The following is a 60054-nucleotide window of genomic DNA, read 5'->3' on the forward strand; positions in this document are numbered from 1 at the left end:
AGAAAATCTACTAAGCCTAGTTGCTTAATTAAGCTTGATCTTCAAAAAGCTTATGACACAGTTGATTGGAATTTTCTACATGAAATGCTCATTCAGTTAGGTTTTCCTAATGATTGCATCGAGATGATAATGGAGTGTGTCACTACACCCGAGTTCTCCTTGATGATTAATGGATCCATGAAAGGATACTTCAGATCAACAAGAGGCTTGAGGCAAGGAGACCCTATGTCTCCCTTTCTTTTTGTAATATGTATGGAGTATTTGTCTAGATTACTTGGGATGATGAGTACTATGGAGCAGTTTCACTTTCATCCTGAATGTCAAGCCCTCAAGTTGTCACATCTATGTTTTGCAGATGATTTGATATTATGCAGTAAGGGTGAGTTCTCATATGGATACTTACTCTTGCAAGCTTTCAAGCTTTTTTCTAATTCATCGAATTTAAAAGCAAATGTGAGCAAGTCAGATATCTACTGTTGTGCTATGAATGAAGATGAGGTGCAAAGGGTTGTTAATGTATCAGGTTTGTAAAGGAGTCACTTGCCTTTTAGATACCTATAAGTGCCAATTTGTTGTAAAAGGATCTCTAATGGTCAATGTGAGGTTCTTATTGAGAAAATGGCTGCAAGAATCAAAGTGTGGAGTTCAAGACACATGTCCTATATAACTAGGGTCCAACTGATCAATTCAGTACTCATGAGCTTACATGTATATTGGGCACATGTTATGTGCTTCCAAAACAAGTGTTACAAGGTGTTGAGAGAATATGCAGAGCCTTCCTTTAGTCTGGAAATGTTTATATAGCTAAATCAGGTAATGTAGCTTAGGATAAACTGTGTTGTGGCAAAACTCATGGTGGCCTGGGGTTTAGAAATGTGCATGTATGGAATGTGGTTAGTATGTGCAACTATGTGTGGGCTTTGGCTACAAATCAAGAGAATTTATGGGTAAAGTGGATAAAAGCATTGTAGCTGATGGATGGGGATTGGTGGACTTATACTCGAAGGACTAGTGGTAGCTGGTTTTGGAGGAAAATCTATGAAACAAAGGAGGTTTTGCAGCAACATTATAGTAGGGTAGAGTTATATGCTATGAATGCTTACTCTACTAAGCAAGTGTATCATAAGATTATTGGAGCCATGAAGCAGGATCATTTATATTGGGATCATATGGTGTGGAATAGATTAAGTCACCAAAGCACGGATTCATTGCTTGGTTAGCTGTCCAGACTAGACTTCACACTAAAGCAAAGTAGGCTCGAATTGGAGTTGCCACTTCAGATGCTTGCAGCATATGTGAAAATGGTGCAGAAACACATGAACACTTGTTTTTTTAAGTGTGATTTTAGTAAGAGACTGATGGGAGTTGTTAAAGAGTGGCTCGGGATCTCAACAGTCACTAGTGACGTTGGTCGTTTGCAGCATTGGATTCAGCAAAGCACGAAGACTAAGTTTAAAAAGAATGTGTGGTATGCTAGTCTAGCTGTTGTGATTTATTTCACCTGGCAGTGTAGGAATAATGCTGAGTGGAATTATGTTTTTCCTATTGTTAGTCATGTATTTAGTCAATTGAAGCAGATTGTTTGGTAAAGAATTATGGTTGTTATGTCACAAAAGCTGTATAGAGTTGATCAGAATTGGTTTGTAAGCTTGTAATAGTTTAATCTGTGTTGCTCTTCTTGGCTTTAGGGTCCAACCTAGTTGGTTCGCTAAGTCATGAACTAGCTAGGTTGCAATTCATTTTTGTGCAATCAATCCTTTTCTTACTTAGCAAAAAAAAAAATTCATTCTATATATCAGTCCATTATTGCTAACAATTCACCTTCTCTATATATATATCTTATAATGCTAGCTACACAATCATTCACACAAACCATTATACCCTTGAAGTGTATACCAGAATCAAGTTACAATAGCAATATCTCGTCTTCTAGTTCTTCCAATCTTCTTCTAGTTCTTCCAATTCTGACAATTGAAATTTTTATACACAAATTCAAATGAACTGTAATACTGAGTACAAGTCTCGTTCCAAAAGTGTAGACAGACAAATCGATTGATGGAGCACATGATGGAAAGGTTTTTGATGGCCAATCCAGATGAAGTGTATGCAATGGCAACTCAACATCCAAGAGTACCAAGGACTATGGTGCCAAGGGATCATAATGAGGGGTGCAACCGGTTATGGAATCACTACTTTGCCGAGAATATCGTTTATCCCCCATTAATCTTCTTGCTAAGATTTCGCATTTAAAAACATGTCTTCCTCCGCATATTAGAAGTCTTAACTTCACAAAATCCATTCTTCCAACAAAGGTGAGATGTCATAGGTAAAGTTGGTGAATCATCGTTACTAAAATGTATCGCCGCTATGAGATTGTTAGCGTATGGGGGAACGCCGGATTCCATGGACGATTATCTAAAAAATAGTACATCTCTTGCTAGAGATTCAGTATGACATTTTGTAAAGGAGTAGTCCCCCACTTTGGTGACGAGTACTTAAGAAAGCCCACTGAAGCAAATCTAAGAAGATTGTTTTATGCAGCTGAAGATCGAGGATTCCCAAGAATGTGTTCTATCGACTGCATGCATTGGAGATGGAAAATTTGTCCACTTCAATTTAAATGACTCTATTCGGGAAGACTATCTAGGTAAGTTGATATTGGTGTTAGAAGTCGTTGCTTCTTATGATCTATGGATTTAGCCAACTTTCTTTGGAATGCCAAGTAGGTGAAATGATACTAATGTCCTTGATAGATCTTCACTACTTAATGATGTTTTTAAGCGTTGTGCACATGCAGTTAACTATGTGGTTCACAGACAACAATAAGATATGGGATATTACCTACCAGATGGTATATATGCTCAATGGGCTGCATTTATTCCAACAATAAATCTTCCGTCAAATGAAAAAGAAAGTCTATTTTTCCAAAACCAAGAGAGTAAACAAAAAGACGTGGAGCATGTAGAGTATTGCAAGCTCGTTTTGCTATAATTTGACAACCAACTCTAGCAAGTGATAATGATATGTTAGGGAAAATAATAACCGCCTACATTATTATTATTATTTCAGTAGAAACACTAAAAGAGGGGGGTGAATTGTATTTGTAGAAATAAAAGTAACTTTTTGAAGAATTATAAAACTTAAACAAAGAAACAAGCTAAAGGAACACAATGAATATTTACGAGGAAAAAAACTTATTGGGGCCAACAAGAAGATACAACCTCGATCACTAGGGATTTTAACCACAACACTTCCACTAATTAGGCCAAACAACTTTGTTACAACGTAATTCTACTCACGTGCCAAACCTTGAGTTCCTAAAATCAAGTTCATGTACAAATGTTCCCTTAATAATTGTTCCTCTCAACTTCACTTAAAGTTTTCTCACTATAACTCGCTTCACTCAAAGCTTTCTCTGTTACAGGATTTAACTCAAAATTCCCTTACCCCAAAACCAAAATATAATAATCAATAAATTTGGTGGAACTAGAGTAAAAAAGATAAAGAACAAATGGCTTTTATGGCAGAATGAAGGCACTGACAATTTACTTAATTAGTTAAACTTACTAATTCACTTGGTCAGACACATTTTGGAACTTACTTAGATATAATTATTTATAGAAGTCATTAACTAGAACGTGGGATTAAATCATGTGTTATTGATAAGAACAATTTCCCATGATGTTCCTCAACTAGAGGAATACATTCCTTTAATTTCCCCGTGAACTCCACAATCGTTGTTGAATGTGTCTTAGGATCAATATTGCTTCCTTAGCCCTACCTATAGCTTTGACAAGAAATTTTAATTTAGATTTTTTATTAAAAAGTATTTTAATTAATAAAACCAATATTAAGTCATTCGGTTTTTTCACCAAATACCCCTGACAATATTCTTATTTACTAGATTCCCCAATTTTTTTCAAAATTCACCATATACCCCTTACTTTCTAAAAAATACATTAGAATATCCTTAATGACTAATGACAGTTAATTAAATTATTAACCTTAATTAACTCTAGAAAACCTTACTAATTAACCCTAAAAAACCATAGTTATCTGATTAACCCTAACTCTCTATCTCTCCCTAACCCACCACACCACCTGACCCCCCGCCCCCTCAATAACATCCCCACCAACCCCCTCCCTCGCAGCCCCCCTCCAGCATCCCCTCTCCCTCGCAGCCCTCCCCTTCTCCCGATTCAGCCTCCTCACTATATTCCAAGTTGATGTAATCGTTGGAAGCAGCGGAGAAAGCTCGAACTCTAAGTGCAACAATGGCGGGTTTTATCCATTGAATTCGATTACAATAAACGAATAATAAACTTCACTTAAGATAGATGAAAGATTCTGCAAAGGCTTACCTTTGGTGGCCAATGTTATAAAACTCCACCTCTACTCTTAATCTGAGGGACGATGGTCCAACATCATGTGTGGAGACTTATGGAAAATGCCAGTATTTAGAGAAAAAATATTTTTAACTTTTCGATTGAATTATTCAGATATATCCCAACCTCTGAAAAAATTGTTTATGTTATCTCATTCTTTTCCCTATTGTCTACAATTTCAAGAAGGAAGATCTGGTACAATATGGATTGCAGAATGACTCGTAATGTGGGATTCGAAAGGAGTTGCGGGATTCAAAGGGGGGCTGGGGTGGTGGGGAGGGTTGTGGGATTCGAAGGGGGTAGGAGAAGGAGGGCTGCGGAGGAACGGGAGGGGGAGGTGGATGGTTGGCTGTGGTGGGGGAGGCGTGAGGGCGCTACTGGGGTGGGGAGGTGGAAAGGTGGTGCTGGTTGATCGGTTGTCAAGGGGTTATAGTTAGGGTTATGGTTAGGATTAGAAGTTAATTAGGATCTAAAATAAAAAAATTGAGGTTAATGACTAACAAAGGTTACCTCTGTTAGTCATTAAGAGAATTTTGATGTATTTTCTTGAAAATGATAGGTATATGGTGAAATTTGAAAAGGTTGGGGTATTTGGTGAATGAAAAAATTTGTCAGGCATATTGGTGAAAAAACTGTAAATCCTTTGATCAAAATATTATCTTCAAAATTATTTTCTTTAAAACCGAAAAGGATTTTTATTATCTAATAAAAATGAAATATTTCCTTAGAAATATTTTCCTCAAAATCAAATTTTTACTACTAAATAAAAATGGTTTCCTATAATTAAGGCATTAATTGCTCAAACGTCATTAATTGATTGTTGTACTTATTCAACATATGTCTAGTTCCTTTTAAACAGTTAGCTCCTTTAACTCAATATAACAGTGCCACTTTGTTTGTTTCTTTAAGAGGAACAAACACTCATTCTCATGTTAAATTATCACAATTTCTTGGCAATTCTTACTCGTTCCGTTACATGAGAACTAGAAAAAAAAAAGTGTTGCTTTGGTGCTCTTGCTCCAACGCTTCTCCTGTATTAATTCCTTGAGCATTTTCACTTAGTCTCCCAAATTTAAACTTGATTTCCTCCTTAGACTTAGTTTTCTCTTTGCTCTTTTCATTGACAACTTATAAACATCCATTCACTTAACAACTTGTTAGTTCATTACTTAGTTTATATCTTTGTTCCTTTGTCATCATCAAAACTAGGGCTCAACAATTATTCATAATATGGTACTTGAACTTGAATGAAATTCCCTTAGTTTTGATCCTTATGATTATGACCAACCTCCAAACACAAGGAAATACAGGGACCCTTAATGGGCCTTTCACATATGTAACTAGGGAGAATCGCATAGCAAGTTTGGAAGTATATATGAATAATAAGGGTTAGAGTTTATGACCAAGTAAGCTATGCATAGATACCTTAAAGCTAGCCTTGTAGAAAATATTTGGCTTAATTTTGGTCAACACATGGGTTAATTAAGTTGCTAAGTTTTTTGTTGTTAAATATGTAATGTAATTCTATATGTATGTGTGATTACTATTGCTTAATGCAATATTTTATCATCAATATATTTTCGATTTACATATTTGAATCGATAGTATTAAGTTAAGTGCCATATTACTTAATTTAAGTACAATATTAACGAAATAATTTTTTGCTAATATTATTTAATCACAACCATACTCAATAGTTGTTAATTGATTATTAAATATTCCATAATAAATAAAAACATGATACAAAGAGGATTGAGGAGAGATAATTAATATATGATGGGGTGTGGTAAAAAGTAGGAAAGAGAATATGAGAACATCTATAATTATAGATTTTCCGTCATTGGAGATGAAGAGATCATGATAAAAATGGAAGAGAGCGAAAGTATTAAAAAAATCACAATATACCTCTGACAAATTGAAAAATTCACCATATACCCCAATGTTATTTCAGATATTCACCATATACCCCTGGATTTTTGAAATTGTGCACCAACTACCCTTTTTCCTAACAAACGTTAAGTTGTTGTTTGCATTACTTACAACTTTACCATTATTATAACCTAATTAACCCTCCCTCCACCCTAAAGCCCTAATGAACCTAATCCCCTATATATATATATATATATATTATATATATAATATATATATATATAATATTATATATATAAGGTTCGGGGATACAAATATTTTTTTCAAGACACGAACCCATGAACCCTCATTTGATATGCTAATGCACTAACCAACTACACTACAATACTCATGTTGGTCTTTGTGAGGGAAAAGATCATTTAAAGACTGGATACTATTTCTATTTTTGAAGACTTCAAATGCACGTTGGTAAATAATCTGGGAGGTATCGTCCGGGACAAAAACTAGCTTACCTTAATAAATGAAACTCTATATCTCACAGCCAAAATGACTTTTTTTTTGAAAAAACGAACACTAATGACGATATTAATGGGCACGAACTTCGAGAAACCCATCAAAACGAGTACCAACGTGACAAATTTACTGCGCAAGCTTCCCTAGGCTATATTAAACGATAGATTTCCCCGCCAAAATGACTTTTCTGAAAGAACGAACGCCACCAATGATCCTTAAGGGGCATGAACTTCGAGAAGCCCATCAAAACGAGTACCAATACAACAATTATTAGTCAGTGTTGATAATGGATAAGGTAGATGGTTTTTTTTAAGATTAGGGTAGTTAGGTTGATAGTGGTAAAGTCGTAAATAATGGCAAACAATGACTTAATGTTTGTTATATTAAGGACATATGGTGAACGTTTTCGGAAATGCATGAGTATATGGTGAATATTTGAAACATTGAGGATATATTGTGAATGTTTTAACTTGTCGGAGGTATAAAGGACCGTAATCATCCAAAGTTTGGATCATCTAAGCCAATGGGTATACTCTAAAACTCTAAAACTCTAAAACTCTAAAAGCATGAAATAATGGACCTTAACCTGAAACAAAAACTAGAACAAGGATTAAGATGTTGACATAATTTGAAACGTACATATAGAATTTATGCCATGAGAAGTTGTAGTCACATCAAGGACATTAGAGTGATTGTATAGGCCTAGTTTGGCAAATCTAGAGAGTTTCTAAATTGTTGTTATGCATTGACTTGCATGGAGAATCTATACAAAATATATTAAAAGGCGTGTGAAAGAAAGCTTATGTGTCATGTGAAACTCTCCTCACATTTTTAATGCAAATATTTTATGTTTATGTGTACTCCTCACTTTTAAAAAAAATGTGTAAGTGCAATGTATCGAATACATGACCTTTAAAATGAAAAGTAAGAGCTTAACCATCAATATACTATGACTTTGTTGTTTAATGTTTCAAATAAAATATGAATTCTTGTAAGGTTTTGTTTCCAAACTCAAACCTTTCAAAAAAAAATTTACTTAGCACGTTGTAACGTGAATTTTTCAATTTTTTAATGTATTAAAAATATGAAAAGTAGCAAAATAAATTATGAAATTTAAAAATAATAACATATTTGTTTATTGTATTTACCCGGGACATTGCTCGGGCAAAAAAAAAAAAACTAGTATTACTTGAAAATATATGGATGTTGAGCAAAGAAAATGATTTAGGAAATTAATGAAAATTATCTAAATTTCTAGGTATCAGATAATTAGGTTAATAAGAATTATCTAATCTTCAACCTGGAAAAAGGAATAATCTAAGATTAGATGCCTTGTGTGAATAATCACTAGAAATAGTAAATATTGAGTCGAACTAAATGCCTAAGAGTAAGTTGAAGATCTAGCAATACCAATATAAAAGAAGATGCTAGAACGAGAGAGAAAGCTAGCGTTTCTTTTTTTTGTATGAGAAAAGGTTCAGCTTTGAAACTTTGGGCCCCTAAAAGTTTGAGGTATTGTGCTATTGGTCTGTTTGCACGGGTTAATAGTCGGCCTTTGTAAGCTATTAATGCCCCGGCCAATTGGTTTCAAGTCAACCAGGCCAAATGGCATCTCTTACATCTTGTTAATGTTATTCGTTCCTAGCATGCATCAGCAACAAAGCCAACAATCATCGTGAAAGCATTGGCTACCTAATTAAGTTGATTAATCTCCAGAGACTACAATGCAGACAAAGTTGATGGAAGCCTGGAAGTAATCGATTTGTTTGCTTGCTACCAAACCATGAAAGGTCGATCAAGACCTCTTCGATATGGTTAACGCCACAATTAGAAATGCGAAGTGGGTATAAATTAAGTGGCTGTAACACCGCATTTCATGTAGTTGTAAGACTTCGTAAGTAATAACAAATTAACAATTAACATGTTTGGATGTGAAAAGTCATATTCATCATGAATAGTGAATAGATGGTAGATTTAATTTTTTTAAAAAAAAAAAACTTAAATGGAGTCATTGTACACTAATTTAATGTGCATCAGGTTGGTTATTGATATTAACTTTATATAGTGAGTTTTATAGAAATAGAGTTAACTTAAATAATATTTGCACCCAAAAAAATGTAATATAATGGATTTTATTGACTAGAAAACATCTAATGAATTCATATGCAATATATAGTAGAGGATTTAATTTTAATGTTTTAACATGCAGGAAGATGTAGGTTGTGTAGTATATATATCGTGAGACGTGTTTTAACATATAGAAAGATGTAGTGTCTGCATGATATAGTGATGTCTGCATGATATAGTGAGTGTTTGAATAATATAATGCATTGTTCAGAAATGATGTAGTTTCCATATAATATAGTATGCTTATGAATGATACAGTGAGTTTTCATGATATAGTGGGAATATGAATGATATAGTAGATTGTTTAGAAATGATTTAGTTTTTGCATGATGTAGTATGCTTCTAAATAATATAGAGAGTTTTATGCATGATATTGTGGGTTTCTTCATGATATAGTACTTGGTTTCTGAATGATTTAGTGGATCGTTCATATCTCTAATATGTGCTTTTAGTCTGGTGCGTGCAAACTAATGTTAAACATTAACGATGTCCACGCGAGTTAGTTTATAGAGTTAATTACTCGTTCTATATCAAACCCATTCCTCATGAATACATACCAGCATCTACCCATGATGGGTAGTGTTAGCGACATAGCGGTATGGTGGTGCGTTTGTAGGCTATTGCCTATACTTATATACTTACTTTTATGTGCATCGGAAAAATTCACAAGATAGGACTCAGCTATTATCTATTTTATTTTATAAATCCCAACTATGAATTATTTATTGCAGGTCCTAAGTTTACCACGTTGTCATTTTTATAGTCCATGACTTACTTGTAACCGTTAGAAGATAATATTTTTAAATGTTGATCCCAATTTATAGGTCTATGTGATTTTTATAGATCCTGACTTACTTGTAACCGATTTAAAAGGTAAGATTTTTAAATGTGGGTCCCAATTTATAGGTCTTTGTCACTTGCTGGAAGTGTTCAAAGATGGTAAACGTTTAAATCTTACCTTCTAAACCGGTTATAAGTAACTAAAGACCTATTAAACCCACAAGATGGTAAACTTGGGATCTTTACAGAATAATTTATATTTGGGACTTATAAAAGAAAATGGATAATAATTGGGTCCCTCTTATAAATTTTTCTTTTTTAAAAAAAATTGAAAAGATAAATAGAGTGTGAAGGTTTCTCTATCTCAATAGAATACCAATTGTTTAAATTATACACTATAAAATTTTGAATTTTTTTTATAAAAAAAAGTACATAAAAATTTCTTAAAATGGAAGAACTCAAGTCTAGGTCAAGGAAACCTCTATTAGTAGATGAAAAATATCAGCCAAGGATGATAAAGCAATAACTGGCAGCCAATAGAGATGATAAACCAACGTCTTGTTCATCTGATTCTGGTATGAGGTATGGGTTTAGAACGAGCAAAATTCATACCTAGTGTTTGTTTAATAATGTAATAGATTCAAAACTCATACCTCAAATAAATAATTTAATAGATTTAAAACTCATACCTCAAATCCATAAGTTATGGGGTTTCGAAACCCATGGGGGGGGGGTGGTTTGGCTCATACCAATACCTCTAGGTATTACATAGAATAAAAATTTTCATTACAAATTAAACCAAACACATGGTATTAGGTATCAAGTTCCAAACCTATACCACTTTGATTTCATTCCTTATTCCAAACCCATGCTACTATATGAACCAAACGCCCAATGTAAGACGCAACTAGCAAAATACGTATGTAGTGTTTGTGCATGTACTCCCTCCGTTTCCTAAAGATCTTCTCTCTTTCCGTTTAAGGGTGCTTCCAAAAGATCTTCCCTCTTTTGCTTTATTCCTATTTGGCAAAAACAAATTTCCCTATTTACCCTCCATGTCACTATCATATGGTCCACCATTACATTATTAATTCAATTTACTCCCTTCTCTCTCCTACTTTAACCCCTTTTTATTTGTTTATTTATCTTCACCCATTTCTCTCTCCTACTTTACTCACACTATGCCCCACACAACACTACAACAAATTGTTTCAGTTACGACCAAAAATTACGACCACACGCGTTTCTGGTCGTAAGAATGAGCAATAACGACCAGATCCTCTAACTGGTGGCAAATAGAAGAAATTATCTACGACGAGGCGGAAAACTGGTCGTAAAAGATAATATCTCGTCGCAAAAAAAATAAAAAATTACTACCACACAAATATCTGGTAGTAAGTAATGAGCAATAATGACCAGATCCATTAAAGTGGTCGGAATATAAGCAATTATCTACGACGAGGCGGAAATCTGGTCATAAAAAATCAAAATCTTAAAATTTGGCTGAAAACAAAAGCGGGATTTATTCCGGGTTCTCCTTCAAATTTTCAGTTCTTTTTTCCCCAAATTTCTTCCTTCATATTTTTCCCCCAAATTTCGTCTCTTCATATTTTTTCCCTCAAAAACCATCCTTCATACTTTTCCCCCAAAAAAATTCTCCTTAAATTTTTCCCCAAAATTAGCAACACCGAAAAAAATTTAGTCATTCTCTCTGTCTCTTCTCTCTCTCTCTCTCTCTCTCTCTCTCTCTCATATCTCATATCCGGCTAAATTTTTTCGAAAATTTTATTGCTTAGGGTTAACTCGTTCGAATTTTTCTGGGTTTTTTGGTCGAATTTGGGGTTTGTTTTGCTTGGGTCGAATATCAAAATTCTGGGCCGAATTGCCACTTGCGGTTCATCAGGAGTTCGAAAGCTTCCAATTTGCTCCAAGAATCTGATAATTTAGGGTTCCCGACGAGTTTAGAGGCTAGATATTTCTCATTGAATTTTTTTTTTTTTTTTTTGCAAATTGTGGATGTTTTGGATTTCTTATAATTTTGGGTTGAATTCACATATTGCGGTTCAGTAGGAGTTCCAATGCGTAAAATTTCTGGGCCGAATTCACATATTGGGGTTTATCAGTAGTTCGACAGCATCAAATTTCTGACCGAAATTGCCACTTGTGGTTCATCAGGAGTTCCAAAGCTTCCAATTTGCTCCAAGAATCTGATAATTTCGAGTTCCTTACGAGTTTAGAGGTTAGATATTTTCATTGAATAATTTTTTTTTTTGCAAATTGTGGATGTTTTGGATTTCTTATAATTGTGTCTTTGATTTCCCGATTTATGTCTTTATTGGGTAAAAATTTTGGGTCGAATTCTCAATATTATTGGCTTGCTGCTTGTTTATGGGTTTGGGTGTGGTAAATTTGCGTTTTTTTTGTTTTTTGCAAATCTATTGAATGATGATGAAAATGGTGGTGAAATTGCCGAGCTTCATGGAAGAGAATGGTGGATAATTTAGCTAGAAAAGGGAAGTTCAATGATTGTATGGCAATTTCGTACGTCATTATTTGAAGGATCAGTTTGTTGTGTTTGTCTTCTATTGCCATATATTCCTCTCCTTTTATCTTCTAAGTTCATCATGGTATCAAGAGCTAAGGTTAGATCCTTAAAGTAAAGAGCAATGAAGAAGAACAAGAAAAATTGGAAGTCAGAGTCTTTGAATCAAAGGGTCATGTTAGATAATGATTCTAAGTACTTCGTTCCTTATGTATAAGTCAAATGTAGTGGTTAAGTCTTCCACTAATAACTAGTTTTAGATATCAGATGGTTGACATCATGGTATTTAGTTTGACAAAGAGAAAAGAACTTAATATTTCCTATGCAAAGCAAGTTATCAAGAGCATATATTATATGATCACACTTAAATTATAGGGTCACTGACTTTAAAGATCCTCAACATAAGGAATGCTCTTTTCAAGTTCTCTTCTCAGCTTTTCCCAGATCCAATTGAATATATAGGATGAAGGATGTAATCTTAGCAACAACGAACAATATTAATACTTTAATGGGTTAAACCATAGACATAACTGAAAGCAAACCATAATTTGTGATAAATTACTACAAAAGAATTACAATAAAAGACAGTATATACGTACACTTTGCTCGCATTGAGAATCGAATAAGCTAATATAGTCTAGACAAGGATTATAGTATAGACAAGGATTAAAACTAAAAGACAGAAAATGATTGCTATCCTTTGAGATGTATGTATTGTTGGTCAATCAAGATTAATATTTAAACCTAAACACCTTCCTTCATGTATTCTTTTCCTCCTAGTTTTTTCATTCTGATCTAATTAATTATAATCTATCTTATAATTTTTTTATATTGTTGAGTTCAAGTTATAAAATTTATTGAAATTTGTTTGTTAAGAATATAATGGCACCTTGTAAGGAATGGATGAAATTTGTTGAAGGTGATCGTTTAAACACTGAATATGAAATAGGTGTTGAAGGCAATCATGGATTTTTAAGGAAATTAGAGAATTATGTGAATGAGATTGATTCTATAGTGTGTACTGTGTACTAATATGATAATATCTATGAATCTCTGTAGGTACTAGAAGCTCAGCACTAAAACCACTTTTGTTCAAGGCTCACATGCAGGACATCCTATTTTTGTAAATCTTCCTTCATTTTGGATGCAAAGCTTAAATATACTACTTAAAAGCACTATGGGGAACTTTGGATGCAAAAATTTTGTATAGACAATCTATAATAGTTTGGATGCAAAGTTAGGGATGAGATATACTTTTATGACAATTTGCAATGCTTAGCTTTTGTATATCTGACTCATTTTAAAGAGAAGTATTAGAAGTAATATATACATGTTTTCTCATTTATCTTTTTAGACATTTTCTCCTGTAACGCAAATTCGATGTTGCTATTACATTATTATAAGGATCATACATAGAAACATGTTGCTTAAAGGCGAATAAAAAAATTACTTTTTATATATAAAAGAAATAATGATGTGGGTATAGATTTACGACGAGATTAATTCTATTGCGATGAGATTTCGTTCAATTACGACAAGAAGAATGATCGCAATTACAACTTTTTAATATTTCAAAAACCATAATTACGACCGTAATCTGGTCGTAAAAAACAAAGATTAACGACGAGGTTTGATCTGGTTGTAACTAAGTATTTACGACGAGCTGCAAAAACTGGTTGTAAACTTTTTAACGACGAAGCCTTTTACGACGTGTGACGACCAGGCGCGTTTCTCGTCGTAAAAGGGCTTTTACGACAAGATTAGGCGTTTCAACAACGGGAAATCTCGTCGTAGATGCTTGTTTTACTTGTAGTGCAACTTGATTTTCCTTGGTATCTGTAGGAACAGTAAGTGGGAAGATCTTTAGGAAACGGAGGGAGTAACATATAGTGTGTCTCACCCCCTTCAAATATATGTAAGATATAGAAAAACAATACACCTACCCATAGAACATCTATTTCAAGAGAGAAAAATAATAATATAATTCTTCCTTTCTGAAATAAGTGAAACACTTCTCTTTTCTACGTAATCGAGAGTTTTTTCCAGAGAAGTATTTCACTTAATTCTGAACTGAGGAAATATGTTAACAACTATCTGATTAGAGCATCTTTCGATGTGGAGCAAAGCTATAATCCACTAAATGAGCATTGATTAAGCTAAGGGTACAAAGTAAGCAAAAAACCAAAAAACCGCAAAAAAAGCAATGATTCAGAAGCGTGACAACTAAGGATGTGCTCTCTTCACCTTAGGAAAAAAATTATATTCCATGTTTAATAAGTTTAGTTAAGTTTCCACAAAATTTAACACCTTATAAAATAACTTCAATAAGTTCATAATACTTTAGATAAATTTAAAAGAATTTAGTTGAAGAAAATGTGCTCTAAATTATAAAAGTTTTAAAACAAGAACTAGTTTATTAGATCAAGCGATGCCTCGCTTCATTGCAATTAACATTATATCAAGTAAATTGGATTTTTTATTCTTCAATACTACCAACTCATTACCTTATATATTGGACCTAAAAGATGTTATTGTTGATTAAGAATAATGAAATATAATGAAATAAATTTTATTTTTCATTATTTTTTTTATATGTTTGAACTGTGTAAGCTCTACAGATGCATAAATAAAGAGAGAGTGATGATTTATTTCGTATAACTTGAGAATAAATTTAGTTTCTTTTATTTTTGTGATTAAAATTGATGAGTATGACTATTCATTTTCTTGGCTACTTTGCTAACAATAGTTATGGCATTGGAGTGTGTGGTAAACGAACTATCTTTTTAAACATGAGGTTGTGGCCTCGTAGGTTCAAACATAAATACTTGCATTTACTTGTTTCATTTTTTCATGAGGAACCAATATGTAGATTAATAAGATTGTGCAAAGAGTAGGCCGGTCAGACCGGAATTAGGTTGAACCGGACCGAAATTTTGACCGGATCGGAGATTTCTCCGAAATCCGATTATGAGTTTCTCGTCCGGTTCTGTCCAAATCCGGAAAAATCTGGTCCGGACTGGTGAACCGGAATTTCTGTTTTTCTAAAAAAAAATGTTAAAAAAGTTTAATAGGTTCAAAGTTACAAAGTTAAAAACCTACTCCCTCCGTTTCCTAAAGATTTTCCCACTTACTGTTCCTACAGATACCAAGGAAAATCAAGTTGTGTGGGGCATAGTGTGAGTAAAGTAGGAGAGAGAAAGGGGTGAAGATAAATAAACAAAAAAAAAGGGGTTAAAGTAGGAGAGAGAAAGGGAGTAAAATTGAATTAATAATGTAATGGTGGACCATATGATAGTGACATGAGAGGGTAAATAGGGAAATTTGTTTTGCCAAATAAGGAATAAAGCAAAAGAGGGAAGATCTTTTGGAAACACCCTTAAACGGAAAGAGGGAAAATCTTTAGGAAACGGAGGGAGTATTATATATTATCTTTAGGATTATTGTTATTAAAAGTATGAAATGTTAATGTATCTAATTTATAAATATTTTTAAATCAAATAAAAATATTTTTTAAAAAAATAAAGATAGAGCAAAATTTTCTCATATCGAATTCAAAGTGCCATGCTATTATTACTTAATATTAATATTTCATATGGTGAAAGCATGGTTTTCTTTTTTCTCTCAAATAAAAAACTCATTGGCGCCAACCGTGAGGGAATGCTAAACGTTTGGTAATTTCTCCTTCGACCAGGATAAAAGATCTCATTGAAGCAGCCAACCCAATACATATTGTATGTACATCTGGTCGCACAAATTGTATGGTATCATAAATAGCTACTCCGGGTATTACCCATCCGCTAGGAGAATTTATAAACAAATACAAATCCTTGGTATATTCTTCCAATTCAACTCGACATGTAGACGAGACATCTAAAAAGTGCTTTTTCGGGGTTCTAAATATAGAAGAGTTTCGGGGAATTCCTTACTTTATATTTTAAGGAATTGGTTAAATGTGAATATTCCGCCAAAAAGTTTTCTTGTACTCCCCCCGTCCCAAAATATAGTTCCCATTTCCCTTCTTTCACGGTAATTTATGCAAGTAGAATATAAGAGGGATATTAAAGACTTTTTGTTTATTTAAGTAAATGTTGTATAGGAAAAGATGATTTTAGGAGAGAGAATGGAAAATAATTGGTGAAAGAGCATTAATTGTAACATTTTGGTTGAATAAAAAAAGAAAAAAATAATTCAAGAAGCAAATAAATGACGGGACACAATTTTTCTAGAAAAATTACGGAAAAATATGGAAATAAATATGGAAATGGGAACTATATTTTGGGACATCCAAAATGGAAATGAGAACTATATTTTGGGATGGAGGGAGTAGATCAAAACGATCAATATGTTGAATCCGAGCAAGTAACTGCTGAAATTCGCGCTGGGACATCCACCTTGAATTTTAAGGAAATGGTTCGAATACATATTTATTCAGTGCAACAGCTCCAAAATCGGACCGAAAAAATTCCGATCCCAACCTGGTTCAAAAAGATCCCAAATTCCAGTCCGCCGATCTAGCTGGTTTCGGTCGATCAGGTCCTGGAGCGGCGCACACCCCTATGTGTGATTACATGGCGCCATGTCATTTGCGAAGAGGAGAGGCACACGTGGCGAGCTACAATTTATCTCCACACATTTTCAATAATATACTAGCTATTGGTCCGAGCAATGCTATGGGTCATTGCTTGTATTTGTTTTTTTAATTAGATTTTTTGAAAAAAAAAGAAAAAAAATAGGGCAATTCGCGGGAGCTTACATTTCTATCCCGTAATTTTAATAATAGTGATAGATGGATTGCTCATCTGATTATTCTCTTCTAATTTTATTATTTCAACTTTTATAATGCGTAAGGACTTAATAATAGAAATGAGAATTTGGTCTCATATAGAATTGTAGGGTGGTGATAAGATCATGACATTTGGATTAAGAGGTCAGGAGTTCAAGAATTCCATGTCTGGATGCGGATGTCATGTAAAAGACAAAGTGAAGCCATGTCAGCATATGAGTTGGAATGACACATGTCGGCCTACAATACTTGCCTACATACTTTAATAATAATTAGCCATATATGCACGCGATGCGTGCGCCAACAATCTTAAGTACGAATAGGCATATATTTTTTAATCTAAAATTATTTTGGTAGTGTTTAAATTATTGAGGCTTTTTGTAGATGTTATTATCTTTTTGAACCAAATGTGACAAATTTTTAACTGTTAGAAAAATTTGGTCGAGATTTAACAATTTTTGTCAGCAGCTTTAGTGTAGTTCTTTAACGATTGTAAATGTTAATAAACCATATTGTTTGACTTTGTAAATACGAAGTATTATGTTGTGAGGACATATCACTAACTTTTTTAAATTGAAGATTCTAATTAAGTTCGTAAATTGATTGTGTCAATCTAGTTAAGTTATTAATGGTGATTGTATATTCCTTTTTTACTTATTCTATATGCATGACAAGCTGCATTGATTCTCATTTTTAAATTTATTATTAAAAAATGTTGTTTTAATTTATTAGAGGGTATTATAGTCATTTCAAATGAAATATTCCATTTTTGACTTAATCCATATGGCAAGTTGCATTGTTTTTCATTTTTAAATTTATTATAAAAAAACGTTATTTTAATTTATTAAAGGATATTCTAGTTATTTCAAATGAGGACATCACACCTCCTCCTTTGACTTATATAATTGAGATATGTCAAAATGTACATGACTATTTCTTGAATTACATTCATATATTTTGGTCTAAACTCAAATGTCAAGCATTTAAAAGATCCAAGAAGCTAAGTACTTAAAGAGAGTTTGAAGTGTGTGGCAACATGCTTGAGCTGTTGAGCACCATCTTTGATAATAAAAAACAAAGATCATCCCACACTTTACCTAACTTTTTCTTTATACACATATTCACCTAAGAACTAATAATCTCGTATCACCCTGGTCCATACTCCATATCTCCTGTCGAGCTGTTCTACACCTTGTTAATTAGGGATGTTGCCTGTTAAGACTATATAGTAAAAAACTATACTACAAGGCACAAGCTAGCTCACGTATGTATGGAAAGACCGAAAGAGAGCAATACAATCTTTAATTTTGAAGCCAAATAAAAAAAAGTCTAGTAAAAGTTGGCTGCTAAAAAAAGTTACCGACATCCATTACTTTCAATATATGCAATTATATGCATGTACCCTACTTTGTCAAAAAAAAAAAAAAAAAAAATCATGTACCCTTAGCATGTGATGTAACTAGCATATTTTGCATGTTATGCGTGCAAGTCCTATTAAATATTAATGTTTTTAGTTTTTCTCAATTAGTTATTCATTAGTGTTATAAAAATATTTATTCGAAAATACATTTATAATTATTATTAACTTTTTACTATATTTTTCTTAAATCAATGTTTCATTGGTTTTATTAGTTATTTGTTCATCATTATTCAAATATATTATCGAGAGAAAGAAACATACATTAGAAGAAAGTCTATGCTCAAATAAAGTGGAAGAATTTATGTATCAGGTTCAATTGTCGAAAAGATTTTGATTTATATAATAGAGAGTACAGAAGAATGATCAACATTTAGGTTTTAAAATATTATGAGTATAATTATTAATATGAAATTCAAAAAAAAAAAAATCAAATCGTGTCAATCAAGTTATATTATCAATTTAGTTTTTGAATAAATTTTTTTCACACGTAGGTAATAAGAGGAAATCATTCTCCTTAATTTAATATTTAATTGAAATTTTAAATTGAATTCCATTATTAACTTGTCCAATATATATGGCAAGTAGGATAAAGAAAAGATGTACTTCCTCTGTTTCTTTTTAGTTGCAACAGTTTGACTTTCACGCTTGCCAATGCATAATTTCAAACATCAATAAGTTTAACTACCGATAAACAAAAATTATGAAAAGTATATATTCAGAAAATATACATTCAGACGAATCTAATAAGATCCCACATGAATATGTTTTTCCTTAACTATAAATCACCAAACATAAACGAAGTAGAGTTGGTGAATAGTGTAAAAGTCAAACCGTTTCAAGTAAAAAGAAACGGAGGAAGTATATGACAATTTAATTTCATTAAGGGTATAATGATATTATAATTGACTTTTTATGAGAGGCAACATCTTCCTTCCTCCTTCACTTATATATTTGAGATAATGATGATAATAATAATGATAATAATAATAATAATAATAATAATAATAATAATAATAATAATAATAATAATAATAATAATAATAATAATAATAATAATAATAATAATAATAATAATAATAATAATAATAATAATAATAATAATAATATATGCAAATATTGGCTTTTTTTTTAGTATATTCACATCATGAATCTAACGCACTTTACTCATTTGATGTTCTTAAAATGTTATAACATCTTTTATGGTAAATCTATTGATATGAGTTTTCAGAATCAATAATTTAATAGAAGATTTTAGTTTGCCACAAAGGAAAACGAAGTTTTAAGTTTGGAATAATTGATGTCATTAGTCCTAATTATCGTCAGTCAATTTTAAAAAGTCATAACTTTGATTATTTTAGAGTGCTCTGAAGATCGGTCATCCCTTTTTCTTTAACATGCTAAATTGGTAATTTCAACGCAAGACGTTCATCGATAGTTTAAAGATAATATGTATGAGAGGGGAGAATAATTGTGTTAATCTTATTAGGTTAACCCTGACATTCAATATATATATAGCGTTTACAATACAGGCCTACGACTTAGTAAAAGTCCATTCTATCCTTTATATATAATGTTACTCTAATATACCCCTCAACTTTTACGGGGTGAAACAACGGATAGATTGGTATGATATTTAGTAAACAAGTCAGTAGATAGGTCCTTAATAAAAATATCAGCAACCTGAGACTGTGTAGGAACATGTCGGACAATAAGACCTCCCTTGGCAACCATTTCTCGAACCAAATGATAATCGACATTAATATGTTTGCTACAATCATGATAAACTGAATTGGCAGTAAGATAAGTAGCAGAGACATTATCACAATAGTCGATCGCAAGACGACAAAAAAAAGGCCAATGTCAGTAAGAAGTTGCTTGAGCCAAATGGTTTATGCAGCTGTATAGGCAACAACCCTGTATTCAGCTTCAGTGGAGGATTTGGCGACCATAGCTTGCTTTTCTGAACGCCATGAAATTAGAGTCTTCCCAAGAAAAACAACATAGCCAGTAGTAGAACGGCACGTGTCAGGGCATCCTGCCAAATCTACATCAGAGTAGGCAATAACAACAGTAGGAGTGCTTCTGCTATAGAAGAAGAGACCAAAACCCAAGGCGCCCTGCAGATATCTGAAAATTCTTTTCAGAGCATGAAGGTGAGTATTACGAGGAGCATGCATAAACTAAGACACCATATTAACAGCATAAGCAATATATGGACGAGTCATAGTTAAGTACTGCAATGCACCAATCATACTACGATAATCTGTGGGATCAACAAGAAGTTCTCCATCAAGCACAGACAATGTTACTCTAGAGACAACATGAGTGGTAACTAGTTTAACAGTATGAAGATGGAATTTACGGAGTAAATTAGAAACATACTTATTTTGACACAAAAATTAACCAGAGGTATACGCACAACCTGAACACTTAAGAAGTAATGAAGATCCCCTAAATCCTTCATAGCAAATTGAGAAGAAATGACAGAAATGAATTTTGTGACAAGAGAAGGACTACTACCAGTAAGGACAATATCATCTACATATAAGAGAAGAATGATAAGATGCCCACGAAACTTTAGGGTGACCATAGAAGTGTCACAACTGCTGCACTTGAAACCAATAGATAACAGGAAATTGCTGCAACGAGAGAACCAGGCTCAAGGAGCTTGTTTCAAACCATAAATGCACTTACGAAGAAGGCAAATATGAGTAGGTTTAGATGGATGAATGAAACCTAGAGGTTGACGCATATAAACATCTTCATGAAGAAAACCATGAAGAAAACCATGAAGAAAAGCATTTTTGACATCTAATTGATGAATAGACCATTTAAGAGAAACAACAATAGTGAGAACTAAGCGAACAGTAGTAGGCTTAACAACATGACTAAAGGTTTCAAAGTAATCAATAACTGTCTGCTGGTGATTTCCAAAAACAACAAGCGTGGGTTTGAACCGCTCCACAGAACCATCAGAATTATATTTAATCTGATAAACCCACTTACAACCAAGTAAATTCTTATCATAGTTACGAGGTACCAACTCCCATGTGTCATTATTAATCAAAGCGTTATATTAATCTAACATAGTTTGTTGCCAACGAGAGACTTTAGAAGCTTGTTTAAAATTAGTGGGTTTAGACTCGACAACATCGGTTTTGAAATTCATGAAAATTTTGGGCTTAGACACACCATCTTTAAGCCTAGTGACCATTGGGTGACGGTTTTGGATGACACTTGAACTTGAAGTGGAAGGAGACACAGAATCACGGGCAGGGGTGAGAGAGGGCCCAAGAGCCGAAGGAGTTGGGCCAGCCACAACACACGGTCCAGGAAGAGGAGAGGCGCGACTTTTGGTCGTTGGGTGCCCAGCATGCGAGACAGAAGTCATGCGATAAGGAGAAAAAGGGGAAGCAAGAGGAGACGGCCCAGTGGGCACTGGCTCAACATTGGGCCAGGCAGGAGAGCTAAAAGTGCCGGGAGGTAGGCCATAGGGCGCTAGTGTGGGCGTGTGCGAAGGAGCAGCAAAGCTGCAAGTGCAAGAGGGGGAGACCACGACGGATGTTAAAGGCACGGTAACTGGGGGTCGAGGCACATGAGACACATAGACCGACGAGACAGGGGTCGGGGAAACAGGTGATGATCCACAAGCAACATTGGTGAGATTCCAATCAGAAGTCAGGACCAAAGGAGAAGTGTAGGACACTGTAGACTAGGGACCAACAAGGGCACGATACAAAAACTTATGTTCATGAAAAAGAACATGACGACTACTGAACACTTTGTGGGTAGTAGGATTGAAGAAACGATACCCTTTATAATCCAATGCATATCCAATAAAAACAGAGGTTTTAGACTTAGGATGCAGTTTGTGATTTTTAGAATTAAGAAATAAAGGGAAGCATTCACAACAAAATGTTTTCAAAAAGTGATTGGAAGGGGGACGATGAAACAATTTTTCAAAAGGATAAACACCCCCTAAAACCGAGCTAGACAATCTATTAATAGTATAGGTGGCAGTGTATGATGCATCAACCCAAAATTCAGCAGGAAAGTCAGAATGAATGATCATAGTACGTGCCATTTCAATGATGTGACAATGTTTGCATTCTGCAACACCGTTCTGAGCTGGAGTATGGGGACAAGATTTTTGAAAAATTATGTCATTGTGACGAAAATGTTGTAGAAGAATAAATCTTGCAATTAAAAAGATTTTCAACCATCTTTTGAAACACAAGAAATTGAGAATAAGCTTTCGATTTTTGGCGTAAAGGATAAATCCATGAATATCGTGTAAAATCATCAGCAAATACAACATAATAACGAAATAATTGATTTCACAAGATCATTGTGAATTTTATATAATGGATATGGAGAAACATGTTCAACTGAATCAAAAGGTAAATGATGTATCTTTCTTAACTTACATCCAACACAATCATCATGAAACTTATAAGTACATGTGATAGAATTATTTGAATTAAAGATCCTAAGATGCTAGAAGAGGTATGACCCAGAAGAGCATGCCAAACGTCATCGGACTCCTTAGTGGCTAGGAAAGCAGGAACTGCAGACTTAGGAGGGACAACATGAGGCTGAAGGGGGTAGACACCTTGTTTACTGGATCCCCGAAGCAGAACCTCCCCCGTTGTCTGGTCCTTAACAGAAATAAAATTTTATCAAAACTCACAACACAATCATTTTCTTGACACAACTTGTTAACTGCTAATAAATTATGTTTCAAGTTAGGAACATGACAGACAAATGATAATTGAAGAGGACGACTTGTAATTTTTAAGGTTAAATTACCAGTACTTTTAATAGGGAGTAAGGTACCGTTACCAACTACAAGAGAAGTAGACCCAGTAAAAGGAGTTTTAGCAGAAAACTTACCATCCTGAGGGATCATGTGAGATGCAGCTCCCAAATCCGGGTACTAGACTGAATCATTAGTTTCACCGCCAACAGACAGTGCAGCTAAGGCGCGAGTGACACTTTCAGATGAAGAGGTAACAAAGATGGAATTGAATCTTTGAGGACAAAAGGCATCTTGATGACCTGGAAACCAACATAGACCACAAGTATCGAAAGTAGGGGTAAAGTTTACGTTGCTACTTGATGAATTACTCCCATTGGAGCGTCTCCGATTTGCATTGTTGTTGTTATTGTTACCAGAACCACGAGAATTATTGTTACCCCCAATACCACGACCATTACCACGATTGTTCAGATTTCGATTAATGTTACCTCCACGATTTCTGTTATTTCTCCCCCTATTCCTCCCTCCTGAATTAGGTTTAGGGGAGGAACCGGAACCAGAACCAAAACACTGAACTGCAACTAAGGCATGATGAGAGGAGGAATCAAAACCATCCTTCGAACTTTCAGACGTTGTTCATGAAGAAGCACCTTAGGGCGCAAATCATCAAAACTAAGATGGAAAAGGTAATGCAACAGAGTGGTAACTATATGATTGTTTATGCTAAAATTTATGACTTATGATGAAATTAAAGTTTGTGGGACGTGTCAACCAGATGATGTCAAAGTTGTTGCGACAAAAGAATGCAAAGGGGAGTCAAAGGGGATGAACAAACAAAAGTGGTGACGCGGAAAACCCCAATGAAGGTGGGTAAAAAACCGCGGGTGGTTGGAGATCCACCAAACTAATATAGTTCACTATCTTTCTTGTGACTGATTGTCGTTTACAAGAATGCTTAGTTCACTCAATGTCTTTCTCACAATATGCGTAAAAAACATGTCATTGACCTCTCTCTCCCTTTTATATGCCTTTCTTTCTTTGGCTTTTTCCCCCAACGAATACAAAAATAAATTCACTAATTATTACATTAATCTCTACGCTTGAATCATGGAGAATCTTCTATGCTCACGCTCCAGCGTCTTAATGTTGTCCCCTCTAACGGCTGAATTTATGGCTTATAATGCTCTTGCCTTATTTGGCTGGACCGTTATCATTCAATGCACTGCTCTTAATCTTGCATCCTCCGCTGTGTCTTCGGTTTGCATCTTCTGTGTCTTTACGTCAGATGGTACTGCGTCATTGAATCATCGCGTCGTCGCGTCAATGTCGTCCTCTAAAAAAATTCAGCCATAACAGTTTGCCCCCAATTGTTGAATTGGGGTGGCACAAAGCCCATGAGACAATTGTTTAAAAAAACCAACGAATCAAATGAAATTCTACACAAGTCATTAAGATATCACAAATCGCAAGAAATCTCGCCCTTGTCAATTTAAAGAAAAAGATTTCCAAAGAGACGCATGGAAGGAAAGGAGATCTGCTTTGAGCGGTTATTTTTGGTAGTCCAAGAGTCTCAAAATACAAAAGGTAGTTTTATTTTTAAATAGCCGTTTTAATTATAACCGTTAGCACGATTGTCATGATTGCTCACTTTTGGCATAAATAACTTAAGCGGTTGAGAAAATCATAACTTTTACTCTCACTTCATCAAATCTTTCTCTCTCTTTAAGTAAGGCAACTTCCATAACTTCCTTTACTCTCTCCTTCGGAAAATCGATCGCTGACACCAGGTAATTTCGCACTTTTTCGCTCATTTTTTCCTTTGATTCGCTCTATTTTCTCTTCCTCTATCGTTCTCATGGCGCCCAGTAGACGCAGCATTAGGACTTTTGTGAAAAACCAAGAGAAACGAAAGGGAAAGAAAAGCTGTAGAACTAAGGGTAGAAAATGAGGATGAACTGTCAACGATGTCAGAAGAGGACTTTTAAGGTTTTTAGACTTAGGAAATTTGCCTGAGAGTACTGTCATTAGAAATGCTGAACCTGACGAACCCCCAGAGTCGTGTCCCCAAAAATGGGTAGTGCTCTATGAATACCCTTTCAAAATAGGTCTTAGACTTCCTTCACCCCCCTGGCAAGGGATTTAATGCAGATCTACCAAATCAGCCCAGGGTAGATTATGCCCCAAGTCTGGAGGATCCTGAGCTTCATCGACAGGGTGACGGCGTCGTGGGACGAAGCCTTCACCCTTTATGACTTGCTGTTACATTACGAAATTAGGGTCAAAGCGAAAAATAGGATAGCCTTGCATGCAAAGGCGAGGTTAGAGCCTCTGGTCGGGGGGATACAGTCAAATGACAGAGGTTGGAAAAACAGGTTTGTTTTTGTGAAGAGATCGTCGCTAGGGGAAGCTGGGGCGTCTCTGGTTGGTGGCTGGAATACCGAAGGTGTGTTTATTTTTAGTTTTTCTAAATTCATGATGTGTCGTTAACACCATTCTTACATCGTTTCTACTGCAGGTCTTAACCCAAAACTGTTGTCGCATCGCGACGAGTCTCAGAGTCTCTGTGACAAGTTTCTGAAGGTGTCAGAGGAGGACAGGCAGTTCAGAAGGGTTCTTTTTGCTTCTCAAGACAGTTGTTCATCTATGGCTTCTGGTTAGTCTATCTAATTTAAATTTTTCCTCTGCTTTTTATTCTTTAGTAGGATTCTACCATGGAAGGTTTTATACTAACGACTTAATCACTTCCGGACAGGTTCGTCTCAATCGCGTCCTAGGGGGAGTTTGGATGGGCAGGAACTAGCTGAGATGCTGCGCAAGCGCAAGAGGGAGTCCTCTACTGACGCTGCGTCAGCGTCGTCTAAGAAGGAGACAGCGGTTGTCGTCCACTTGGACGACGAGCTGGACGTTGCGTCTAAGACGCGCAAGACTGACTTCCTAGCCCCCCCAGACAAAAGTGGTCCTTCCTATTCTGTGACCGTCCAAATGACTTCATGTCGTTGGAACGGTCCATATGGCCTAAGCAAACAGGTTCCTTTTTCCTAGCGCAATGGAAAGGATCAAGGAACATACTCTTCCTCGCATGATGTCGGATGGGCTGGAACTCCTATTTCAGGTATAGACTTCATTTCCTTTTTCAGACATTATGCCTACTTATGACAATAACTTGTGACTCTCTAAGTGACGCGTATCATATCTTTTTGTGCAGTCTTCTCAACATCTCCTGATGGCTAAGAGGGAGATCTCCTCTCTGCTGAAGGGTCATCTGACCATGAAGCAGAGAATGGAGAAGGCTGAATTGGACGCGAAGTCCAAAAGCGATGAGGTGGAGTCTTGCAAGAAGGCCATGGAGGACATGAAAAAGACTTTGCAGAAGAATGGGGAGGAGCTAGAAGAGATAAGGCAGAGGGCACTAAGTTGGAGGATCTTCTCGTCATGATCACGACGCTCCAAGCGAGCGTCGACGCACAGAAGAACGAGCTGGACATGCTCGAGGCTGAGGTGACGACTAGGGTCAGGGCTAAGCTGATGTACCAGTTTTTAATGAAGAAGATGGCGTCGTGGACGCCACAGAAGGACATTGACCTATACCTCCAGTTCATGGGATCCATGAAGGATCTGATGGACGAAGAGGACTTGGCTGCGACGGCGGATTCTTCATCAAAAGTTGATGAAAACGCCCCGTCTTGCGCTGGGTTCATAGCGTCAAACGTGCCCCCTAACCCCGAAACCGAGAAGGAGGCTCCAACTACTGTCCTCTCCAGCTGAAGCGTCTGAGGAGAAGGAAGCTGAAGAGGTCCCTGCTTTAATTTTTAAGCCCTTTATACCATCCCCCTCTTATCTAAACATTAATCAATCTTTTGTTAAGGTCACTTGAAAGAGTGACCGTTTGTACTGTACTTCTGGGTCACCCATGGGGGTGGCCATAACTGTTTATTGTTTTAAACTCCTTTTTTTTTGGGTCACCTACGGGGTTGACCATTACGTTGATGCTTTGATCTTTGGCAAAATTGTCCTTATGTCTTTGTTTTATATTGCATGCATGTGGTTCGGTCGTTATTCTGACGTTCCTAAAGGATGGTCAGGCGTTTAGTAAGCCATCTTTGGTCGTTCAGACGTAGCGTTTGGACTTAATAAAAGTCATCATTGGTCGCTCAGACGTACCGTTTGGGCTAAACGTCTTTTAGAATACATATATGAAATACATAAAACTTACATGTATTCGTCAGGGAGATGGCTGAAATGTCATGAGTAGTTATCTCTTTAAAATGACTGTGCCCCTGTCATAACGTCAGTTGAGGCAATAGTAGATCAAAACACTTTTTATGGTGGCAAGATGCAAGTCTACCTGGTGCCTTGTTAAAATCGTCGGGACGTTAATAAGTTGAATGGGACAATTTGCCTACAACTCAACAAGTACCCAGTGAGAGAACACTATGGTCGCTAACATCTAGCGACCCAGATATAATAGCATTACCAACTATTCTATATCTCTATGTGTATATATGTATCTCTTTTTTTTTTTTAAAAAAAATAAAAAAAATTGGGAAAACAAAGCTTATCACTTAGCTTTAAAAGTAGTATCGTTTGAGGGTGTGGCATTCCAGCTACGAGGTACGGAGCTTCCGTCACGTCGGACCAATTGGTAGGCTCCATGGCCTACTACTACTTTACTGATTTGATATGGTCCTTCCCACTTCTGACCTAGCTTACCAGCGTTAGCCTCTTGTGTGTTCTGGAATACTTTCCTTAGGACCCAATCTCCTTCGACGAAAGACTTGGCTTGGACGCTTTTGTTAAAGCTCCTCGCTACTATTTGCTGTTGTGCCGCCATGCGCACCAACGCTGCGTCGCGCAACTCCTCAATGGTATCTAGGTCGTTTATCAACTCATCGTTGTTCCGTCGTTCCGTCGCTAGGCTGCATCTCGCAGTTGGGACGCTCACCTCCGAAGGCAAGACAGCCTCGCAACCATAGACTAGTGAGAACGGAGTTTGTCCGGTAGCGGTGTGCGGCGTCGTTCGGTTAGCCCATAAGATGGAAGGCAACGCCTCCGCCCACTTACCTTTCTTGGCTGCGAGCCGCTTCTTTAAAGAGTCAATGATCGTTTTGTTACTGGAGTGAGCCTGTCCATTGGCTTGTGGGTATCTTGGCGTTGACGTTAGCAGCGCTATGCCCCATTCATCGCAGAAGCGTCTTGTCTCGTTGCTGATGAACTGTGACCCGTTGTCGCATACTATCTCGGACGGGACGCCAAACCTGCAAATGATGTTAGTGTATATAAAGGAAATCACTTCCTTATCGCGTACCTGTTGGAAAGAACCTCTTCAATCACACTTAGAAAATAGTCAGTTAGTGCCAACATAAAGACCTTCTGACCTGGGGCTGGAGGTAATTTACCAATATGTCCATGCCCCACTTCATGAAAGGCCAAGGTGTGAGAGTAGGATGCAAAAGTTCACAGGGTTTGTGCGTCATACTGCATGTCGTGACAACTATCCATTTGGCGAAATACCTTATTGCATCTTTCCTCATTGTTGGCCAATAATAGCCCATGCGCAGTACTCTGTTGGACAAGCTGCGTCCTCCTGAATGATTTCCACAAGTGCCATCATGCATGTCCTTCAGGACTTGCCCCTATTGCTCCTTCTCCAAACAGCGTAGGTAGGGGCCTGCGGCAGACTTTTTGAACAGTACTCCTTGAATGAGTACGTATCGCGGCGCCTTGAATTGAATTCTGCGTGCTTCCGCCTTATCTGTTGGGAGTACATCGTTAGCAAGGAAATCATAAAATGGCTTTGTCCAACTGACACTTACTTCCTCGTCGTCAGGGTCGCTTTCTGGTGCGGGATTGTTAACATTTTTGACGACCCCATGATTGTCTCGAGGCTGATCGGTCGTCGTAGCGACAGCGTCCCCGATACTCCTAGAGATAGCAGGGTTTGTCAAATGAACAATAGGGACGGACGTAAACGAAACGTCCTTTAAAGAAGATCCGAGATCTGCCAATGCATCCACTTATGTATTCTGGTCCCTAGGTATCTGCAAAATGTCAAACGAATTAAACACTTTACTTTTACTCTGAGCTATTTCTAAATACATGGCCATTTTAGAGTCTTTTGCTGCGAATTCGCCTTTGACTTGGCTGACTATCAACAGTGAATCGCTGAAGACTTTCAATGCTTTCGCTCCCATGTCCTCTGCTAACGTCATTCCGGCTATGAGCGCCTCGTATTCGGCTTCATTATTCGTCGCTCTAAATTCACAGCAAATGGCTCGCACTATCTTCCCCCCTTATGGTGACTTTAGCACAATGCCTAGACCTGCTGTAACACCCCAGAATTTCAAAGCGGAAACGAAAGAAATAATAATAGTATTAATAGGACGATGGCGGAAACATCGTCTTCTGGGAATGTCACTACTACAAGAAATGCGATTACATAACTAAGTGATAAACCCACATAAGTAAATAGTATAAATAAATTAAATTAATTAGAGTAATAACAAAAAGAGAAAACTAACTCTTCAACTAACTAAAAGTCTAGGCCTGAAACACCTAGCTTTGTAATGCTCACAACTCAACTCGAGCCCAAAACCAAAGGAGAAACCCATCAACATAACCTGCAAAATATACAACAACTTCCACAATCAGTGGGGAGTAACTAGCAGTTCTCCCAGCTCAAATAGAAACATATAATGAACTTAAAAGAAATTAGAAGCAACATCAAAGAACACATTATCAAGATACCGTACTCAGTACGAGGTACAATATTCATAAGCAACCGACCGTACTCACTATGAGGTACAAATTATCATAAGCAACCGACCGTTACTCACTACGAGGTACAAACGACAACCATGCAACAAATGCGGTCAACGATGCAACAAATGCAACAAATGCGGTCCACAAGCTCAAACATAACAGACCATACCGCCTGTGAGTAGACTCATTGGACCATACTGCCCAAGGCCTACGTTGCATATTCGAGGAACCATACCGCCCTTTTCGAATAGCTAGCATATTCGAGGAACCATACCGCCCTTGTCGAATAGCTAAATTCTACGGATCATACCACCCGTAGTGAACCAATGGACCATACCGCCCAAGGTTAAGTAACCAAATCCTAGGACCATACCGCCCTTAGGATAATCAAACACAAACTCCTAGGACCATGCCACCCTTAGGATCATCACACAAATTCCTAGATTCATATCGTTCTTAGGATCACATATATCTAGAACCATACCGTTCTTAAAATCAACTAACGCAAATTCCTAGAACCATACCGTTCATAGGGTCAATCAAACACAAATTCCTAGGACCATACCGTCCGTAGGGTCAATTCAACTCTACAAGCACAAGGTATACACGACAAGGTATACACAAAATCCACCTAATCCAACTTTTATAGGTATACACAACAAGGTACACAAGCAAATCGAATTCACAAACAAACAAGGTTCGAATGTGTGAATGCACAACAAAGCATAAGCCCTCAACATACTCCAAACCAAGCAACCATAGGCTTCCCAACAAAATAGGGCACATACCCTTAATGTAACACTTAAGTCGACCAAACAATACTCAAACACCCTTAGCATACATATCTAAGACCACTCAAGCAAAGGTACACAAGCTGTAGAACAAAAGGAAACAAAAACGCAACAGCACGACTCAAGATGCAGACCCCTCGTCGTGAGGTGCGACGAGCATCGTGGGTCGCGACAGCCAGCCGTCGCGAGTCGTGAACAGCCCACTGCCGTGGCCTGCGAGCTTCGCTCGTTTGCCCACAACAACTCCTTCGAGGCTAACACCAGCCACCCACGCCTACTCTAACCTCAATGACACATCGACACACATGCCAAGCACTTCCACAAACATCCATACTTCACCAATAACAACAACGACAACTAAGATTCCAAGACGCAATCCAAGTAAATCAACCAAAACTTATTCTAACACACTTAGCATACATGCCTAACACAACACCAATCATCCTCACTTGAGGCTAAATCTCATCAACAACGACAACTTCTCAAAATCCAAAGATAACCCAAGTGAACCAATGAATCCATTTAATCACAACAACAACAAGGATACAACTAATCAACAAAACTTAACAAGATGATCATAGTAGAAATCCAAGGTATGAAAACTACACCAACAACCATGAAACTACATATAACTTCAATCATAAAATCCTCTAAGTTCCACCTAGCATGATACTATGTTCTCTAAAGCGATTCTAACAACCTAAGTTCACAATCTATTCTCTATCGAACTAGAATAACGCTAGTTACCTTTTTCTTGAATGGTGAAAAACTCTTATTTTGCACTGCTCTACTCCGATCATGATTTCCGGTGATCAAAATCTTGGATTCCCAATCGCTCCGGACAAAGAAAAGAACAAGATGTTATCAATGTTCTGTCTAAATTGGAAGACGATCAAACGGTTAGATCTCCGGCTATGGTTATTTTCGTGAAGGTGCAACAAGGAACAAAAACCGGATGACTCGTCTGATTGCAACGAAAACTGCAGTCGCTTCTTCCCCTTTATTCAAAAACAAATTATACCACGAGCAAGAGCTTTTTGAGTAGATAGATTTTGACTACTCACACGCTCAATTCGGATAAGAAACGAAGGCGATATGATGCAAAGAAAATGGGTGTGCAGAAATGGACGAAAACCGAGAAGAGAGAAAAACTCTTTCTCTTCCTCTCTAAGGGTTGGACGAAAAGTGGGGTTACAATGCAGCAAAAATCTGATTAATAACCTTCTTAAGAAATGGTTTAAAGGGTTATTACAAAGGTGGGTTAATGGAGAATTAAATAGGGAGTTACAAGAGACTCAAAAGTTAGCTTAATAAGCACGCACCAAAACTCTTCATCATCCACAACATAATTGCTAATTTTCGGCTAGCATGACACGCCACAAGCAATACAACATTTCATCACCCAATTAGTCGGTCCAACAACGTTACAAAAATGCTACGTGATAAAACGGGATCCTAAACGCCCAAATAAATAACGAAACAAATATAACAACCTAAAATAAATATCTAACAACTTAAAATAAATATATATAAATATATCACAACATATAAATATATATACACATTTTCATAACATGTTCCAAAATAATTCAAATAATAAATTATTTATTTTTTTGAAAAGGAAAATACCATTTTAAAATAAACAAACACCAAAAATAAAGGGTTAAAATTACGGGGTGTTACACCTGCACCACGAAAATTAGAAGATCCATCAACAAACAATATCCAGGAATCGTCGTTCACTTGATTAATCTTTGCGACTTCGTCGTCTGCGAGCTTTTCCAGCTCTGGGCTAAAGTCTGCCACAAAATCTGCCAAAGCTTGTGACTTGACAGCGGTTCTGGGATGAAACTGGATATCGTACGCGCTGAGTGCTATTGCCCACTTGCTCATGCGACCTGTCAATTCCGGATGTCGCAAGACAGACTTGATAGGATAATTAGTCATAACACAACAATATGTGTTCGAAATAGTGCCTAAGTTTTTTAACAGCTACGACTATGGCTAAAATGAGCATTTCTAATGAAGAATACCTGGTCTCCGCGTCTAGCAGAGACTTACTGACATAGTAGATTGGTAGCTGTTGGCTCTCCGCTTCCCGCGTCAGGCAGCACTGACGGACACGTTACTTACCGCGAGATAGAGCTGCAACGTTTCCCCGATATTTGTTTTTGACAATAATGGCAGCGATGCTAAGTAGCTTTTAAGTTTTTGCAATGCGTCTTCGTGTTGTTCCGTCCATTCGAAGCCCTTGTTCTTTCTCAGGACGTCATAAAATAGGTGACATTTCTCAGATGACCGGGATATGAAACGATTTATGCACGGCTACGCGACAGTCAACTTTTGCACTTCCTTGACGCTTCGTGGGACTGAATGTTGAGATGGCTTTTATTTGGTCTTCTGTGCTTCAATTCCTCGTTGCGTCACGACGTACCCTAGAAATTTTCCTGCGGACACTCCAAAGGTGCATTTAGTAGGTTTAATTTCATGCCATACCTTCGTAATACGTCGAAAGCCTCCGACAGATGCTGAATGTGATCGTGCTTGCTTGGATTTGACGAGCATATCGTCTGATTACACTTCCATAGTGTCACCCAGTTGATCTTTAAACATTTGATTAATAAGTCGCTGATATGTGGCACCTGCATTTTTCAAACCAGAAGGCATAACCTTGTAACAATATATACCTTTATCGGTAACAAACGCGGTCTTTTCTTGGTCGTCTGGATGCATCAATATTTGGTTGTACCCGAATACGCGTCCATGAAGTTAAAAGCTCGTGACCGGCCGTCGCGTCGACCATTGCATCTATATGAGGGAGGGAAGGATCCTTGGACATGCTTTTTTAATCGTGAAGTCGATAGACTCTCCACTTCCCGTTCTTTTTGCTGACCACCACGACGTTGGCTAGCCAATCTGGGTATTTTACCTCGCGGATTTTCCAGTATCGATCAGTTTCTGGACCTCATCATTGATGACTTGGTTCCTTTCAGGAGCGAACTTGCGTCTCTTCTGCTTTACAGGCTTGTGAGCAGGGTCGACGTTGAGCTTATGCGTAATGACGTCGGGACTGATTCCTGTCATATCTTTATGGGACCAAGCAAAACAATCTTGGTTAGTTTTCAAAAATCAACTAACTGACCTCGTATTTCTTCGACAATGTCGCTCCGATTCGGACGACACGATCGGGGATGGATGGATCGAGCATCACTTCATCCACGTCCTACTCGCTGGGCGCGTCGGAGGCTGACCCATCCTTTAATTGCTAGATAGTCGCTTTTGGGGGTTTGATGACGAACTATAGATTCCCTTGCAGACTTCTGCTCGCCCTTTATTTCTTGGACCCCCATTGGTAGGAAACTTCAGCGATGATGATAGGTTGAAGGGACGGCCTTCATCTTATGTATCCATGGGTCCGAGATGATATTGTACGCTGACGGGCAGTCCACAACGTTGAATCTGGTTGGCAGGTTGACGCCTTTGGCTAGCGTTGGCAGTATGATCTCTCCGACAGTATGTTGAGCCTCTCCACTGAAACCTACCAAAACAGTAGATTTTTTAGTAATATCTTTATCGCACAAACCCATACCTTCGAGGGCGCTTTTGAATATGATGTTGCTGAGCTGCCCCCATCGACTAACACTCGCTTCAACAAGCAGTTGCTGACAGTCAGGGATATGACTAATCCGTCGTGATGCTCCACGTCGCAGACGTCGTCGTCGTCAAAGGTTATCGCCATTGCTTCGAGCTTGCGTTCCTAGCTGACCTGCAAGATTTATAAACGGCGGACGACGGGGTACCCTCTCTTGCTAGCCTTTTGGCTGCGGAATACGTTAGTCCACATACATCAGATCCACCAGAGATAACGTTGATTACCTTTACGTTGTGGGCGACGCAGGGGTCGGTCTGCGCGTATTTCTACCGAAGGACGCTTTACCTTTTCGCTCAAGAGGTCCTTAAGATGCCCCTTATTGAGCATGAACGGACTTCTGTCGCAACGCGATGCACTCTCCGTCTTATGGCCGTGGTCATGATGGAACTGACACCACTTTGATTGATCTTTTTGCGCCTCGGACGGTCGCTCTTTTTTGGCCAACGAACTGGCGCTCCGATTTTGGATAAAGCGTTCACGACACCTCCGACATCAACAGAAAATCCGTAGGAGTCTAGAGCAGGGAAGTTGGGACTCCGTCCTCGCTGTTACCTGCACTTTCAACAACGTCAGTAACATTATTTTACCTGGTTTGAACGGCTATAAGGGTGACTTCGCCAGTTGTTCTTCTTAGGGACGAAAGCCTTCCGATCGCAGGAGTATGGTGCGCGTCGGGTGGATATGGTGTTGAGGATGGCATCGTCTTCCTCCAACCTCATCTGTGCTAACGCTCGCGACTTGACTTCCTCGAACGTCTGGCACGGGTACTTCGTCAGACGATTGTATAGCTTCGACCGCAAGATTAATCCTTTCCTGAAACATTCAATAGCAGTCTTAGTATCAAGATCTTTAATGCTAATCATATTTTTTTTAAAGCGATTATAATAATCGCGAACGGATTCTTTGGGTCCTGCACGACGCCATATAGGTCGCTCGTTCTGCTTTTCCAGGCTGCGACTGCCTTCGAAACTTCTCATAGAACTTATTGACTAGGGTGGAGAAATTGCCAATGCTTCCTGGCTTGAGAGATCCCAGCCACTTGAGAGCGGGACCGGTGAGCGTGGCTCCAAAAGACTTGCACATGCATGCCTCTACCAAATGCCGGGAATTGACGCTTGCCACATCCGTTGTTGTATTACGCGACGTGCTCGCCTGGATCGGTTGAACCATCATAAGTAGCAGCTAAGGTAGGCAGGTTGAGCTTCTTGGGGAACACGGTCCTTGAGATCCTATCAACGAAGGGTGACTCTGCGTAACCGTCGGGATGTTCCACGATGCCTGTTGGGGCTCCAGGGAGCTGGGACATAGCTTCATCAAGCGCTTTTTTGCTTTTCGATTTGAGCCATGCGCTTTGTCATAAGATTCGCTTCTCCTTCACCTTGGTCGTTCTCTTCATTGTTCAAGGGCTCTTCATCCTCGGGCTCTTCGTCTTCTTCAGGCTCTTCATCATCTGACTCAGAGAGATTCCCCATCAAAGGGATGTCGTTCAGATTTTCTCGACGTCGGGTTTTCGAAGCCCTGGACGATGCTAACTCCTCTTGCAATTTCTGGATCCTCTCCTGCGATGTCGTAAAGTCGGTAGTTAGACGCTCGTTAGCTTGCTTTATTTCGAGCATTTCTGCTCTCATTTGTTCGTACTGCCTTCGCATTTCCTCGAGGTTAGGTGTTTCTCCCATTTGACGGATTTTGAATAGTAGATGGTCTGGTTATGCCCCAGGTGGGCGCCAAATTGTTTATGCTAAAATTTATCACTTATGATGAAATTAAAGTTTGGGGACGTGTCAACCAGATGATGTCAAATGTTGCGACAAAAGAATGCAAAGGGGAGTCAAAGGGATGAACACACAAAATGGTGACGCGGAAAACCCCAATGAAGGTGGGTAAAAAACCGCGGGTGGTTGGAGATCCACCAAACTAATATAGTTCACTATCTTTCTCTGTGACTGATTGTCGTTTACAAGAATGCTTAGTTCACTTAATCTCTTTCTCACAATATTGCGTAAAAAACATGTCATTGACTCTCTCTCCCTTTTATTGCCTTCTTCTTTTTTGGCTTTTTCCCCCAACGAATACAAAAATAAATTCACTAATTATTACATTAATCTCTATGCTTGAATCATGGAGAATCTTCTATGCTCACGCTCCTACGTCTTCAATGTTGTCCTCTCTAACGGCTGAATTTATGGCTTATAATGCTCTTGCCTTATTTGGCTGGACCGTTATCATTCAATGCACTGCTCTTAATAGTGCATCCTCAGCTGTATCTTCGGTTTGCATCTTCTGTGTCTTTACGTCAGATGGTACTGCGTCATTGAATCATCGCGTCGTCGCGTCAATGTCATCCTGTCAAAAAATTCAGCCATAACAATGATCATACTCAGAATCACGATCCAAACCAAACAATGTATGCTGAACTAAATCCTGATTAGAGACAGAACATTGAATAATAGTTAAGTTATCAGCAATAACCTTAATCTCACGCAAATAATCATCCATAGACTGCGAATCACTCTTCTTAATATGAGTAAGACAACCCTTCAATTCCATAGAGCGAACCATACTAGCATGCATATATCTAGTTTGTAAACGATTCCAGATTTCCACAGAGGTGGATAAATCATGCACATCAACAAAGACATCACGAAACGTGGCAAAAATCTAGGACATAATCTGTTGATCAACACGTAAATATTCATAGAAGGGAGCATTAGGAATCGAAATACCACGATCATCAATAATAGTAACCGGAGGAATAGAAATAATGCCTTCAACCATACAAGGCAGTTGATGGGAAAGAAGCAAACAACTAATGTGTGTTTTCCACAACAAAAAATCCTTCGGAGAAGAGATAGAGTAATTGTTACCAAATTATTACGGTTTGGAGCGGAGATCTACGGTAATACAAAATAAGCCGACGAGGGAGCCGGAGAGATCGTCGGGATAACGCCAGCAGGTGGCGCAGAATTCGCGCCAGCAAACCCCGGCTGGAAGCATGGTGGATTACGCGACAAGGATGGCGAGACAGCTGATAGGAGCGTCGAACATAGCCCATAAAAAAGGGTGATGAAGCTGCAGTGGCATATGGAGGCTACGAAAGAGGCAGCGTAGGGCTGCGAAGAGACAACGTCAACTGACGACGTGGCGGCGGTGGGGCGCACCGGCGTGGTTGGCGAGGCAGCAGACGAAGTCGCCGGCAGGGGCTGTACATGGGCGGCGGTGATGGCAGAAGCGTTAGTAAAAGGATCCATAATTGGAAAGAAAAAAAAAATTATAGAAAAACCTAGGCTGTGATACCATGTACAAGATTGGAGAATAATTGTTTTAACTTGATTAGGTTAACCTAGCATTCAATATATATATTGTGCTTACAATATAGGCCTACGACTTAGTAAAAGTCCATCCTATCCTTGACATATGATATTACTCTAATATAATCTTTGCAAAGAGCCTATAAACGAGTATATATCCCATAATTTATCAACCGAATAGATATCCCATAATTTATCAACCGATTATATATCACAAAATTTATTTACCACGCGAAGACTATAAAAATTAGGAATTTTTAACTTAAATTGGCCACAATCAAAACTGGTAGTATCAGTTTCCCTTATATTAAACATCACTGGATTATGGATTATCCTGATTATACTATACTAGAAAAAAAATTAAGGAGTATCTTTCATTTTAAGATGAAGTCCCTTATAAAAGAAAAAATTGGCGATTTATCCTTATAAGGGGTGAGACTCCATACCATAAGACCTAAAATCAATGGTGATACCAAGTTACCAACCCCCGAGTCGATCTATCCGCTAATCATTCATTTTCATTTATAGTATACTATACATGTGCGTCCAAGAGATAGTCAAGAATTATTATGGCTTAAATGACATTATAATATCAACTTGATTGCAATGAAAACGACGTCACACTAGCTTGCTAGAGATAAAATCTGAAAAAGTTGACTTGGACGAGATAGTTTTCGACCACTTTCTTTATATATTGATCATGTTCACTGTCCTAATTATGGTTCATTTTAGTAGCATTAAAATGGAGCCCTCTACTATAGCTTTAGAGTTGGTAGAGAAAAAGGAAGGCAGTCACATGCAGTTAAATGAAGATACAGCGCAACACGCCAACAATGGCAAAGGGGGGTTGCTCAGCTGCTTGCTAATCCTCGGTAAATTTCTCTCGCCTATGTTTTCTCATTCAACGAGCTTCTTTAATTCTAAGGTCGTTTTGGATAAGACTTAATTCTAAATTCTAATGTCTTGGCAGTAAAAGAAAAAAAATTAGTTACGACGTTTAGCAATTTTCTGAAAGAAATCCCTTAATTGTATGTATGACAGCTTTGCTAGCGGTCTTGAATCAATTGATTGATACCCAATCGGGTATTCCAACCTATGCACTTGGTAGTTGGTACATAGGTTTATCTATTTGATTTTACTTTGTTAAACCAAACTAATAAATATGGTATAGTGAATTAAGAAGATTATTCTTATAATTAATATCTAATTCCATATATGATAATTCCATGTTACTCCCTAACTCTTTAAATATCAATTATATGTGAGAATTATATCCTTGATTGAACATCCAATCATGTATATCATTTATGTTGAGCAAATGTAAAAACAAATAACTAATCCAATACACTTGGTGTATAAGTTAGAAGAACTCATATCTAATAGGTGTATATCATCAAATTTAATTTCACCAACTTGTAACGATCGTGCGAATTTAATCCTATATACTTCTAATTAACAGGTCGGATATGATTTAATGTTGCTAATAACTAGAATATACATGTAATGTTTATTAATATTGTTACATTATCACATATGATATGTAGGAACAAGTTTGGGCCTAAGTATAGCATCCGGAGCTTGGTATTCCAACTTAATCGTGTTTCTAATCAGTGAGTTTAATGTGAAGAACATCCGCGCTGCTCAGATTAATAACATCTTCAGTGGTTTGATCAATTTCTTCCCGTTCATTGCCGCCATCTTTGCTGATTGTGCTTTCGGATCCTTCTTCGTTACACTCATTTCCTCGATTATCTCATTACTTGTAAGTAATCAGTCCACTAGCCCCTTTTTTTATAATCAACTGTACATACTTTAGCTTTTGGGTATTACTTCCTCTGTTTTTTATACATTCTTCTTATATGTTTGTTTATTTCTAATTATTTGTTTTAATTATCAATAAGTAAAAATTATAAAATGTTGATATTAAAAAAAATTAAGATTTAGACGAATCTAACAAGATCCCATATGACTATGTTTTTCCTAAAATGTAAATCACCAAAGCTAATTAAAGTTTAAATTGTGAATAGTAAACACTATGCAAATGTTGCACTTATTTCGAAACAGATGAAGTATTATTATTATGATTATTATTGTTATTATTATTACTATATATCATTATGATTATCATGAATATTAATACTGTTATTGAGGCTTTATGAAAGTTGGAATTAGTAAGAACTTGTGATGATGAAATGATTATGAATCTGAAGTGATAAAAGAACTCAAGCGATGATTGTGAATATGAAATGATTTCCCAAACCCCTACTTCCCGAAACTTCCACCCCCCACTGAAAGTTGACGCTTATAGGTCGTCGGCGACTGATCTGCCCTCTGGTCGCCGGCGAGCCTTCAATTTCGGCGATCTCCAGCATAAATTGGTACGTATAGTGTTCTGTGGTGCGATTTTTTTGCATCAGCCAGAGGGTGAGTGTTGAACACTCATCGGCGGCACTTGGTCCGTCTGAAGAGTCAGCGTAGGCATCTATCTGCTGAATTTGTTTTCCGTTTATCATAGTGCCGATCTCAGGTGTGTTCTTCCCAAATCTTGTGATTTTAACTTTTTTAAAAGTTGTTGGAGTGAAAGTCATCCTAGTTATTAGAGTGAAAAAATTATTTGGTCTTTGTGGTTTTCATGTCTGGTTAAGCAAGTTTTTTAGGTATGTTTTCATTAGAAGTTTGTGAGAGGTTGAAGGGAGAGCTCCATGAACTCCTTAATAAGGATTGTAACTTATGATTAGATGATAATGAGTTCCTGCATTATGTTCTATATTAGATAATCCCAAGACTTCATTGGATCTAGTTAAGTCATGGAAGGAAGAAGGAAATTCTCGTTTCAGTCATGGAGATATTAATGATGCTTTAGAGTGTTATGGTTTTGCTGGTGTGATGCTTAGCCTAATTGCCTTGGAGGAGAAAGATGCTGCAAGTTTTTGCGAATTACCTTTTTGCATCTTGCTAAATTTAGTTGCTTGTTTCTTGAAGATAAATGAAATTGATCAAGTTGGTCTTCTTTGCTCTATTGTCTTAAGCTTTGACCCGTGCAATGTAAAAGCTTTGTTTAGAAGAGCTAGAGCTTCGGTGGGAATAGGAAGGTGTGATTTAGCTCATTGGGATTTTGCTCCAAGCCTCTAAGATTGACCCATCAAACAAAGAAATTGCTAAGAAATTAAATGAAGTTCAGAGTTTGTTTATTAAGCAGAAGGATCACCCGGTTGGTTTAGGGGTGGAACCATTGACTCCAAGGAAAAAGATGAAGGAACAACATCAGGAAGAAGGCGAATGTTCTATTTAAGGTGAAAGAAGGAGTTAATAATGAGATCCTAAACTTGTTGCAGGGAAGCGTGGTTAAGGACCAAGTTATCTGTGAAGAGAAAGATGGTAAAATGGAGTGCGTAAATGAGAGTGTGAGTGATTCCAAAAACAGAAACCCAAATCAGGCGGAGCCTAAACATCGGTTCATTAACCAAAGAAGGCCAGGCTCCTCATTACAATTGTCTAAAAACATTACTCAATTGTTGAGGGAAGGTAAATCAGTGCAATTGTATAATCCAAAATCAGGGTCATTTATGGTAGTCCGAGTTGCTCATTTACCAAAAGGAGGCGCTAACGGGAAAACTACAATGCAAGACGGTCAGTTGCAACAACATTGTTCTGGTCCTGTGAATGAGCATAGTCGCCCTAACAGAGGGGATGGAGTCATTAATCCCAACCTAGCCCACCATGAAAGTGAAGATCTATTGATGAAAAGTATGGAGCCCAAGTCAAACAGCGATATTGAAAAGGAGATATCAGTTAGTGGGCTCCAAATGGCACAATAGAGCTCATTTGTTTCATCGGGATTTGCAATTAATGGATATATTGCATTAGACTCCAAGGAAACTAAAGGCCGGGAAAAGCGTAGCAAAAAGCCCAACCTCGAATAGGGAATTCCATGAGAACCCTAAAGAATTGTTGCAAGAAAAATTCCTATTTCCTTCCTAAGTTTGATTTTATTAGCATGTTACATGCTGGAATGAAGAGGAAAGCTGGTTTCAGTGTAGATCCCTCCCAAAGCTCGAGGAAAAAGCCTGCCTCAAGTTCTTGTGTTGCTAGCAATAAGTCAGTTATCAATAATGTGTTAAGTCCTAGTTTGCAATCAGATGTTCGTAGTGAGTCAGATGTCAGTAGTGCATCATGTTCTAGACTGGAGTCGTTTTGTCTTGTAAGTTAATGTTCATCGAGTCCTAAAATAAATGAAGTCCACAACCTAGCCCTAAAAGGTAGGTAAACGATCAGCTCACTTGTAGTTTATTGTTGTTATTAATGCATGCTCTTGCTGGCAAAAAAAAAAAAGTTTTCTTATTTGGGGTAATTGGCCTACCAAAATGTACTATTTTTTCAATTTTTTCATTATTTTACATTAAATGGATCAAAAGGTACCCTTCAAAAAAATTAAAATTGGCATTGTCTAAACTCTTGTATACTGAGATGTAGCAATTAAAAACAAAACGGAAAGAGTATATCTACACCAAGTATTTATTACTACATAGTCCATTTTGAAATAAGTAATACTTTCTTCGTCATTTATTAAACGCTACAGGTAAGGGAGACACACATATTAAGGAATGTAAATTCTAACTGATGCAGTCGGAATTATCAAAGGAAAAGCGAGCAATATTCCTATAACGAACAGAGAGATTTACGAGAGACAAAATTTGTAAAAACATGGGAATCCACCAGAAAAAGAGTAAAACTCTTAAATATTAGTATTAAGATAAAAACTGCATTTTAGTGACGGCTAATAATGTTTAAATAGTCTAAACAAAACCCTAATATGAAGATTTGGAAATAGCAAATTCGGAAATAATTAAAATGTTGTTTTTGAACCTAAACAAACTCAGATGGCTTAAAAAGCTCGTAGGTCACAATGTTGTGAAATGGACTTGTTGGCCCATTTCCATTTCCGAAAAGGTATTTTATTCGATATTGGAAGCCCAACTAGTAGAAATCATTTCAAACTTTTTTGGCGATGGACGTCTTCGTCAAACTTCGCACCTAACCTTCCTACGTCACTAACATATGCCTATCAATCTAGAATCAATCTCAATAATAATAGAACAACGAATTGAAGATAACAATAAGTAGACACAAATGAATTTTAACATGGAAACCCGAGACCCGGGAATATAACTACGAATATGCACTAGGAATCAAAGATGAATAAGTGATGATTACAAGCTCTCAAGGATATCGACTAAAGCTCTCTTTCTAATATTGAGAATAATTAAAAAAAATATTCTATAAGAGAGTATTTATAGTTTAGGGTTTAATTAGCTTTCGTAATAAACTAAATAAACTAATTTAGTGAAATAAATAAGGAAAAAGTTACGACAAAGAAGTAATGCGGGAGGTTGCGACTTCTCTAGCCATCCTGCCGGCACGGCCACCAACCTGCATGATGGCAGTTTCTCAAGCTTATTCGAGCCTCCTTGGTTGCGGGCGCGGGATGTGTCAAGGGTAAAGCATGTGAGCTGCTGTGAGCTCGATGCCTCATGTCTCGATGCTTCTTTTGCTTCGTGTATCAACACATAAATACACACCTCACACACACACACCCCTCCAATGCAAGTCTTCCTGCTACCATCTCTAAACACCATTACCCAACAATATCCCACTTGGAGATCAGTAAAAATGAAGACACTCCTAGAAAATATAGCCATCACATCATCTTTTCAATTCCTAATGCACCACCACCTTTAACAATAACCGTAGGCAAACCAAGGATTTGCAAAACCTTAGTTTTGAGTACCCAGTCTTGGTAATTATATTTGTTGGATTCTTAGAATCCAACACCTCCTCTTCCACCAAACTACAAATGTAGTGAAAGCGAGGTAGAGTGTTTGGTCCTACAATGTTACATATGATTCTTAGCCAAATGCATCGCACTTTGACTATCATTGTAAAGTATAGCTCGTTCTTGACGTATCCCCATCTCATCAAAGAAACCGATAAGCCATTCCATCTCCTTACTTGGCTCCGATAGAGCCACATACTCGGACTATGTAGTAGACAAAGACATACACTTCTAGATATTGGACATCTAACTAATTGCAGTATCACCAACAGTAGAGACGTACCCAAAGTGATTTTTCTTGTTATATCTCCACTAATACCAGCATCAACGAACCCTTAAGCTTAAGCTTCACTTCTTTCTTTCAAAAGCAAAGCCCCATACTAGAAGTGCCCATCAAATATCTATATAACCACTTCATATCTTTCTAGTGTTTCAATCCGATATTAGAAAACAAACCTACTCACACCTCCCACTGCAAAAGCAACGTCGGGCCTAGTGCAAACCATATCATACATCAGACTACCAACTGCAGAAGCATAAGGACCAATGGTCATATGCTCCTTTTCTTCATTGTTGTAGGTGAATCCTCCCTTACCAATTTGAAATCGCTCGAAAGCGAAGAATTCCTAGGCTTAGCATCTTGCATATTAAATCTATTAAGCACCTTGAGAATATACTAAACCTGAGTTAAGTTCAACATGCCCGTGGAACTATCTCTGAAAAACCTCATGCCCACTATTTATGTAGCTGCACCCAAATCCTTCGTCTCCTATTTCTTTGACAGTTTCTTCTTTACAACATTAACAACTTACATACTTATACCAACAATCAGCATATTATTAACTTATAGAATTAAGTAAACATAATCATTTCCATACTTGTGATAATAGCAACAATGATCGCTATGAGCCCTTAAGAAACGCTAATATGTAGAGGGTTATTTGAGTTTGCACACCAAGTTCTCCTTCTCGAGAACTTTAAACCCATCTAGTTGCTTCATGTATGTCTCCTCCTTCATATCACCATGTAGACACGCGATCTTTACATCCATCTATTCCAAGAACAAATTCTCTTAAGCAACAATAGCCAATAAAATGCCAATAGTAGTAAATTTTACAACTGGAGAAAAGATCTCATTGTAGTCAATACCCTCCTGTTGTAGAAACCCCTTCACCAACAATCTCACCTTGTACCTAATACTCCCATCAAGCTCCTTTTTCAATCTGAAAACCCATTTGTTGCTAAGTGCTCTCTTTCTTGCACCACTCATGTCTTATTCTTTTTCAGGGATTATATCTCATCTTTCATGGCTAAGTCCCACTTAGATAAATCAATCGAATTAACATCTTCTTTATAGGATTCTGGGTCACCTACATCAGTTAGTAACAAATAATACATAGAAGGTGAATATTAAATATGTGCTTTGATCCCTCGTGCAGACTTCTTTAGGTCAAACTATGAGACTATTCTCCTTGTACTATAACTGGAGCATGTAACTAGTGTGCTAGGAACAATATCAACATCTGAATCACCAATCTATTTTACATCCGACTCTCCCGAGTTTGATCTTCTAGGAGTATAAATCTCATCATCATGCTGTTCAATCCATTATGGAAATTGTAATATTAACATCTTCATGAGGAATGCCCTCCAACTTAACGAACTCCTCCTTCTCAACTCTCACTAGTTTAGTAACATTAGACTCAACACCATACACATCCTTGTATAACTTTATTTCATTAAAAGTCACATCATAGTGCCTCAAAATGTTTCTACTTTCTCAAAATCGATACCCATACTTCTCAGAACCATACCCATAAAGAAACATTTAACAGCTTTTGGGTCTCAGTTGTCCCTATTCTCAGTTTGAACATAAGCAATACAACCAAAAAGTTTCAAGTAAGAAAGATTTAACTCCTTCCTCCTCCATACTTCTTCAGTTCTTGAATTTCGAAGGAACTAAAGGCCTTCTATTGATCAAGAAAGCTGATGTACTGACTGAATCTGCCCATAATGTCTTAGGTAACCATGCATGCAACCTCATACTTCTGGCTCTCTCCAGAACTAACATGTTCATCCTCTCCGCAACCCCATTTTGTCGAGATTTTCGTAGAATATTACTCTTCAAAATGATGTTATTTTCCTCACAAAGTTTCTTGTACCATTCCAACTCATACTCACCTCCATTATCAGAATTAATGCACTTTTATCTTTTTATCAGTCTCATTCTCGACTTTAGCTTTCCACTTCTTAAAAGTTACATGAAGTTGAGATTTTATCTTCATGAAGTAGACCCACATTTTCTTGTTGTAGTCATCAATGAAGGTAACAAAATATTGTGAGCCTCCAAGGGATTTGATTGGAGAAGGACCTCATAAATCAATGTGCAGCAACTCTAGCTTCTTATTCTCAATTGTTATTGGCTTTTGTGAAAGAAACTTCTTCTGCTTGCCATAGACGAAACTCTCATAAAATTCCATATCAACTTTTCTCAATCTTGACTACTTACCACTCGAAGCTAAAATCTTCATCCCTTTCTCACTCATGTGACTAAGTCTAGTATGTCATAACTTGGTCTCATCCGTTGTGATTGCAGCCAATATGTCCTTACACTCTACAGTAGTGTACAATGTGTCGACCTTGGTTCCTCAAGCCAAGTTCATGGAACCCTTAGAGATTTTCCATCTCCTCTCCCCTCTCCGAACACAGTCATGTAACCACTTGAGTCAAACTAAACCACAAAAATCATATTCTTTCTTGGGCCTGGAATGTACCTAACATCCTTTAGTTTCCAAGTGCCCCCCCATCCTAGTCAAAATGATCACATCTCCCTTTCTCTCATTTTCCAAGGCTTTATCATTAGCAAGATAAACCTTATCCAACTTCTTTGACTTGAACTTACGGAACAAATCCTTACAAGGTGAAGAATGAAAAGATCCACCTGAATCAAGTATCTATGACTCTATGGGACTATTAACGCTCAGCACCAAAGTGTCCCCAATCTCATCAATTGCAGAAAAATTAATGTGTTAGAATCACTGTCTTGCTTTTCTTTGTGGTTAGGCTTGCCACCCTTTTTCTTAGGTTTTGGACACTCCCTCTTTGGATGATCCTTCCTCCCATAACACCAGCTAACATATCAGATCTGCCATATTTGTATCTAATAATGATAAAATTGAATGAAAATCGCGGTTTTGATGCACTTCTTTTAACTAGTAGCTTTCTACATCAAATATACAACTTATTACATAAAGTAACAATAGGAGTAAGTTTTATGTTGCTAACCAAATATAGGACATACGAAAACTCATGACATTGTTCAACCACTCACTGGATTTTTTTAAAAAAATGCTTCACTAATTCCAGAGTTTTTATCTAGTATTGCATCATTCGGTACCAGATCAATAACTTTCGATAATTACAGGTTTTATTATTGCCATTAACTGATAAGTTTCATTTACTTTCAGGGAGTAGTTATGTTTACCTTCATAGTAACAATCAAGTCTCTCAAGCCACCTACATGTGCTCTTACCTCGGTGTGTGTACCTCCAACAACAATGCAGTACTCTGTTCTTTACATAGCTTTAACCCTGGCATCGCTTGGACTTGGAGGCACACGGTTTATACTAGCAACTATGGGAGCAGATCAATTGGACAAGCCTAAGCAACAAGCAAGTTTCTTCAATTGGTTTGTGTGTGTGTTATATATTAGTTGGATCATAGGATACACCCTCTTTATTTATATTCAAACTAGTGTGAGTTGGGCACTTTCATTTGCCATAGCCCTTGCTGCAAATGTGGTTGCTGTTATCCTATTCTTGCTCGGATCACGGATTTATCGAAAATTGCCGCCACAAGGAAGCCCTTTCACTAGCATAGCAAGGGTTTTCGTTGTAGCTTTTAGAAACATGAAAGTAGTAAAACCAACTCATGGAGAAGATTGTTATCTTCATGAAAGCGAAGATGCAAAATTGACCTCTGCAGCTCCTACAAAAAGTCTTAGGTATATATTTGTCCACTTATATAAGCATGTTGATTCCTCTCTACACAAAAGTTTATCATAAAACTAAAAGAACTAGAAGACTTCAAGAAGCTAACTTATATTTCATTTTATCAAAGGTTCTTAAATCGAGCAGCACTAAGAAAGCAAGGTGACAACCATATAATGGACACCACAACAAAATCATGGAGCCAATGCACAGTGGAAGAAGTAGAAGACCTAAAGAAGCTAATCAAAATCATGCCATTATGGTCAAGTAGCATTTTTCTAAGTGGTGCAATTGGAGTTATTATCAGCTTCACTGTGCTCATGGCACTAGTCATGGACAGAAGAGTAGGATCTGATATGAACATCCCAGCAGGAACTTTTACAGTGGTCACCCTAATATTTACAGCCCTCACTTCCTCGACACTCGATCGAATTATATACCCTACATACAAGAAGATCACTGGCAAACGACTGACATACATACAAGGGATTGGACTTGGCCATATTAGCAACATTTTTGGCGCGATAGGCTTTGCTCTGATTGAGAGAAGACGACTCAAATTGGTGGAGATATACCATTTGACCGACCAGCCAAATGCAATGGCACCATTGTCTGCATTATGGCTAGTATTTCCATTAGCAATAATGGGTATTGGAGAAGGATTCTACTTTTCACCAGAGGTAGCATTGTATTATGAAGAATTTCCAAAGTCACTAAGAAGTACATCAACTGCAATGATATCATTACATATTGCGGCTGGTTATTATCTTAGTACAGCATTTATTGATTTGGTAGGTCGAACAAGTGCTTGGCTACCAAATGATATAAATTATGGTAGGATTGATAATGCTTGTTGGGTTCTTGCAATTCTGACAACTTTGAACTTTACTTACTTTCTTGTATGTGCCATATTGTATAAGCCTAATAACCCCGATTTGTCATTAAATAATGGTAATAATATTAATGTCTAGTTGAGAATTCCGCCTTGTTGTAATAACTTGTACATTTTTTTAGTAGGAAATGAGTTATAGAAAAAAGTTTGTTTAGGGTGAAATTTCTATACAAATGATTGAATATAAATTGGAAAAGAGCTAAATTGCCATGACAAGAAAGAAAGCAAACTTCGAGTTATGAAAAAGTGTAAATACAATATTAAGGAGATAGGATCACTGTTTAGTTTAAAAGGAAAAGAGTTTATGTTATCAAGTACCAAAAAAAAAAACTCAAAAATAACAGATTAAAAAGGTGTTAATGTTACACTCAAGATAAAGGAGCGGTCTTCGATCTTCTTTTCACATATTATACTTAATTTACAAAAATGCCAAAATAGCTTTATAATTCAGTGTACATACATGAATGAAAAATATCTCCTTATGAGCCCATGAACTCAAAGGTTAACATGCTAGCTAGCTGAAGAATAGGATCCACACTGGTGTGTACTCAAACAATTACATTAGTAAAGTGATGCTTGAGGAAGCAATAACACTTTCACAACTAGTTAATAAAAAACATTTTTCATTAATGTAAATTAGCTCAGTTGTTGTTTACAATGTTGTCTTCCAAATACGAGTTTCTCTAAGGCTCGTAATGTTCTTTAATAACCAAAATATTTAGGTTCAATGTAAATGAGGAGTAATATGAGTTCAATTGCAATTGCAAGTTAAAACCTTAATGATTTACATTACGACCCTGTTTGGCAATTAGCGGATAGATGTTAGTTGTTCGTTGATTGTATTAGCTGATTGTATTAGTTGTTTGTATAAAGGTGTTTGATAAGTAGTTGATTACTACATAATTGTGTAAAATGACATGTGCATAATTTATCGTTGTACATTTTGTTGTTTATTAATGTAATCCTGCACTTATGACATAAATGGAATTGGCTCACTCATTTCCAAACCTCTAACGTAAAAAATATCATCCCACTAACTTTTTCAAAACGTTTGTTTTGTGCCCAATAAGCTAAAAACACCTCTTTTTACCAAATATTCAAATTAGATGATTGAATAGTCAAATCCTCGAATATGAGTTCAACCATTTATTATGCCCCAAACCTCTTTTTTTCCAAACAAGACCTACATGCCATTGTAAATTTACACAAATTTGAAAATGCACAAGGTTGCACCTTCGTCTATGTGCGCACGGTACAAATTAAAACGGTGTCGTTTTGTTATGTATTGAGGGACACAAATCAATTCTCTTTCCTCAACTGTTTTAGCACATGTGGCAAATGTAACAACATCTAGTTTATGTCTGTTAACATTGTAGTATAATGAACACACACTATTAGTGATTGAACATTTGCAATTTCGCAATGACCATTTATGAATTATATTGTCAAACTTTTAATTATTTTTAAAACCAAAAAAACAAAAGAACATCTAGTTGTTCCAATAAAAAAAATGTAGTCTAATATATTTGTTCAATGAACATTTGCAATTTCGGAATGAATATTTTCGAATTATTGCAAAATTCAATATGTTTCTGAATTTTTCAAAATTACTACTGGTTTTCAAAATTCAAAATCCATAACATACAAATTTTTCAAAATTCAAAATCTAGAACATTTATGAAAATTTCCAAATTTCAAAATATGATTCAAATTGACTAATGTTCATTTGATTCAATTTTTAGTTTATTCAGTCTACTGTAGATTCAAATTCGTAGTTTGTTCATTCGAGTTATTCAAAATGTTCTTTCAAATTAGTTATATGTACAATGTGGTGAACATATATGTTGTCATTATAATTATTTATAATGCACAAATATAATTTTGCAATGAACAACATATTATTTGTTTAATGAATATCCCAATTGAATAAGTATATAAATATCCAAAAAACAATAATTACAAAAGATGGTACACTCAAAATGTAGTTTGTATCTAAAGGCAAAAATATAAACAAAATAATACAATATGTCCCATATGAACACCAGAGCCTTAGAAAAGAACATATATAGCTAACTAAAAACTATTGAGTTCATTGAAAATATACTATTGCTTTCGAACTTCCTCCTTTTTCGATTGCTTTGATTTGCGAGATCCGGACACCGTAACGTACCCTTAGTTGTCTGATCCTGTTGAGCTAAATTGATACAATAAAAAAGAGTAATAGTTAAAACAAAAAAGTTTAGTTTATAATACAATGAACATAATCTTTTAAACATACAATATTGAACACATTTTTATAATACAATGAGCATGTTGCTAAATACACAATGAATATATGACCAAATATAACAAGCATCTGACTAAAATGATTTTAATGAACATATGTTAATAATACAATGAACATTAGCCCAAAAATGTGCACTTCATATTCGTAAATACTATAATAAACATTATATAATCATACAAAGAGCATTTGAACAAATACGACACATTTGTAGAGAAATACATGATAGTAAACTCATTATTAATTCATATCACTTCATTGAACATATTACAAACATACACTGAACATATGACTGAAATACAACAAGCATCTGACAAACATAGTTTCGTCAAACTGATTCTAATAGAAAATGAACATATGTCAAAATTCATGGTATTGATAGTTCAATATAACTAATATGTACCAGACACATAATATACATATGACAATGTACGACTAAATGAACGAACATATTACTATGAATTCAATGAACACATTATAATAATATAACGAATCCATATCCATTAAAAAGGGAGAAGTTGTATTATTGTATCTTAGTAACAGTGGGCTTGTCATTTTACCCCTACCACTTCGTGTAATTGTTGTTCTGCCCTTCCTTTCCATCGTATCTCTGTTGGTTGCATCCCACAACCCTCCATCTTTATCCTCCTCCAACCTAGACAGTTCCCCTTCATTTTCTCCATCTTCATCGCCTCCTACCGTCCTACTCTCCCCTCCAACCTCGCTTTCTCAATCTTCTTCGTCTCTCTCCTCTTTCTTTTCTGTTTCTCTAGGTTTAGAATCAATTTACCGGCATCGGAAAACATTAATCGTTGCTATTGTGGCTTCGTTTTTTTTCCAGTAACCCTTGGCTTAGCTTCTTCATCGATACAATTTTCTATCTCTTCTTTTGGGTTTTAGATCACCCTCTGTCTCATCGACTTTGCAATTCCACTCATAATCGATGTCCATGACAGGATGATGACGAGGGAAAGCTTTCATTCATGGCTACTCTTTTGGTTTTTTTTATTTGTGTGAAGTTTGCTAGGTTATTTTCAAGATTTCTTTTTTGTGGAATTTTGTTGAAGCTTTTTTTCTGAATTGTGTTTGAACCTTTAGTAGCTTGCTTGAACTGTGACGTGGTTGAGTGTTCTTTCAACAATGAGTTAGAATTGCTTATAACTGATTTTATTAGTAAAGTAATATTCACCATAAAAACAAAAAAGATAAAAAAAATGATTTTTTAACTAGAATAATCCAAATTTTTGGCCATTCGCTCGTAATAATACAAACTTTTGATTATTATGTAATAATACAAACTTTACATTAAAATTCCTATATTACGTCAATATGACCTATAACTTACAAAATCAGTAATAAAATGTCGACACTCCTCCACCATACCTTCAACACTCCTAGCCTTGAACCTCTTCTCCGAACTGAACTCCTCCATCAAACTCGAAGAAACACCCTGCCACCACCGTCAGCACCACCAAACCCACTGCCACCACCACAACCACCCCCCCAGTTCGTCTCCTCTACCCCACTGCCACCACCGAAACCACCCCAAGTCCGTCTCCCCCCATCCATACTCTCCCCTCTCCCAAATCCACCCCGTAGAAACCACCCCAAAACCTCCGCCTTCTCCTCCTCCAATCCCAAAAATCTCCCCTTCCCTACCTTACCACGAAAATCCTCACAAGAATCCAGACAATAAGTTCATTAATGGTGTCCTTAATTCAAACCTTATCTCATTACTCTTTCATCTCTTCGGTTCATTATAGCCATGGCGTCCCCAAGTTCGAACCTTAGAGAGAATGCATGATAAGAGATCAGAGGGGAAATTCAAACCTCAGGATGCACTGAGATTGTTGCAGAGGCAAAATCAACGACGTGAAAGAGAGAGAGTGGAGTCGAAAAAAGAGACCATGAGACCACCAAAAAAAGAGCAGCCATCATCAATGGCGGACGACGAAGCAACACTCTCCAGAACCGCCTTGTATTCCTCTTCCTTCACAACCGCCATTAATACTCACTGAGCTCCTTCAGCCAACACACACCACAATCCCAACACCTTGACTCGAAATTATACCCATCACATCCGCTCCTCCTCGAAATTCAAACCACCATAAAATCATCACTCATGCTCAACCATTTAGGCCAGGGATTTTTGACATTCGGGAATGTGATGGCGGAGGGGAGAACGACTAAGAGGAGGAGAGTCTGCGGCAAAAAATAGTCGATTTAGGAGAGATGAAGGACACGGGATAGTGAGTGAGGGAAGAGAGAGGCTGGTTTCGGGTGGGGAAGGGTTGGGGAAGTGGTTATGGGTGGGGGAGGTACTAGGGAAGTGGTTTTGGGGTAGGGGAGGTACTAGGGAAGTGGTTTCGGGGTGGGAGGAGGAACTGAGGTTTGGTTCGTGGTTGAGGAGGGGCTGGAGGGCTGGAGGGAAGAGACAACAATGGTTGAGGGAGGGTATGGCCAAAGGAGGGGAGGGTGGGGTGGGGGAGGGGGAAAAAAGAGTGGAGGGGACCAACAGAAGAAATAATAAAAAGGAAATTGTTGGTTTTTTTTTCAAACTGAAATAAAAATTCTAAAAACTAACCAATAAGATAATGACATGTGTCATAATGACCTGCTACAACAAGTTAACAACAGGTATTGACATACCAGGAGACCTTTTTAAGAAAGTTTGTACTATTACATAATAAGCAAAAGTTTGTATTATTGTGAGCGAATGACTAAAAGTTTGTATTATTCTAGTTAAAAAATCCAAAAATAAAAATAAGAGTATAATTTAATATTTCACTTATTGATGTATGCATGCCCCTATAAATTATGTGTGTCTACACTATATTAAGCCCGATTTATAACCACTTTCAATGGCCATGTCAATTGTATATCGATTCATGTGTTTGGTGATCTACCTTCCTCACCCCCCCCCCCCCCCAATAACTGCAAACCTTAAGAAAATTATGATTAAGTCTTAGGCTAACAATATCAATGCTCGATGAACATTGCAACTAGGGACTTGTATGAGCATCTATACGATGAAGCTTACCGAGTTGATGTTGTCATTCTTACAAATAGTCGTGGCCAGACTTATGCCCATGCTAATATTTTGGTAAGTTCTTTAAAAACCCCTAATATAAGTTATATGCAATTTGTATGTTATTAGATGATTGTCATGGCAACTAAAAGCCGGTTGTTTTTTTATAAGCAATATCAGATATTATTGCATCAAAAAAAACCAGCATAATAAGCACAACAATTTAAAACCCCAAGACAAGAGCAGCACCAACACAGAGTCATACAACCTATGAGACAAGCAACTCTCTAACCCATCTGTGATCAGATTCTCTAGTATTATGAGGTATAATACTATATAATCTAGGAGAAATTCACAAGATAGGGTCCAACTATTACCCATTTTCTTTTATAAGTCCCAACTATGAATTATTCTTTGCAGGTCCCAAGTTTACCATATTGTGATTTTTATAAGTCTTGGATTAATTATAAACGGTTTAAAAGGTAATATTTTTAAATGTTCTCCCCATTTTATAGGACTTTGTCACTTGCTGAAAGTGTTAGAATATGGTACACATTTAAAAATCTTACCTTTTAAACCTATTATAAGTAACTCAGGACCTATGAAAATCATAAGATGGTAAACTTGGGACCTGTAGGGAATAATCCATAATTGGGACTTATAAAAGAAAATGAGTAATAGTTGAGCTCTCTCTTGTGAATTTTTCCTATAATCTATTATATACATTATGTTTAATCCTACTTACAACTTTCTCTATCCTTCTAATTTGTGCATTCCATAGAGCATTATTTCTTTCCAACTATATGTTGTAAATTGTACAAAGCAAAATTGTGAAGTGAATGTCACGTCTGAATTTATTCATCTTCCTCCTGCAAATTCACTTAATCACCTCGAAGGGGAGTGAAACAGTGTCTATTCATACCAAGCCAAGTTGTAATAGCTTTCAAACATTTAGCACTGTAATGACATTCAAAGAACAAGTGATGATGTGATTCATTAGCACTATCACAAATCAAGCACATGGCATCTTGAGTGATGCACATGTGCATCAATCTTGTTTTAGTATTCAATCTGTTCAACATGATTAACCAGGAAATGAGTCTATGTTTAGGTTGACTTAGTCTGCACCAAACTGCTCTTGACCAGTAAAGGTTTCCCATATGAACCTCCATCTTCTTGTAAATATGTTGAATAGTGTATATAGGCATACCACTAAGCTGGTGTTCACATATCCACAATTTCATTCTTTCTTTGACTTGGCAAATACTTCTCCAGTACCAACTATCACCTTTTTTGGGGGTATACTCCCACCAAATCTGACCCTAAGATATATTATATGAATCCATTTAACCCAAAGGTTTCCTTTCCTAGCAGCAATCATCCACACAAGCTTTGCTAGGGCATCAATGTTCTACTTGTAGATGTTTAACAAACCCAACAATAGTGGAAAAAAACACAAGGGTTGCGGTCAAAACAGCCGTAAGGGCTGTGTTTTTGGCCTGCAGCCCTTGCTGTAGCAGCCCTTCGGCAAAATTCAAGGGTTGTGGTTTTTGACCGCAACCTTTCACTACCAAGGGCTGCGGTTTAGACCCAAAACTGCAGCCCTTCCTTGTATAAAGGGTTGTGGTTTTTGCTAAAGCCCGCAACCCTTGTCACCCTCAAATAAATTGTTTTTGCATATTATAGTTCGAAATATATCCAAAAACAGTTACCGAGTATATATTGTTATTATTTGAGCATTAAAAGATTATAAAGAACAGTACAAAATATAAATTCATGAAACGAAATCAAGAAGATCTAGATAAATATTGAATCAATTACAACTCTAAACCATCCATTCTCATATTCTTCAAATCAAATCGACAAAATATTGATCAAAATAAACAAATGAAAGCATAAATTGCATATCTTCAAAATTTATTCTCAAATTTCATAAACCGATGGAGCAATTCTTCAAGAAAAAGACACCAAAAATCACATCAACCAACCATATAAAAGACAAAAAAAACCACAATATGCAGAAAAAAATATAAAATACAAAAAAAAAAATTCAGATATGATATGCAGAAGAAGATGTCGAACAAGCTAAAAAAATACCAAAAAACCATATCTGATATGCAGCAATTCGTAGGTGAGTTGTTGTTGCGTCGCTCCGGTGGCTGCGTGGTGTTGCGCGTCGTGCCGGTTTTGTATGTTTGTCTCCTTCACGTTCTCACGAAATTATCGTTGTTGTGTCGGTTCGTCGTTTGTTTGCGTGTCATGGTCTATTCTGCCGGAGTGTGAGAGAGAAGGGAGGCGTGAGATAGAAGGGATGAGTGTGAGATAGAAGGGATGAGTGTCAGATAGAAGGGAGAAGGAAGGCGTGAGAAAGTTTGTGACAAATCCTACTACCCGCTTAACATTTATTTAAGCCTGCCCAAAGTCTTCCTTTCAAAATAATAAAAAAAGCCCATAAAGGCATGTGGTTAGCCCAAAAACCGCAGCCCTTTAAAGGGCTTCAATTTTTAGGCTAATCGCAACCCTTCACTATCAAGGGCTACGTTTTCAAAAAAAGCAACACATGCACCGCATCCCTTGCGTTTTTTCCACTAGTGCATCCCTCCTTCACTCTTAGGTTTGCATACATCTTTCCAAGCCACCTTTCTAGGTTTATTTGAATCAGCAACACCTTTCCAGAGGAAATTCCTACAAATCTTATTGATTTGAGCATATATTCCTTTAGGAAGGGACATGATTTGAGACCAATAGGTTTGTATGGCCATCAAAACAGAATTAATCAGGGTTAACCTCCCAGCAAAGGACATATGCCTTGAACTCCACGCCTTTATCCTGGCACACATCTTCTCAATAATAATATGCCAAGGTATCTAAAAGGGAAGCTCCCTTTTACAAAGCGAGTCATGTCAAGGATTCTTTTAACCTCCTCATTAGACATTCCAGTACAGTATACAAAAGTTTTTTCAGGGCTTGCTTTCAAACCAGTTGTGTTGGAGACGAGCTGATAGCCTTGGATCATTAGGGACACGAATCTAAAATCCCCTTTATAGCTGAGGATAATATCATCTGCAAAAACACATATGGTTTAATTTCATTACTCTGAATCTAGGATGGAATTTGAAACCCTCTTTTGCCCCCACCATCTTCAATACTCTAGGGAGGTATTCAACACACAACACAAAAAGCAAAGGTGAGAGAGGATTACCTTGCCTCAATCCTCTCTTGCCTTCAAAAAAACCTTGAAGAGTGCCATTAATAATAGACAGAGAAAACCGAGGAGATCTCACACAAACCATTACCAGCCTAATGAAATGCTCAGGGAACTATAAACCTTTAAGCATTTCCTCCACAAAGTTTCATTCGACATTGTCGTATGCTTTTTGAAGGTCTGACTTAATGATGCACCCGAGGGTATTCACTTTCCTCTCATAGCCTCTTACAAGGTCTTGACACATAATTATATATTGTGCGCAATGAATTTGTTGTGCACAAATGCACCCTGATTATGTGCAATGATTTATGTGAAAGAATACATCCTTAGACATCCCGAAAATTACTAAATATAAAAAGGAATTACCCGCTGAAAAAGGCCTGTAGGGCTGCGTTTTTTGACAACAGCCCTTTCAATAGCAGCCCTTCACTTTTTAAGTAGGGCTGCGCTAGACAAGCGCAGCCCTTCCTACCAAAAAAAAAAAATATCGACATTTTTTTACTATTAATCTCACATTTTCCTAATTTTAACATTTGCATTAAACTTTAAAGTAAACCATCGAAATCCAGAAGAGAAGAAATTATAGATCTACAATGCAACTAAACCCAAATATACAGAAGAGAAGAAATTATAGATCTACAATGCAACTAAACCCAAAACAAAAAAAAAAGAACGAAATGAAAAGGAACAAAAACTAATATAAAGAAGAGAAGAAATTATTGATCTGAAAATACAAGAACATTAATCAAAACAAAGATTAAGAAATTTTAGATCTGAAAATACAAGAACAGGGCTGTTTAAATACATAAAACAAAACTCTAATACATAATTAAGGAAAAAAATTCAAAAAAACTTAAAATGCCTATTTGGAGCCTTAAACGAACTCGGATGGCTTAAAAAGCCTAAACATCACAGCATAGCGGTGTGTTTGACTCGTTGGCCCGTTCCGCTTCCGAAAAGGTTTTACAATAGGCAATTGGACTCCATCGGCATGATTAGTGCAAATCATTTCAGGCTTTTTGTCACAACTTTTCTGAGAGTTTTTGAGAGAAAAAGAGGATGAGAGATGAGAGAGAAGGAGGAAAGGGAGGAGGGACGTGAGAGAAGGAGGAAAAGGGAGGAGGGACGTGAGAGAGGAGAGAGAATGAGGGATAATATATTTGATGAAGCCTGCTTAATATTTGAAGCCCATGAGTTTTTTATTTCAAATTTTTTTAAGAAAGGCTGCGCTTTTCTTTAAAAGCGCAGCCCCACATAACAGAAGGGATTCGCTTTTTTAAAAAGCGCAGCCCTTCACTTAGGGTGCGTTCTATTCAACTTATTGGCCCTGAACTTATTGGACCTTATCTGAACTGAACTTATTGAACCTGAACTGAACTTATTGGAACTTATTAAACCCGATTGGACCTGATTCAACTTATTGGACCTGATTGAACCTGATTGGAACTTATTGGACCTTATTGGAACTTATTGACCTTATTGAAACTTATTAGACCTTATTGGCCCTGATTGAAACTTATTAGACCTTATTGGACCTGATTGAAACTTATTAGACCTTATTGGACCTGATTGAAACTTATTTGACCTTATTAGACAAAAAAATTGATCATTAATAACAAATATTACCACTAACGTAAATACTACCCCTCAAAATTTTTTATGGAGTAATAATTATTATAATTCGTCCTTTAAAAAATAATGATTATTAATTATCTCTCATGATAATTAATTTAACAAAAAAAATTACTATTTATATATTTGCCTATACATGACTCACCACTAATATATCTAATAGTCTTGTTTTGATTTTATAAAACACTAGTAGAAAAGCAAAAAATTTAATATGAATGATAAAATAATAGACATAATACAAATAAATAATAAAATAATGTAATTATAATTATTATTGAAAAATATTGTAATTATAATAAAAATTATTATTATTGTTAACCTTAATTATTTGACCATGATTATAATATTATTTACGGTTTTTTCACCAAATACCCCTGACAAAAAAAATTATTCACCAAATACCCCAGCTTTTTTCAAAATTCACCAAATACCCCTAACTTTTAAAAAAAATTCACCAGATACCCCAAATTTTTTAAAAAATGACAAATAATGCCCTTAATGACTAACGACGATTAACTCCGTTAGTCATTAGAGTTAATTAACCCTAAAAAACCTAAAAACTCTAAAAAATCCTAAAAACCCTAACTAATCTAACTCTCTCTCTCCTAACCCACCACCCCCCAACAACCCCAGCCCCCCTCCCCTCCCCCTCGCCGGCAACCCCTCCCCCTCGCGCTAAGCTTTCCGGCAGCCCCCCTCCCTCACTCTCGTCGCGGCTCCCCTCCCCCTCCTTCCTTCGCTCTCCTCTTTCCGGCAGCCCCCTCCCCCTCCCTCACTCTCGTCGCGCGCGCCTCCCCCTCGCCCTTCGTCGCGCCTCCCCTCGCCCTCCCTCACTCTCGCCGGCCCCGCCGCTGTTGTTTTCGCTGCTGTTGATTTCGCTGCCAGAAAGAGGATCGCGAAGGAAGGAGGGAGGGGGAGGGGAGGCGCGACGAAAGTGAGGGAGGGGACTGCCGGAAAGACGGCGTGAAGAGGAGGGGGTTGCCGGCGAGTGGGAGGGGAGGGTCAGGGGGTGGGGCTGGGTTGGGTGGTGGCTCTAGGGTTTAGGGGTTGGGGTTGGGTTAATTAGGTTAATTATATTAATTATGTTAATTAGGTTAATTAGGGCTTAATTAGGGCTAATTAGGCTAATTAGGTTGACTTAGGGCTAATTAATTTGACTTATGGCAAACTTGTAAATATAAGCTAACGGAGCACTAACGTCCGTTAATAGTAAGGGTATCTGGTGAATTTTTTTAAAAGTTAAGGGTATCTGGTGAATTTTGAAAAAAGTTGGGGTATTTGGTGAATAAATTTTTTTGTCAGGGGTATTTGGTGAAAAATATGAATAATCAAATAATAAACAATAATACAAGTATAATAATATACATTGTGGTACTTTGATAAAAAATTCTAATAATAACATAATCATCTAATAGTAATATGAATAATAAAACAATAGACATAATATAAATAAATAATAAATAATAGACATAATACAAATAAATAATAAAAAATAGACAC

General features: G+C 36.9%; 2 protein-coding genes and 1 long non-coding RNA gene across 3 annotated transcripts; all 3 read left to right on the forward strand.

The window, feature by feature from the left end:
* The first annotated feature begins 11647 nt into the window (after positions 1–11647).
* Positions 11648–13569, forward strand: LOC125494968 (uncharacterized). Its single transcript, XR_007271253.2, has 2 exons — positions 11648–11913; positions 13276–13569. It is a non-coding gene; the product is annotated as an uncharacterized LOC125494968 (long non-coding RNA).
* Positions 13570–25353: 11784 nt separating this feature from the next.
* On the forward strand, positions 25354–26220 carry LOC130590501 (uncharacterized). Its single transcript, XM_057392966.1, has 3 exons — positions 25354–25621; positions 25694–25831; positions 25931–26220. The coding sequence occupies exons 1-3, from the start codon at positions 25354–25356 to the stop codon at positions 26218–26220; spliced, it is 696 nt and encodes a 231-aa protein (XP_057248949.1).
* A 12155-nt stretch (positions 26221–38375) lies between these two features.
* On the forward strand, positions 38376–48497 carry LOC104884286 (protein NRT1/ PTR FAMILY 2.7). Its single transcript, XM_010668910.4, has 4 exons — positions 38376–38560; positions 39233–39450; positions 46989–47524; positions 47641–48497. The coding sequence occupies exons 1-4, from the start codon at positions 38389–38391 to the stop codon at positions 48479–48481; spliced, it is 1767 nt and encodes a 588-aa protein (XP_010667212.1). The 5' UTR covers positions 38376–38388; the 3' UTR covers positions 48482–48497.
* Positions 48498–60054: the final 11557 nt, after the last annotated feature.

This window comes from Beta vulgaris, chromosome 2 (assembly GCF_026745355.1).
Source record: "Beta vulgaris subsp. vulgaris cultivar EL10 chromosome 2, EL10.2, whole genome shotgun sequence".
Classification (NCBI taxonomy): domain Eukaryota; kingdom Viridiplantae; phylum Streptophyta; class Magnoliopsida; order Caryophyllales; family Amaranthaceae; genus Beta; species Beta vulgaris.

Excerpts from the sequence above, each read along its gene's own strand:
- LOC104884286 (XM_010668910.4), top strand. The coding sequence starts at position 38,389 with ATGTTCACTGTCCTAATTATGGTTCATTTTAGTAGCATTAAAATGGAG. Across the intron at positions 38,561-39,232 it reads CAGCTGCTTGCTAATCCTCG|GAACAAGTTTGGGCCTAAGT; the intron begins GTAAATTTCTCT and ends TATGATATGTAG. Across the intron at positions 39,451-46,988 it reads CCTCGATTATCTCATTACTT|GGAGTAGTTATGTTTACCTT; the intron begins GTAAGTAATCAG and ends ATTTACTTTCAG.
- LOC130590501 (XM_057392966.1), top strand. The coding sequence starts at position 25,354 with ATGCCCCAAGTCTGGAGGATCCTGAGCTTCATCGACAGGGTGACGGCG. Across the intron at positions 25,622-25,693 it reads TGGTGGCTGGAATACCGAAG|GTCTTAACCCAAAACTGTTG; the intron begins GTGTGTTTATTT and ends TTTCTACTGCAG. Across the intron at positions 25,832-25,930 it reads TTGTTCATCTATGGCTTCTG|GTTCGTCTCAATCGCGTCCT; the intron begins GTTAGTCTATCT and ends ACTTCCGGACAG.